Source organism: Diabrotica undecimpunctata, chromosome 10 (genome assembly GCF_040954645.1).
Source record: "Diabrotica undecimpunctata isolate CICGRU chromosome 10, icDiaUnde3, whole genome shotgun sequence".
Lineage (NCBI taxonomy): Eukaryota > Metazoa > Arthropoda > Insecta > Coleoptera > Chrysomelidae > Diabrotica > Diabrotica undecimpunctata.
In genome coordinates this window covers 73814302-73886390 of record NC_092812.1, presented here as the reverse complement: position 1 = coordinate 73886390, position 72089 = coordinate 73814302, and the positions used below count along the sequence as shown (strand labels likewise).

At 34.3% G+C, this 72089-nt stretch overlaps 1 long non-coding RNA gene across 1 annotated transcript; it reads left to right on the top strand.

The window, feature by feature from the left end:
• The first annotated feature begins 39402 nt into the window (after positions 1-39402).
• On the top strand, positions 39403-67853 carry LOC140452149 (uncharacterized). The gene is made up of 3 exons (XR_011952142.1): positions 39403-39728; positions 60490-60695; positions 67702-67853. It is a non-coding gene; the product is annotated as an uncharacterized lncRNA (long non-coding RNA).
• The last annotated feature ends 4236 nt before the right edge of the window (positions 67854-72089 follow it).

The following is a 72089-nucleotide window of genomic DNA, read 5'->3' as shown; positions in this document are numbered from 1 at the left end:
TTTATTAGCATAGTATGTACCATTTCCACTGAAAATACATGCATTAACCCCGCTGATTACGAACTATCATTACTTGTCTTGAGATCAAGTCCTTAAGATCAATTTCATTGAACGTTTTTATTATGCCAACTTTATCATCTGCATAAGCAGTAATTGTACTCATTTGGTATTTATATGACCGTTTACATTAGTTTTTCTGATGACGCCTCAAGAACTAGGCTGAACAGCATGGTTGATAGTGTGTCTTCCTGCCTCACTCCAACATTGATGTCAAATAGAGGAGTGCATTCTCCATATGAGACGAAAACTTGAGTACTTAGGACATGGGGATGAGAGGGCAAAATTCCGCATTATTACAACTTATTATGCAAGGCAAAATCCGAGGAAAGCGAAATGTGGGAAGAGGAAGAATATCCTGGCTTAAGAACTTAAGGGAATGGTTTAAATGCAGTAGTGCAGAACTTTTTAGAGCGGCAGTCAACAGAGTCCGCATAGCCATGATGATTTCCAACCTTCGATAGAAGATGGAACTTAAAGAAGAAGAAGATTCTCCATATATTCTAACTGCGGCTTTTGAACCCTTCAACGTCATTTTTATGAGGCTGATATATATTTTAGGTATACATAGATTACGAATCTCTTCCAGTATTTTGTTAAAGCTTCCTTAAAATCATCTTCTGTTGCTCTTTTTCCTACTGTTATCGTGATAATATTCAAGAGATATCCATAAGAATCTGTAATGTCGTGATTTCTTGTTACCTTCTACATCTCAATACCTTTAACCAATTTCGTTCTTCTTCTTCAGAGTCAAATGCTTTACCATGTGACCATACATAGCTGTTAATCAACAAGCGGGGGTCAATTATTGCGGTAATCGTTGAGTTAGGAGTTTGGCTATGCTTATTTAGTAGCAACAATACTGGCTGTGTCAAGATACTTTGCCTGTGCTTTTGTAGTAGTGTTTATGGTGTGTTAAACCTTCCAGCATCGTAGCTGTTTGTTCGGTAACTGCTTTTTTAATATATTCGCAGATAAATTTTATATCTGAAGGTCATTCACTATCCGCCAACTGTGATCCCGCTGGTAGTCCACAATCCAGCTTCAGCCTTCTAATATTGCTGAGTTTATATTAAGTTCTCATACAGAGTTCTTGTTTTCAAGAAATGGTGGCTAATACCAGTGTATACTGGCCTTGTATTTTCAGTATAGTCTTTTCTTGCCTGTTGTTTATACTCATGTGTATTTATGTATCAGAATCAAACAAACAAATACCGAAATTTTATAACCATATAACTACCCTCGGAATGTTGGGAGCCAATATGTGTAACAATAAAATTCCAACTAACGTTGGGAGCCAATTATTTAAAGCATCGTCTAGCTTAGTCTCTCAGATATAAGATCGTCTTATCTGAAAATCAAATCAAAAAATGAGCTTGGCGGGCACAAATAAAAGATTATATTAACTAATCATATACAGAGTGGCCCAAAAGTCTGGAAACGACCAATTATCTCGGAAATTGCTAGTCATAATTTTACAAAATTTGAGGTACACCTATTTTGGGATATGGAGATTCCATATTTGATATTTGCAATGTTGCCAGATTTGCTGTTTCTCTTACACTATTAGTAATTTTGGTTTTTCAAATTCATCACCCTGTGTATTCAGTCATTATTGGAATCTCCTATTCAATACGAGTTCAACCATATGTAACACTTACAATTTAATGTAGTTTGGAAGGTCTTAAATACATAAAACTGTGCAAAATATGTAGATTTTAATAAATTTAAATATTTAAATGTAGAATGCTGTGATTTTGACATTTGTTCACCATTTACATTATTAACTAAAACTGACAGCGGTTGTGTTTCGAAAAGTTCTGCAAGATAAATTGCTTCTCTAAAATGGTTCTTGAAAGAAAAGAACGAATTACTATTCTAATGTTCTAATGATGAGAGGGTACGGCAACAGAAAAATGTCTTATTGTGAAGTAGCCAACTTGTTCAATGATACTTTCCCAAATCGTTCTCCTATTCATAAGGCGACGGTACAAAAAACTGTAAAGCGATTTGAGGAATCTGGATAAGTAAAAGATAGATACTGATCAGGTAGACCGAAAAGAATTATGAATGACAACAAAACTTTAGATATAATGCAAAGTTTTGTTGAAGATCCACATACATCCTCACGCAGGGTTGCACGAGTACATGATGTTATCGTAGGTCGTTCTTCAGTCTTACGTTTATTACGTAAGAATAAATTTAAACCATACAAAATTAACTTATTGCAAGAATTAAGCGAAGATGACTTCGATCGTAGAATAGAGTTTACTGAGGTAATGATGGATAAAATTGAAAATGATGAAAATTTCGTTAACAGAATATGTTTTTCCGATGAAGCAACCTTTACACTGGGTGGAAGTGTAAATCGACACAATTTAAGATACTGGAGTGATGTAAATCCACGCTGGACCACAAAAATTAAATGTACGGCCAGGTATAGTAGGTACTCAGTTAATTGGGACATTTTTATCGAAGGAAATTTAACGTCAGATAGTTACGAAATGTTACTCAGAAATAAAATTGCACCTACACTGAGAAACTTATTTGGGGCCAATTTTAATCAGATTTGGTTTCAGTAAGATGGAGCTCCAACTCATTTTGGTGTAAATGTTCGGCGTTATTTAGATGAGATACTTTTCGGACGATGGATTGGTAGAGGAGGTAGAATTGAATGGCCTCCACGTTTACCTGATTTCAATCCTAAAGAATACTTTTATTGGGGATACTTGAAAAATTCAGTTTACCAAACTAAACCAGCAAGTCTTGCAGAGCTAAGGCAACGAATTATCGATGGATCTCGAATAATTTCTAGACAATCATGGAGAAATGTGGTAGATGCATTCTACCATCGATTAGGGTACTGTCAACTCACAAATGGAGAACATTTTGATTATTTGATAAAGTAACCATTATTTTAAAAAATGTTGTAATCTATTAATTGTTACGTTTTAATTTAGTTGAAAATAATTAGTATTAAAAAATTTATTACATTAGGCGTTGCCACACTTGTGTTTTATGTACTTAAGACCTTCCAGACTACATAAAATTATAAGTGTTACATACGGTTGAACTCGTATTGAATAGGAGATTCTAATAATGACTGAATATACAGGGTGATGTATTTGAAAAACCAAAGTTACTAATAATATAAGAGAGATAAGAAACGACAAATCTGGCAACATTGCAACAATCAAATATAAAATCTACGTATCCCAAAATAGGTGTACCTCAAATTTTGTACAATTACGACTAGCAATTTACGAGAAAATTGGCCGTTTCCATACTTTTGGGCCACTCTGTATATTACAGTATAAGAATGAAGTTCAATTTTAATATTAAACAAGAAACTATTAAAGAAAATCGTGCCTGTGGTTATTGGCTCCAGCTGCTGTCTTGAACATAGCTGAACATGCTGAATGATTTATTGTAATTTCAGGCAGATATTGAGTGTTTCATAGTAGCCGCAATGTTACTGCAGTTTACTACCAATGTTGTACCACATGGTTTGGGAAGTCCTCGCTCAAAAAAGTAGATAAAAATTTAAATAAGGCCAAAAAACTAAAATAAGGAATCTTGTATTAACAACTGCATACCTTTTTAACCATGTCCTTTTGTGGACATGTTTATGGACTAAAACATTAGCTTAAGTAGACAAAAGATATGCATAAAAACACATTCCCTTCCATTGAATCGAAAACTTACATGGCATATCCGAGTTACCAACTGACAAATATATTTTGTCGCTTGCAGTAGGTCATAGACATTCTATATAAGTCTATGGAATAGATACTAGGTGTGAATACGGGGAATAGAATCAAAACAAATTCAAATTAAAATTTAAGAATATAGACAGAATATTTAGTAGACAGAAGGTTGAGCGCCAATTATTTTTAGAATAAAAATAGTAAAATACAACAGAAAGTTAACAAATGAATACAATCAACAGAAATCGAAATAAAATAATTATTTAGAGAAAAATAACAAACATGTGACCTTTTTAACGTTACAATGTAATGAGTTTATCTGTAATAAATGAATCTATAAGAAAAATATTGTAATAAAATTTATTTTTATACTTTAGTAAAAAAATCGTGCATCACATGAAATATGTTTCTTAATTTAGAAATTTCAATTATAATATTAAATTTAAATTAAGTTATTTATATAAGAAAATTATGAATGCGTCCTTAATTAAATCATTTTTTATTAATTCATATTTAAAGAATGGAATATGTATTTAATTGCGTAAGGGAAAATTTGAGATACGTTTCATTTAAATCAAGTTACCTCAGTACACCAAAAATAGACATTGAGTTCATGCAAAATTCGGAGATAAGTTAATAGGGAGTTATTAAAAGAAAAGTTAATCCTTGACGTAAAAATTAAATATTTATAAAGCTCAACGTCAATTACTACATCTTGTCGATGACAATTTTAAAATTTTTAATTTTCTTATTTAAAATGTTTCATAATCGAACTTTTTGTAAATAATTTAGGAAATAATGAATGTTTCGTAATAAAACATTATGTAGGTAATTTCTCAAGAACCACCTAAATCCTTTTTTTGGCTCTATACATTTTCTAGGTCCACACTTCTATTTTATTCAAAAGATTATCTCAAAATACAACATACCTCTAGCTTTTAAGTCCAATATGAATATCAGATCATTAATCAATACAAAAGATGTAGTCCGTATGCTACACAAGTCTGGTGTTTAAGCTTTGTTGTGCTTCTTGTAAAGCAGTTTATATTGGGTCAAAGGGACAGGAGAATAGGGACCCGCATTTCAGAACATCTAAAATTAATTAATAAATACCAAAAAAACACAGAAATCTGTAATACTAACTGCTTTCTCCAACCACATTTGTCAACAAACTACTCCTATTCAGTTCTAGATGTAAAACTCTTACACATATTACACATATGCAAAAACAATAATAGATTGGATATTCTGGAAGCTTATGAAATTGGTAGAGATATAATAAATGATCTTGAAATAGTTTTGAATGAACAGCTTCTGCCATCAGAGTCTTACATTTCCATCAACATAAATTTTCAAGTTAATTCAATGCGATAGTTTAACTACTTTACTAGATTCTAGACCCCATTTGTGATGTAATCAGGTGAATTTTACGTTTAATTTCTTACTACAATAATTGCTACCGTTCCCCCTTTAACCAATCTCCTGTTAAATTCAAAAGTAAGGTTGGTTGCCTATCTAAGTCTACAACTAAATTCCCTTTCGTAAACCACCTAGCTGTACCTCTGGTTTTAATAGATTTTGTAGTTATCTCATTCTCTCATATCGTTCATATTCATTAGATTTTACTTTTATCAGAAGTACATAAAAATTTTAAAAACCCATAAATTCTTAAATAATAAAATTGAAATTATTTGTTATACAAAATTTCAATGTACAAGGAATAATGTTTAAATTGTTGTTATTTATTTATGTTTTTTTTTAGTAGTCAGTGTTACTAATCCTAGACTTTATGCAAGCTCCAATTCGTGTGGGAATGCTGCTAAACAAATTGGCAAGATTTTATTGTGGTAGGTTGTTTCCTTTTTTCAAGAGCAGCTTATAGGTACTAACTGTTTGGTGTTTTGTGAATTATGCCGGCGACGTCTAATTATTTTTTAAACATATCCCACAAATGCTCTATAGAGTTAAGGTCGGGTGAGCAAGCCTATCTTCTGCTTCATGGAAGTCTGTAGTGACTCTGCTGGTATGTGGAGGTGCATTATCATGGATGAAAATTTTTTTTTCTACTTCACTTTTTCAGAGTCTAACTACAGCTTCTAGAATCAAATCAACATATCTGTGAATTATTAAAGTTGGTTGAATGAAAATTGAAAGAGATTTTTCACCGACCATATTACTTCCCCAAAACACTTTCTCCTTTATGTCTGTGAACGGATCGGGCTGTTTTCGCTCTTGCTTGTCTACCTCGCCCTTCAAGTAGACGAATTTATCGGTTTTATGATTTTACACCAATCCTGGTTTCGTCTGAAAATAGCACATTTTGCCAATTTCCAATATTCCAGTTTTGATATTGAAGACTCCAATTTAGGCGATCAATTTTGTGCTGCCTGGTTAACTCGGGAACCTGTAACTGTCTACTACTGTATAGTCTTTGGACACAAAGTCTTCTTTTTTTTGACACTGCTCATGTAACATTCTCTCTTTAGCTTCTTTTATATTCTTTTTAATTAATTGATCGGTTTCATTATATTTAATTGTATTTTTTGTTTTAAATGGTTTTCTTTCATTCATTAATAGTAATATCTTTTTAGTCATTCAGTCTTTATGTTTTCTTTTATTTGGTTTTAAGTTTTTAGTAAGAGTTTGTTCCTTTGTTTGTGGTTTCCTTAATCTCTTAATATCAAGTCTACTTTGCTTGGGTTTTTTAATCAGCTTTAATTTGGTTCGTAATATGACTACTATGGAGTTATGGTCTGAACCGATATCTGCTCCAGGGTAAGTTGTGGCAGAAAGTATTAGGAAATCTTTTTCTAATGAGGACAAAGTCAATTTGATTTCTGATTATTCTATTCGTTTTATCTCCAGGAGATTTCCATATATACAATCTTCTTTTTGATAGTTTAAAAAGTGTATTAGCAATTACAAATTCTTCCATCTGGCAGAATTGTATTAAACGGTCACCACGTTAATTTTTCTTTTCTAGACCATATTCACTCACATATCTATCCACTCTCCCCTGGTCAACTTTGGCATTGAAGTCGTCCATTTTTATTGCAGTGTGATGTTTCTTCATTGACTTTAAGACTTGTTCCAAATCATGGTAAAATAGTTCGATTTCGTTTGATAAAAAATTCTATCAGAATAAGGAGTAAAACTTACTACAATGTAGTTGACCTTTCATCTTTTATATCAACTGAGACCTTGATCTAACTCAACCATACCGCATAATAAAATTCTATATACAAATTATCCTACCGCATGGCATGGAATCCTGGACTTTGACAATTAGCTCTTAACGTGCAGAAATCTTAATTTGGAAATCATACTACGTACCTCTCGATGTTATATAGTTTCAATATTATTATATGACCTTATATCACCCTTTATTAATAAAACAAAAGCAATGGTTAAATTGTTTAATGATACTATTACTAAATATAACAACAGAAAGTTAACTGTATCTAATCCTAAAACACCTCAGTTATATCATCATCATCATCAATGGCGCTACAACTCTTCGTGAGTCTTTGCCGCGTTTACTATTGCCTTCCATGTTTGTCGGTCCTGTGCCAGTAATTCCCATTGTCGCACTCCCATTTTCTCTAGATCTTCTTTGACTGCATCTTTCCACCTTTTTCTAGGCCGCCCTATAGACCTTCTTCCCTCTGGCCTTACCCAGAACATATTTTTCATAAGGCGATTGTCGTTACTGCGTATCACATGCCCTGCCCATCTGAGTCTATTGGCCTTTATATATCTGACTAGATTTTCTTTTCCGAATAGAGACTCGTTATTGTATCTGCCCCTCCATTCATTTGTCATGCTGTCTCTGCAAGGGCTATATATCATTCGAAGAATTTTACGCTCCCACAGTAGCAGTTTATTTATTTCTCTTTTTGTTAGCGTCCATGTTTCGCTTCCATACGTGACTGCTGGTCGTATTATGGTCTTATATATCCCGATTTTTGTACCTCGTGAAAGAAGTTTTGACTTCATTAGATGTTGCATTGCAAAGAAAGATCTGTTTCCTGCCATTATTCTCGTTTCAACTTCTCGCTCTAATTTGTTGCTATTTGTGATTGTTGCTCCTAGATATTTAAATTCTTTAACCACTTCGAAGTTGTGATCATTTATAGTAATGTTTTGCCTTATTCGTCGTCGTTCTTTTTTTGAGACGACCATGTATTTTGTTTTGTCTTCATTTATTTTTAGACCGATATTTAATGCAGCTTCTTCAAAGTTCGAGAAAATATCCTTAATTTCTAATGTTGATTGTGCTACTGCGTCTACGTCATTGGCAAAGGCGAGTATGATTTTTGCTCCCCGAGCAGTTATGTCTGGTTTGATTTTTGGATATATTTTTCGCATGACATATTCTAAGGCCAGGTTAAACAACAATGGGGACAACGGATCTCCCTGTCTCAGTCCAGAATTTACGCAGAAAGCATTTGATATTTTTCCCCCTATTCTAACTTGTGCAAAAGAGTTACTTACACACATTTGTGTTACCGCAGCTAGTTTCTTGGGTACGCCGAGCTCTATCATTACCTTCCATAATGTTGCACGATTAATTGAATCATAAGCCTGTTTGAAGTCTATAAAAATCTGATGCACGTCGTGATTATATTACCAATACTTTTCAAGCATTTGTCTTATTGTAAATATTTGATCAATAGTCGATCTGCCAGGCCTGAAACCACACTGGTAATCACCAACTATCTCTTCGGCGTATAGTACTAATCTTTTTAATAATATCGAAGCCAATATTTTATATGTAGTTTTGATTGGTGAGATTCCTCTGTAATTCATGCATGATTACTTTTTTTCCTTTCTTGTGTATTGGTACAATAATACTACCACACCATTCTTTCGGCATTATTTCTTGTTGCCAGGCCATTTCTATTAATTGATGAATTTTACTTATGAGTTCATGACCGCCTGTTTTAATTAGCTCGTCATCAATATTGTCCAGACCAAGGGATTTATCGTTTTTAAGCGTTTTTATGGAATGGGTATTTCTAATTCGACCGTTTGATACTCATGTTCTCTGTTATTTCCACCATTTTCATTGTTTTCATCAGTGAAATTTTGGATATTCAGGAGCTCTTCAAAATATTCAGCCCATCTTTCTATTATTTTGTTTTCGGCAGCCAGCATTTCTCCATTTTTATCTCTTACGAAGTTGAGTGTGCTTATGTACGAGCCTCCCTTATGTTGTCTTACTTCTCTGTAGAAATTTTTATTTTGATTTCGTCTGTGTTCTTCTACTTTTTCAATTTGTTGCTGCAGATATTGTCTCTTTTTTTGTCTAAGTGTTCTTCTAGCTGCGGCTCTCTCTCTCTGTGGAATCGTATACGTTTTTCTTCTGATGGATTCAACAAATAATCAATTCTTCTTTTGTTTGCTTCTTTTAGAGTTCTTTCACATTTGTCGTCGAACCATTTTTTCTTTTTTGTTTTTTTCGATCTTCCGATAGATTTCTCTGCTGCTTCTGTAATAGTTGTTTTTATGGAGTTCCATCGCTGATCAATATCTTCACTTTCATTTTCATTTATTTCCAAAACCTGAAACCTATTTCTTAATTCTACTTGGTACTGTCTTTGATTATTTTCTTCTTTCAGCTTCGCCACATTCCATCGTTTGATCTTTGTGTGTTTATCTATTGTTTGTGTTGAAATTCTTGTTCTGAGCTTGGCCTTTACGAGAAAATGATCTGTGTCGCTGTCCGGTCCTCTCATAGTTCTTACACTTATTATGCTGCTAGAATGTCTCCCATCAATCAATACGTGATCTATTTGATTATTTGTTCTTCCATCGTTTGATCTCCATGTTGCCTTGTGGATTTTTTTTTAGCGAACTGAGTACTTTTGATGGCTAAGTTGCAGCCTGTCCCAAAATCGACCAAACGACCAAATCGACCGATAATGTGATCCATTATCGTTTGTAACTTCATGTAGACTATATCTTCCTGCCACCGGTATTAAGTAGTCTTCTGTGCCTACCTTTGCGTTTAAATCGCCTAGTATTATTTTATTATCGTGGTTAGGAGCTTCTGTGTAGAGTTGATTTAGAGAGTCGTAGAATTCATTTTTATCATTCTCTAATGCGTCTTCGGCTGGTGCATACACTGAAAATATAGTTAAATTGGACCATTTACCTCTTAATCCTATGATGCAGATTCGTTCGTTTATTGGTTTAAAGTCTAATAACTCTGATTGTAATCTTTCATGTATTACAAAGCCACATCCTTTTTCATGTCGAGTTTCATGTCCAGACTACAGTACTAATGACTTCTCCATGTGTATTGTTCCAGACCCTGTCCATCTAATCTCCTGACTGGCTACTACATCATAGTTCAAGCTTTCTAGTTGTTTTATCGCTGTCGTGGCAATTCCAGGTCTGTACCAACTTAGTACATTCCATGTTCCTAATAGCTCCTTTTGTTCCTTTGTTCGTAGCTTTCGTCGTTTGTTTTTATAATCTGTCCAATTCTGAGGCAATAAGATTCGTTTCGTAGCAATTTTTTTTTACTTGTATGGGTCGATGGTCCATAGCAAAACCTCCTTTTCGGAGGATCATGTTCTCCCTTTCTCGTTCGCCCTGACCCTGCCTTCCCTGCCTTGGTTACCCAATCTCCAACAAGGTTGCTCAGGTTTCCGGGGTCCACCCGTGTGGTCAAGACCACACTTCGTGGAGGTGAGGATAGGAATTGAGTAGGAGAGGCTAGAGATGCTAACTGGAAACAGCACCTTATAATGCGCATCACTACTCCTTTGAACCCCAAAAAATTGACTTCCTAAAATCCATAAACATAATTGTCCCATAAGGCCTGTTATAAGTTTCTGTAACACTCCAGTTTCTATATTATTAGAGTTTATTTAAAACACAATTCAGTCTATCACTAATTTTAATCCTAAGTTTTCCATTACAAATTCTTTACATTTAATAAAACTTTTAAATAACATCAAAGTAGAAGAGAATTTTTATTTAGTTTCTTTTGATGTTTCCAATTTGTTTACTTCTGTACCAAGAGATGAAACTTTACCTTTAGTACACAACATTTTAAACAATTGCAACATATGAGTAAAAGACAAATATGCCATCCTAACTATGGTTTCAGTTTGTCTTGATCAGGACTTCTTTCAATTTAATTAAAATATATATAAACAACCAACAGGTTTAGCGATGGGTCTCCATTATCACCTTTTTTAGCTGATATTTTCTTAGACAGCTTAGAACAGAAATTTGTTAACAACAACAATAAAACAGTTTTTTATTCTAGATATGTTGATGATTGCATAGCTCTCATACAGGGAACTCAAGATGATGCCTTACAGATTCTGGATGATGTTAATAAACTCCATCTTAACATACCTTTTACACTGGAACCAGAATATGAACCAAAAAATTTTGGAATCCTTTATTTGGAAAATTCTCCTCCCTGGAAAATTTAGGTTTCTTTTTAATTAACACCATAGATAGAATAAACACTCTTGACAAGAGTGGTATTTATAAATAAAGATGTGATGCCTCCTATGTAGGTAGAACCAGGCGAAAGTTGTCTAATCACAGAACATTTGAACAGACCAAACTCTTCAAGTTTTGGTCACCATTTGATGTCCAGTAAACATTATTTTAATATCAATACCGGTTCATCTATTTTACATGACATCAGTAGAAAGAAAACTACTTGAAGTTGAATTTATTGGAGGATTTAAAAATTACAAAGGAAACAAATGAAAACTCTCACTGTCTTGATACTCAAATTCATTTAAATTGTCTAAATTTAAACCGATTTAAAAAAAAAAAATATATTGCGGCTTCACCTCATAGGGAACCCAGCTCGACTATTTAGACTTCCTACACTGAGTATATCCATTAAGAGTTTTATTAATTTCATACTTTAATTAATATTAATATTTCAATCATCAGTAACTTGCTAAACAAGCTTGTTCGTGATCAATTGATCTATAGTTGGCGTTTATTACACTCCTTATATCCTTTCGTAATTTAGATATCCATTTCCACAGTTGTATATTGTATGTATGTATATAACATCTCCCACTGTTGGTCATTTGGTCGTGAGTAATGCTTTGAAATTTTTAATTTTATGGTTTTCCCATTGACTGCAGGCTTGACGGAACCAGTGGTATTATACTCCAGTTTACAAATTTTGTTTTCAACTTTGATTCATTTCCGTTAAGACCAGGAGCCATTCTCTCTCCTGCTGTCACCCACAATGCAGCTTTTAAATATTTTTAAGTTGTTTGTCCTTTGTCCAGTATTAGTTTTGTGTAAATGTATTATTTAATGTATATAACATTCATCGACGTGCTGGATAGCATACAGTTTTGACCAAGTAAGTTTAAAACGTTATATAAACCTTTTATCAACAATCAACTTCGAGTTTTTTAGAAGTTCATCAATCTTCCTCCACTTGAAAAAACGTGTCTTGGCTTATTTCAGATGCCCCTGAAGATGCGTTGAGAGCAAAAGTACTTGGGCTAGATTTAATAAAAAACTGTGCTCGATATCTGCTTTTATTTGAGTAAAGTTCTTATATTCGAGCATTCAACCACATATTACATTATTGAATGAAGCAGCAAGTTCAAAAATAAAATAGCACTCTGTAGAGAGAAAGCACTCTAAGAAGAAGAACTGATAATGGAAGGAAAAAAAGAAGTAAGCATTGTCTTGGCTGACGACAAATGCACCTGTCTGCGTAACGTCAAGGATTGGACAGAACTACACCTCTAAACCTTAATAAGAAAAGCACAGGATAGAGATGAATTTGCAGAAGTCATCGCTAACCTCCATTGGAGACCGCACCTAAAGAAGAAGAAGAATGACAAAGGACATTCTGATCTTGCCCTCTTTAAAGTAAAACAAATCTCATACATTTGTTGGACATTCCTAACATTGCATGTTTTGCTGTGTTTTCAGGACTAAAGCCCCATTAACTGTTGTAAAGCTATAAAGAAAGAGTTAAAAACAGAATAATGGATGTTTAATATCATCATCATACCATAAGCAGAAGAATATTGGAAGTTTAAAATATTTAGCCTTTTTTCAACTATAAAAACTATTTCGTTTGTCAATTATCAATTCTATTATTAGTTAGAGTGTTGTGTATAATAGTGCTTCACTACTAAATGTTTACATCATGTTTCTGAATATATTGGAAAATTAAAGTTAAAAATATTCAATTGTTGTCTCTTTTACGTTTCCACCTACTCCTCGTTCAATTACCATTACATCAGAGCCTGTAACAGTAGAATATAATCAACTTTTTTGCAAATACGAAATACCTACGTTTGATAATGACACGTTTTATTGATACAAATAGTTCTGAAACGTGTGTACGTTATTTTCTTAGCCACGTGATCTGTATAGCTCTAACGTAATATAATTTAAAATATTACATAAACGATTCAATGACAGTAAGGTCATCTTGGGAATTCGCGCAGCCTAGAACGTGATATCTTTTTATTAGAACGATCAAGATATTTGTCATTTGGGCTCACCGTTACGCAGTTCTATATCTTAAAGTAGATTATTTGTTATTGTCCCTTTTAATTTATGAAAATATATATAAAAATATATAACCTTCAAATCATTATGTAATATTTTTTATTCTCATGTACTAGTGACATGGACAAAAAGCAACAGTTCATCCTTTACAGAAATTTATCTCTAGACTAACTAACATGTAAAACAAACTAAAATAGAAGAATTCTATGTGTTAAATACGATATAAACGTTACCGATTATCCGAATTGAAAGACTATACTGGTATTCTTCTTGAAAATAACTTTATTCAACACCAACTTGGTTACAATACTTTAATATAGTGACAACTATCAACTTTAAAATGCTATTGTTCCAAACTGTCAACAACATCTGTTTATATACATTTTCCAACGTTACAGCCTTCACTAGACATTTCTATATTCTACATTATAGAATATTCTAGAATTGTAATACTTCTGTTTTTTCGCCAAGGGACTTTTTTATGTGGCATGAATCTTACAAAACTTTTATAAGAATACCATTTTGAAACGTTGAAAATGTCAAAAATCGGCTATCGCCGTATTCCCGTTCTCCTCCGCCAATCCTCCCAGTCCAAGGCATGCTACTCCTCCAGACCTCTCGATTCTATCGCTCTTCTAATTCCTTCATTCCATGAGCGTCGAGTTCTACATCTTTTTCTTTTTTTCTTCTGCCATGGGGCTTTCATCTGTGAATTTTTTGGGGCCAACGTTCATCAAGCATTCTCAATAGCTGTCCAAACCATTTTAAACCTCTTCTTTATATTATGACAATGACCGTTTCTATAGAATTCATGTTATTTCTTAAAGATTCGTTGGTCTTCCTTTCCAGCGTTGATGCTCTAGCACTTCTTCTTAAATAATCCATTTCAACTGCCAACAATCTTCTCTTTAGGTCTGCATTAATTGTGCATACTTCAGAGCCATAACAAAGAACTGATTCAACCATGGTTTGCCCTATCCTTTTTTTGTTCCTTTTGGAAATGTTGCGATCCCACTTAGTTCAGACATCCTACAATTTTACGTCCCTCATTAACTCGGTGTTTAATTTCGGTTTCTCTCAAGCCATTCTTATCAATGAGTGCACCTAAATATTTAAATTTTTCCACTTGTTTGATTTCCACATCCTCGTCTATCAACACTTTAAACCTTTCATCTGAATTGATAACTAAATATTCTGTTTTCTTCATGCTGACTTGTAACCCCCATTTTACATATTCTCTGTATAGACGCTTTATCATAAATTCTAGATTATAAAAATCTTGAGCTAGGACGACTTGGTCATCCGCAAAGTTAAGAGAGAACAGTACGTCATTTCGTATGGGGATTCCTATTCCCTGGCAGTTGTTTTTCCATTTTGAGAGGGCTGCCTCAATATATAAATTAAACAGTAAGGGTGACATACTGTTTAGTTACTTTTATTGGCTCTGATAGTCTATTTCCGGTTTTTAACCTCCTGCTTTAAGTAACTCTACAGCTATATTGCCAGGTCCTGGAGATCGCCCGTTTTTCATTTTAATTAACGCAGTACGGACCTCTTTGTTAGTAGTATTAATTTCTCTCTGTATTTCCAATCTGGACTCTTGGAGTAAATTTTTATAGTGATTTTCCCACTTTTCTATGGGAATTAAGTTCCTTAGGGAGTTTTTCTTTAGATTAGTGATAGTTCTCCATGCTTTCGTAGTCTGAGAACCACCAATTAAATTTTCAACTTGGACACATTTCTGTTCCCAGAAATTGTTTTTTGCTTCTTTTATTTGATTGCGTACTTCTCCGTTTTTCCTTTGATATGTTACTCTATTCCTAGATGTTTTATTTGTTAGCCATTTCTTATACATTTTGTTTTCTTGTATCATTTCTTTTAGGTTTTCTGTCATCCATGGTGGTTCGTGATGTTTTTTGTCGTTGTTCTCTGTTCCTAATACTTCATAAGCAAGTTTTTTATTATCGTTTTGAGGTTGTTGTATACTTGTTCTACATCCATATTTCTTTCTATCTCATTTAGTTCCTTTTCTAATCTAGATGAAAAAAGATGTTTAATACTTGGTTGGAATAAAAGGTGCAATTTATATCACTTCGTTTTGTACTGTGTACTTTTGTATTATTTCTCTTACTTTCTGTTTGTAGTATTGTTTAAAGAGGCACAAAAGATTAGCTAAAAGAAAGTAGTGATCTGTCCCACAGTTACATCCTTCTTTTACTCTGCAGTCTTGGCACTTAAATTTTGATTTCTGTCTCATTATTATATAATAAATAAGTTAATAAATAATAATAAAAGTGCAGAAAGAATAAAAAATCTGCACATGGAATGTCAAAATTCACTCAGAGCAGCAATATCGATGTTAAATTTTCTAAGTTCACGAGCTATTATTACTGATTTTCGTTGTGGCCCACTACCCTTGTCATTGCCCATTAAGGGACGTATATACCATGTCGCAAAGTTAATAAATCTCTTTAAATTTCGACCGCAAAATGGTGTTGCCTCTAGATGCCATGCTTTGATTGGGCTGCCTATGTTTTGGACACCTTTTATAGACCCCTTGCCATTCGGGGTGAGCAGAGTGGACCTTACATAGGACTGCTACATAGGCTTTTCTGCTTAGGACTAATGTTGTCCCCGGAAGATGCCTGTGTGTGAAATTTTTTAAAGAGGGAATGCCGCTACATATCAGCAATCACACGGTTTTTAACAGACCAGAAATCTGAACCAAGTGGTATAGAAACTACGACGATCAGAGATTTCATGTTGGCCGCCACCCTTAGGTCGCTATGACAGTGAGGGATAGAAAACAGGGAACTAGATTTTGAAAGGATCAAGGGATGGGATATGTTTTCTCTTAGTAAGGAATTGTCTAGAAGTGTCTACACGCTACCTATATACAGATAATATAGACATGACACAAAACAAAATATATGGCAGTACCAGTAAATTTCTAAAAACGGATGCAAAACATTACAACATAATTAGAAATGGACAAATCATTAAAGCATAGAATTTGTGTATCTGGGTGCCCTCGTCGATACAAAAAATGTTATGAACAAAAAATTAAATAAATTCTCCTTGCTAATAGATCTCCTTGCTATCTTTGTCTATCAAAATCACTAAAATCGAGGAATATCTCGAGAAGTACAAACACTAAAATTTATAAGTCCAGTTTTAACGGATGGCTCAAAGATTTAATCACTTGAAAAAGATGAGAATATACTGAAAACTTTTAAGAAAAAAAGTACAATATATGGAGCCCTAAATGACGATTATGGAGCAACCAAACGGTACCACGGAAACCAAAAAAACGTTTCATGACGATCAAATAGGCGATGCGAGAGCAGATCGACATGGAGACAACTGATTCTGAATAGCGAATAGGTACTGCTAGAAGGATCTTAAAAATGTAGAGCTATAAAGAAGAAGGTTCACTCACTATCAGAATCATATATAATTACCTACTCGTTTTCCAACTCTAGCTAGAAATACTGTTAATAAATCTTAATGATTTAAAAAAGTATCGCCCAAAAAATCACTTAAAGCCTATACCATAACCAACTAAAATAAAAAATTGGTTTCTAAATTAGTATTAGTATCTTAGTTGATAGTTCGTTAAATATATAGACCAGAGAAATTAACAAATAAAAATTTTTTTTCGCGACAATCTTTGATACAGGTATCTCACAACTGCTTTTAATAAATTTGGTGATAACAATATGTAATAAATAAAATATGCAAAAGATTTAACGTTATTTTTTACTTATAAACAAAATATAGACAATGTAAGATCGCTATTTCATTTTAAATACTAAAGATCAAAACCGGCAAATTATATGGAAAAATGATACAGTTTTAGTGAAAAAGCATAGAAAATTCTTTAAAATCACTAAAAGTGTTTGTAAAGTTATTTTTGTTAATTTGTTGTTTAGTTGTTGTAAAAATAGCTTTAAAAGTCGTTTTTATGTTAAGTAATAATAACTTTCCTAAAAATGCACAAAAGACTATAATTTCGCGTGATAATAGGGACATTACCACATGTATTCAGCTATAAAAATTTCAAGAAGTTTCACTTAACAGTTATTGCAAAATTGAAATTGTTTATCCCTGAAAGCTTTTATCTACAACGTTATTAAGCGTAAACTATTAGGTCTACATAAATTCTGAAAGCACCAAATTGAAGAGAAAGGCTTATTTTATCAAATTAAATCATCGAATGAAGAAAAAGTTTATGTTAAATATTGTAAAATAGGCTTACAAACATACTGTGATTTTAAGCTTATAAAACATTTAAATACAATAACATACAATAACAACTAATTTTTTTATTCGAAATGTCGGCATTTTTACACGAACTTAAAAAAAATTCAATGTTCTATTACCCTTAGAAGTGAGTTAGAATTTTTTTATTTCTCGATTTTACTATTTTAAAAACTAAATTTATAAATTCAAAATATAAGTCGCGATGTCTCTGGTTCTAATCAATGAAAATTTATGTTTTTTTTTTAATTTGGGATACCTCGTTGCAAATTATAAAAATTCAATTAGTCAATTTGTGAATTACTCGGGTAAATAATCAATTCACAATTAACCGAATGCATTTTTATGATCTATGCCACATGATACCCCAAATTAAAAAAAAGAAAACATCAATTTTCGTTGATTAAAACCGGACATATTGCGAATTTTAGAAATTTTAATTTATGAATTTAGTTTTGAAAATAGTAAAATCGTTTCGCTTTTAAACCCTTTATCTTTGGCGCTTCATAGATGGCTCATTTTTAAATGAATCGTTTTTAATTTTTTTTGTCCTAACTTAAACTTTTAATCTTTCAAATGGTTCTTTTTAAATTGCATATTGTTTATAAACCGTGAGGAGTTGTCTGTCTCCCATCGGACCCATCCTCAGGTGGTGAATAGGGGAACGCACTAACCGGTTATAAGACCGGTGAGTAGTTGGGAAATAAAAATATCAACCGCTAACCAAACTAGACTAAGGTATGGCAACCCTAACAAAAGAGTCTCTGGCCCTCCAGATTGGGAGTTGGGCTAGAGGCTGACAACCTCTTCCTCTAAAAAAAACATATGTTACGGAACCTCAGGAACTATTAGCTTTACGGAACTCACGACGACGACTCTGCAAATGAAAAATGGAATTAAGATTAGGAACATGGAATACCCGAACCCCGAACCCTGTACCGAACTGGAGCACTCACATCTTTACTAGACATAGTGAACACGTACAAAGTAGATGTTTTAGCACTGCAGGAAATGGAATACCAACACATAGATGGGTGGAATTTATTGTAAACCGAAGAACAAAAGTCCTTATTATCGACTTTAAAGCCTACAGTCAAAGAATGTGCTATTTGCGCTTAAAAGGAAAAAATTCTTTAATTACAGTTTTACACTACAGAACGGTACTCGGAAAGCATCACCAACAAGCTAAGGAATCAAAATGTAAATGAAAAATGCCAAACAGATATGTACTTTTACTGGACCAGAATAAAGGAAGACATTGAAGCAGCAGCGAAAAAGGAAATAAGAATAGAAATTTGTGTCCGAGAAATCATTGGTTTGAAGATGAATGCAAAAATGGAACAAATGAAAAAAATGAAGTATACAGAAAGATGCTTACCCGACGAACTAGTAAAACTGTAGAGAATTGCCAGACAAAGACAAGAGAAGAAAAGAGGATACACAAAAGAAAAAAACGAAACCACCTCGATGAGGAACTTAAATATATAGAAAACTTCAACAGAGAGAAAGAATTCAGAGCATTCTATAAGAAAGTTAATATCAACAGAAAAGAATTCAAGGCAACCACAAGACAAGCAGAAGTCAGAATGGCGGCCTATTAACAACAAGGAAAGATGTATTGAATAGGTGAGTGAAATACTTTAATATAGAGGAGGAAGAAGAAAACCTGTAAGACGAAAGAGATGAGGTAAGGGGAACAAACGAGAGGGAAGAGGAATCACCAACGATTCTTGAAGTTAAAGATGCAGTTTAAAAAACTAGCCAGAAACAAATCACCCGGAATAGATAATCTCCCAGCTGAACTATATAAAGAAAGTGGCCATGATACCATAATGGTATTACAGCAGCTTATAAAATAAATAAGGATACAGAAATCTCTCCCCAATGATTGCAATATTGGAATACTTTGCACCATACACAAAAAAGAAAATATCTGAATGCTCTAACCACAGATGAATTACGCTTCTAAATGCAGCGTATAAAATATTTTCCATAGTACTATGTCATCGTATGGCACCATATGTGGAACGGATAGTAGAAAAATACCAGGCTGGTTTCAGAGGTGGTAAATCGACAATTCATCATTACAGACCTGAAACAAATTTTGGAAAAAACACTGGAATATGGCATTGATACTCATCACATATTTATAGACTACAAAACAGCCTACGAGTGTGAATATAAGAGAAATGTTCAAAGCAATGAAAGAGCTAGGAATACCAAATCAGTTGGTAAATTTAACAAAACTAACTCTTGAAAAAGTTGAATGTAGAGTACGAAATCAGGGGGAACTGTCTGAACCTTTTAAAACAAATAACGGGCTGCGCCAGGGAGACCCTCTCTCCTATATACTGTTCAATCTAGCTCTGGTTCAACCACTAGTTCAATATATAATAAATCAGTGCAAATCCTGGCCTATGCTGATGATATCAATATTGTTGGGAGAACGGAAAACGCTGTACGAGAGCATTGCAGTGCATGTAGCATTGAAAAATCAGCTACAAAAATGGGTTTAATAATAAACACCAACAAGGCGAAGTATATGAAAGTATATGAAAGTAAGCATGCAACCACAAATACTACGACCACTTGTTATATAAAATGACTTCATCGAAGCAGTAAACGAATTTGTATAAGTGGGAGCGCTTCTTAATACTGAAAATAATACTACCGCAGAGATAAACCGCAGAATTTGCACGGTAAAACAGATGCTATTTTGGGCTCAATATCCTCCTTAAATCCACAATTATATCGAAAAATACAAAAATAAAACTCTACAAAACAATAATACGCCCAATCCTAACATATGGTTCAGAGACCTGGACACTAGCAAAAAATAATGAAAACTTGTTAGTATATTTCGAAAGAAAAGTACTAAGGCGAATTTATGCAGCAGTGAATGACAATGGAGTGTGGAGAATTAAGATAGGACGTCTGAGGTGGATAGTGCATGTAATGCGGATGGAACAAAATGATCCAGCTAGAAAAACCCTCCTTGATAGACCTATTGGTCAGAGAAGAAGAGGAAGACCTAGAACAAGGTTCCTTGATAACATCGACGAAGACATTAGAAATATGGGAATACGTGCTTTGCGGAGAAAGGCGATGGATAGGGACTACTGGAAAGAAATTCTTGAGGAGACTAGGACCCACGTAGGGTTGTAAAGCCAGAATGACGATGATGATTGTATATAAACAAAGTTCCTTTGAATTTTTGAAAAAAAGGGCTAACTCGGATTTTAAGGGTCGTAGGACATTAAATTTTTTTTTGGATTCGTATAAAAATGAAAATATAACTAATACAAACAAATTAATTTACTACATGTTATTACATCTAAGTTAGTTTAATTGTTTATAGCTTAGTAGTACTTTTGCAAACCTATTTTACAATATTTAGTATAAACTTTTTAAGCGTTATATAAATTAATTTGATAGATGCCTTTTTCTTCAATCTGATGCCTTCAGTATTCATGTAAACAGAATAGGTTACGCATGATAACGTTGTAGCTAAAATATTTTTGGGATAAAGCTTTTCAATTTTGCAATAACTCTAAATAGAAACTTCTTGAAATTTTTAAAGCTGAATTTTTGTGAGATTGTTCTTATTCTGAAGCAAAATCAAAGTTTTGTGTGCATTTTTACAAAAGTTATTAATGATTTTCAAAAAATCAACTTTTGAAGTTATTTTTGCAATAATTAAGCAACAAACTAACAAAAATAACTTTGCTTTACTTTTTTAGTAAAATTGTGTCACTTTTCCATATAATTTACTGGTCTTCACCTTTAATATTTGAAATCAAATAGCGATCTTACGATGTAATATTATCTACGTAAAATTGAGAATACATTCTTCCATTAAAAAATTAATAAACAAGTTTGTAATGGTGAAAGACCATACCCATTCAACAACATACTTAAAACTGTCTAGATTTTTTGCTCACTTAATTGTATTTTCAATATACTTCAAGTAAAATTAATGTTCTAGCTTAAATATCCCAACAAAAAATCTGCTATGCTACTCTCCAATCCATAAGTATCATTTTCTGATACGTCGCCCAACATGTTAAATATAAGCATATTTAATCAAGAACGTTCATTAAGGTTAGATCTGCCGTTGTAATTTGAATTTGTATTGACACTTCCTCCGCAAAATAATCGTAGTCATTTTATTACATAAAAAACCTAACGGTAGATTACAAGGCTCACGAATGAGAGAAAGGAACAGTTAGGATACAAATATAAAGATTAAATAAATAAACATTGTACAGTGTGGCTCCAATAAATATTTCTAATAGAAGTAAGAAATAGACTTACTCTACGACAAGTAATTTCATATTTTTTCGGGTGTCCAGCTCAGAATTTATGGTCAGTAAAATAAGTTTTTTTTTTAAATATAAGTTTATTTACTATCTACATCATTACAGAGTATTAAGTAAATGTGTTACAGGTTTTGCGCGTGAAGGAGAGACTTCCAATGATGTCTCACCTTATTCTATTTTGGTTTAGTTTTGAAGTAGGTCTTGGGGCCAGGTTCTATCTAGTCTTCTTGTGGCTGGACCGTTGTGGAATAGTTCCCTTACTAGCTCCATTTTTATGGTGAATGGTAAGTTAATTTTGTGACTCCGTGGCTCGATGGATTTCTTCTCTGATGAGAGGAATCTTTAAGTCGTAGTGAAGTGCTTGATTACTTGTACATGTACCATGGTACTATCGATCTTAGCACTTTAGACTGGAATCTTTGGATAATATTCAGCGACGTTGGCTTTGCACAGCCCCATAGGTGTAGTCCGTAGAACCAGATAGGTTTGAGTATGGCTTTGTATAGAAGAATTTTGTTTTGGATGTTAAGTTTTGATTTACGTCCAAGAAGCCAATACATTTGCCGGAATTTTAAGTCGAGCTGCCTTCTTTTGGTCTGGATATGTTTCTTCCAAGTGAGACGTTGGTCAAGATGGAGGCCAAGGTATCTAGCGTCTGTTACTGTTGGTAGACTCACATGTTCCATCCTTACAGGTGGGCATAAGTTGTGACGGTTGGTAAATGTTATTTGAGCTGATTTTGTTTTATTTACTTTTGTTCTCCATTTCGTATACCAATCACTGAGTATGTTCAGATGATGTTGCAGGTTTTGTGAGGCTTGTATGGGATCTTCATTTACAGCTAGTATTGCTACGTTGTCAGCAAAGGAAGCGATTGTAGTATTATTAGTCTCTGGTATATCGGTTGTGTAGAGTGAGAAAAGCAGCGGCCCTAGAACACTACCCTGCGGGACTCCGGAATTGATAGGGCAGAGGTTGGATTGTTGGTCTTTGAATTTTACAGAGAAATATCTATTTGATATGTAGGATTTAAGTAGGAGGAAATAGTTACTGGATAGTGCTATTTTTACTTTGTAAAGCCGACCTCTGTGCCAGACTTTGTCAAACGCTTGTGAAATGTCTAGAAATACAGCGTTGCAGTATTTCTTTTCTTCAATACTTTTTGATATTTCAGTTATCATTCGATGAACTTTTTGGGTAGTGGAGTGATTTTCCCGAAAACCAAACTGATGTTTTGAAAGTAATGTTACGAATTCATGATCTGCGTATATCCTTTGTAACAGCAATCTTTCAAAAACTTTGCTTATGGTTGAGAGTAGGCTGATGGGTCGATAAGATGTTACTTCATTGGGCTCTTTTCCTGGCTTGAGGATCATAATGACTTCAGCAAATTTCCATAATTTTGGAAAGTATGATAAGCTTAGCATGCGGTTAAATATAACTGTTAGCAAAATAATGGTCTTGCGAGGAAGTTGTTTTAGTACTTGTGCCGAGATTAAATCATAATCTGGGGCCTTTCGTGAGTTGAGTTTGTTTATTTCTTGCCTGACTTCTATAGGAGTAAAACTTTTAATAGGGAGGGACATTTGACATGCTGCACTAATTATTTCTTCGACTTCTTCATCAGGGTCTGCTGGCTCTGTTTGAAATACGTTTGTAAGATGTTCAGCAAAGACGTCCGCTTTTTCTTTGTTGGAACAGGCCCATTCTCCATTTGGTTTACGGATGGGAGGAACAGTTGTGTATGGTTTCTTAAGCTTCTTAGTCGACTTCCATAACGTCTGGTCATTTGTTGTAAGATTTGTAATGTAATGTTCGAAGGTTTCGTTGTTTGCGGCTTTTATGGCTACTCCAAGTTGCCTACGTAGTCTATTGAATATATGTAGGTCTATGTTGTTTCTAGATCTTTGCCAAGTTCAACTTGCACGACGTTTTTCAGCAATGAGTTGGCGAATGTGCAGAGGAACATTTGTGGTATGTGTTGGTATGCGTTCAGTTCGTAGTGTAGATTGCCATGCCGCTTTTTGCACAAGTGTGGTGAAGTATTGAGCTGCTGTATCTATATCATGTGTAGATTTAATCCGCAGATTAAGATTGGTGTTTTCTTCTAGGTAATATTGAAAATCGGCCCAGTTGGTGTTTTTTGACGTGAGTCGAGGAGGTGGTGCTTGGGAGCGAGACAAAAGAGCGAATTGATTTTGTGGAATGTTTGATATAGGAGTATTTGTGGGTTGCCAGTATATGTGGTTTGGTGCATGTTCGGATGTGTATTCTAGTGGAGAATATTGTTGGGGAGTTGGGTACATGTTCCTGAATGTTTGTTAATAGTGGACCTGCTGCTTACCTGCAATTTCTGCTGATACTACAATAGATACTAAATGTTTGTGTTCCGTGTGTGTGTGAATTGTTCATTGTAGAAAACAGAATTTGGTACGCCACTGCCACTTTACTGTTTATTTTAATAACTAGAATTTTAATAATTAGATTTTAATTGTTCTTATCGGTGGTCACTTTTTGCTATCGCACTCGGCGGAATACGTCCTTACTCTACGATATTCAAGTGAACACTTAGTAAAATAAGTATAGACTTTATTTTAACAATTTTAGTGAAACAGTTTAATCAACATTGGCTTTACAATCCATAGTGGGTCTTGGTCTTTGTAGGATCAGCTTCCTTTCTTTTCTATCATTCACCTTAGTTTTCCAATTTCTTACTCTTATCACTCGTAAGTCGTGCTCTGGGCTAGCCTCTTCTTCTCACTCCATCCGGTCTTTGGATATGAATGTGCTTCGACAGCTCCATCTCGTTCATTCTCTCTAAGCGGCCTTGCTACTGCAGCCTCTTTATTTTGATGGACCTACCAATACTAGATTGATTATAAAGGCGGTAAAGCTCAAAATTATTGCGCCTACTCTATAATCCGTTTTCTTGCACGCCTTTATAAATATGTCTGAGGATTTTACGTTTAAAATAGCCTAAACATTCTTCATCGCTTTTTGTCATCGTCCACGTTTCTGACGAAGATTTCTGTATATCAATATTTTCATTCTTTGTGTGACTATATTTGGTGTTAAAAGTTTCTTTAAATATAGAGCGAACTATATAGTCCTAACTTCTATAGATGATGAGTTTTCTCTTTTCCGTACCTTTTTTTATCCACTCCCTTAGAATTAGCTATTAAATGATTAGAAACTTTATTTTTTCGTTAATATTTACACATTTTTATTAACCTTTTTCCATTACAAATTGTTTTAGTTTTACAAAAAAAATAAGAGAGTAAAACTTATCATGTAAATATTAAAAACATATTCTTATAAAACATATCTGCTAATTATTGTATTAGTTAATATGTGTAAATGCACCAAAATCTATAAAAAATGACGTCGGAGATAAAAAAATTTTTCACAAATTATCAAAGAATATAAGATGACGTTTATTGAAACTGCTTAGTGAAGCAGTAGTTAGCCGCTTTACGTCAATTTTTCTGATAAGACAAACAGGTTAATAATTTTAACGTATACGTGAATATATGAGATTAAAATACGTAGCTTTTCGCACGGCATAATAAAAAAATGTTCTCAAGATGATGTCATACAGGAAAAAATAATAAGTGCGCGTTTTAACGACCTAGTTTCCTGATAAGTCGGTTAATGAAGCCGAATATTCTTAAACCCTTTTAGCGCCGAGTTATTTTTCTCTATGATTTTTTTTGCGTAGAATATTGCATCTATAATAATTATCATGTGTAATTTAAATCAGATATGTAAATGTAGAACCCAGGAAGTCGTGGTATAAAAGTTATAGGTCCAAGTTAAAACAAGGTTTGTAATTCCAAAAAACATTTATTTTGCGTGCAATTTGTTACAACCATTTTTAAATGTACGTAAACAAAGTGGACTTTTTTGTACAAAATTACACGTCCTGTAGTTTGCACGTGTATTCATGAATATATTGATGTTCTAGAGAATGACAAATATCATAACTGCAGGGCCGACGATAACGGGCATGCAAAGGATGCACTGCAGGCGAGCGCCCATTTGTGGGGTTCTTCAAAGAAGATCTGGTCTTTTTTTGTGGACCTTGGGGGTGTCAGTAGAGTCAGTTGCTATATGGGAGTTTGGTTTTTGGGTGGGGAGTGCTATATAGCTGGGGCTCAGAAGGTCGCGGTATTGTGTATCAGAATGGAGCGCACTAGGAGACTTTTGGGTTATCCAACCAAGCCATAAGGAGAGGTACTTCAGGTGCTACCAGCCATACTAGGAACGGTTCTTGATTTAGCGTTTTTGGCATGCAGTTATATTCTGCGATATTTTAGGGGGATTGCTTCTAGGACGTCGAAAAACTCATCAGGAAGTACGTTTCCAGTGTTGTGTAGAAGTTTGGCTGGAGGGAATGGAACTTTCTTTTGGGAAAGCCTGGTGAGTATTTGCCTTTGGCGATGGCAAGGAGTTTTTGGGGTTTGCTTTGCTGTTGTTGGAGCTAGCTGTAGTGCGGAGAACATATCTCTTGCTGAGAGTTCGGATTCTGTCCTTGATAGATGGAATATTTGCGTGTTGATAGATTAGTGCACTTTTCCTCATGCATTTTTTGAGGAATTTTCTTTCAGTGGATATGACAGCGTTGGTTTGACGAGTGTTAAATGACGCGTAGACACACGCCTTGTATTCGATGATAGGACTTATGTAGGTCATATAAGTGTGCAAAGAGTTTTGTTTGATGTGTTACTGAGTTTGCCAGACAGCCCTTAAAGGAGTTGTGTTTTTTTGTCTTAGCTTGTTTAGGGTATTTTTAATGTCGATGCCCCAGTTGAGAGTCCTGTTAAAATGAATTCCCAAATAGGACACCGAGTTTCTGAATTCAAGATTTTCTCCTAGGAGGGTTATCTAGTTCATTCCAGCACTGCGGCTGTAGGGGGATCTGAATAAAATCATTTGGGTTGAGGCCTTAAGTGTTACTCTCTATATGTTGCACCACTTAACATTTCTGTTTAATAGCTTTTGGGCTCTTTAGAATACAGAAATACAGAAGCGCGTCCTTGCGTTTCGTTATATGAGCCTGCCATGAGGAGTGCAGTATCGTCAGCAAAAAGCAATAGGGACAATCTATTTTAAGAGTGGAGGATGCCACTGTTGTAGACAGTGTATAATATCGGTCCTAAAATTGAGCCCCTGGGGACTCCAGCTTGTGCAGTGAACGGAGTGGATAGTGAGTTGACAACTTTGACCCGGATAGTCTAATTAGAGAGATAGGAATATACTGATATATCCTGCTAGTGTTATACAAAATAGTAAAATAGAAAAATTAATGTTTTAAATAAGGTTGCAATTCCAATTATAATACGCAAATCTGTGTTTGTTATTTTTGCAATAGCACACGTAAACTATCCAAAAATATACAACGCATAGGATTCCTAGCCTGTAGTATTATAACAGAATTTATTGGTAAATGTATTATGTTTCAAAACACAAACAACTTTGCACTTTTTCGAAATGCTTTGTTTATTTTTTTCAAATTTCTTTGGAGTTGCTTAAAGGTTTTGTGTAGTTAGGAGCGTAAATGAATGATTTGTAGTAAAATAAACATTTTACATAAAATTTAGTTGATCAGGAGCTTTGTCAATTTAGTATTCTATTTGTTTAGTAATACAGAACAATTTTTCAGTTTACTGTACAGTTAAAAGAACTTTATCTCTTATGTCTTGCATTCAATTAATATAAAACGATTGCCAAAAGAATAAATAAATATAATTATTATATTTATATATAAAGAACAAAAGGCGCCTATGGTAGTTTTACAGGCGGCACCTTATTCCCTAGCACCGGAACTGCATATCTGACATAATTCGAAGACCCAATATGCGCCTTGTTACTTTTCTTTTGTACAAGTGAACTTTTAGGACTTAAAGTTAATCATTGCGGTGTGTCTTGGTTTGGGACATATAGAGGAAACCCAGAAAATTCTAAACTTTGTAAAAATTTTCGTGATATATAGTACAGTCACTCAATAGTCCAAGCTGCAGAAAAGAAACGGGCATTAATTAGTGAATTTTTAAAAACAGCAAAGCGTTATAAAGAGCAATGCCTGGAGTAACCTCCAAGTGTTTGCAACTCCAAACTGTTGGTTATAATTTTTTTGTGGCACTTTTAAGGTGCAAAAAACGGTGTTTTTTAATTATTTTTATTTTTATTGTATCAACTCAATATCTTAGGGTAAAATGAGCAGAATATTGAATGAAAGTACAAAAAAAAGTTTAATTTGAGCCATGCTATATTAATTTGACATAATAGTATATGCAAAATTAACGATTGAATGTCAAAAATGTAAATTTTTGATCATTTTTAATTTTTGAAACAACTTTTGTAAAAATTCTCTTTTTTAATGCAAAAACCATTATAGTGTAGGTCTTTTAATTACAAATCCTTCCTAAGATCCGATCGGTCAATTCATTTTCAATTTACGTTTAATTGTTTATAAAACTTATCATCATAATTCTGGCTTAACAACCCTACGTGGGTCCTAGCCTCCTCCAGAATTTCCCTCCAGTCGTCCCTATTCACCCGCCAAGCATGTATTCCCATATTTCTCATGTCTTTATCGATGTTACCAAGGAAACTGTGTTATGGGCCTTCCTCTTCTTCTCTGACTAATGGGTCTATCAAGGAGCTTTTTTCTAGCTGGGTCATTCTCTTCCATCCGCATTACATGCCCTATCCACCTCAGACGTCCTATCCTAATATGTTTTACGATATATGGTTCCTGGTATATTCTATAAAGTTCGAAGTTGTATCTTCTTCTCCACACTCCATTGTCATTTACTACTCCATAGATTTGCCTTAGTAATTTTCTTTCGAAACATCCTAACATGTTTTCATTACTTTTTGTTAGAGTCCAGGTCTTTGAACCATATGTTAGGACTGGGCGTATTATTGTTTTGTTGAGTTTTATTTTTGTATTTCTCGATATAATTGTGGATTTAAGGATGAGATTGAGCCCAAAATAGCATCTGTTGGGCGTGCAAATTCTGCGGTTTATCTCTGCGGTAGTATTATTTTCAGTGTTAAGGAGCGCTCCCAGGTATACAAATTCGTTCACTGCTTCGATAACGTCGTTTTTTATAACAAGTGGTCGTAGGATTTGTGGTTGCGTGCTTATTTTCATATACTTCGTTTTGTTGTTGTTTATTATTAAATCAAATTTTGTAGCTGATTCTTTTAATGCTACTTACGCCTCTCTTACAGCGTTTTTCGTTCTTCCCCGAACAATATTGTTATCATCAGCATAAGCAAGGATTTGCACTGATTTATTATATATTGAACCAATGGTTATGATTTGTGACATACGTATTACTTTTTCCACAGCCAGATTGAACAGTATACAGGAAAGAGGGTTTCTATGGTGCAGCCCGTTATTTGTTTTAAAAGGTTTAGACAGTTCCCCCTGAATTCGTGCTCTACATTCAACTTTTTCAAGAGTTAGTTTTGTTAAATTTACCAACTGATTTGGTATTCCTAGCTCTTCCAATGCTTTGAATATTTCTCTTATATTTACAGAGTCGTAGACTGCTTTATAAATATGTGATAAGTATCTATGCCATATTCCAAGTCTTTGTGTAAAATTTGTTTCAGGGTTGCAGTCTGATAAATTGTCGATTTACCACCTCTGAAACCACCCTGGTATTTTCTTACTGTCCGTTCTGCATATGATATTATACGGTGACATAGTACTGTGGAATACATAGTAATTATAAAACTTAATTTGTTTAAAATATCACAGCTATTGTGTTTATAACAATTAAGAATTAAGATTTGCGCCGTTCAATAGTTAAAGGCATATATTTTATAAGGATATTATTTTTATTTTTAAAAAACCGCTATTTATAGTCAATAACATGAGTAAAGTTGACTGTTTTTTAGAGTAGCAGAATCGGCTTAGATTTGGCTGGTTTTCCTGTCGGCCCGGCGCACTAGTCCAAGCTGTAGAGGCAAAATGAATGATTTTGAGCATTCATTAGTGAATTTTGGAAAATAGCAATGCAAGAGGCATTGCTCTTCATTTGCTCTTCATAATGAAGAGCAATGTCTCGAGTAACCTCCTAACCTCCATGTCCGTGCAACTCCAAATTGTTGGTTATAATTTTGTATGGTACATTAATGTGCAAAAAACGGTGTTTTTTTATTATTTATATTTTTATTGTATCAAATCAATATTTTAGGGTAGAATGAGCACATTATTATAAAAGTATAACATTTCGATAGGAAATTTATATTGAACAACATTTCTGTAGATGTATATCTACGAAAACTATCACCCGAATCCACCCTAGTGCATAGAGACAAATTCACCCCTTTCTCAAAAACGTACCCCTTTAAATGGTAGCACTCCGCGTTTTTTTATATTGGAGAATCCATTGGCCATATGAAATAATGAAACCCCTTTAACGTTGTAGTTCCTTTTAACCTTTTTTTTTTAACCTAATTAATAGCCTACACATCCAGTTGACGTATCCATAATGCAAGACTCCCGAAAATGATTATGGAATGGACCAACTGATCAAAACCTAGTAGAAAATAAGGAAGATCAAAGGAATCTGGGAAAGACAGTATAATCATGGCGATTAGTACAATTGACCGTGGGGAGGTCTAATAGGATGTCTTTTATTATGACCTTTTCTTTCAAGACTATAGAAGAATTTTAAGAAAATTGCATGCTGTGATAATCATGCAATCTATTTCATTTGCTATTTATTCTTATCCATGTCAATTTTCTTTGTGGTTTTTTTCAATAAAAAATATAACAATAGTTGAGAAATTAATTCTTCTTTTTGCTGCATAATTCGTATTACAAGCAAACAACACCTTTTCTTATGTTATGAATGAATCATTCCGTTGTAATCTTTATATACTTTGTTCACTTCTGAAAAGACGTGTTTCTATTTTTAATATGAATTTTAATATTTATTTATATATTATTTAGAATAAAAGCTTTTGTTATATCAAAGTGAATGATAAAATAACAAGGACGATTTCCCCATAAATGACTAACTGCAGGAAGAAAATATATTAAACAAACATTCAGGTGATGTAACCAAAAGATTTAATTAGTAATTCGTAATGTAGTGTCTTCATCAAGTAATATCCAATAAAAAGAGTCTCTTTGTGAAATTTATTTAGAAGTAATTCTCTTGAATGATTCACATTAATAGGACTAGCTTATTAAGATCAACTGAAAATGTTTTTATGAATTTTGTTGCAATATTTATTTAGGATATCAGTTATTTGTATGTCATGGAAATGGCAACCTACATTTAGAATTGTTGCAACTCTGTTACAAACTAAGTTTTTAAAATACGTTTTCTATCTTGATAGATATCTACGATAATCTTACTCTTGATCTACGTTCGCACTAGAATTTATGCTAGATTTTAGTAAATATAGTCACCAAAAATAGAACAAAAGAAAAACGAGTTACAAATTTGAAAAAATAAATCAATTATTGCAAACATAAATGGCCTGTATATATATATATATATATATATATATATATATATATATATATAAATTTAAGATTTATAAATTCAATTATTCTTATATTAAAAAAAAAAAAAATGTTTTCAAAATTATAAAAAATTTTTCAGAGAAACATTTGTTAGATAAAAGCATTTTTGTATTAAATATTTTGAACATGTAAGCAGTGATTTTTACTTACCAAACTAATTTTTATTTGCTCTTGATAATAATTGTAAACACAATTGAAAGCTCGAGAATAAAAAAATAGTTAACCAATAGCCCTATTATTGACTCCAACCCATCCAAAACAGTTATATATTTGTTCCAAACGAGTCACAAGTACTTCTTTTTTCTTATTCTTGTAGAAAAATATGGGTTTTTTCGATGACATCCGAAACGATTATGGGCAATCTACAGTCAGAATTCTGAAGGATTGGACTAGAATTACCATCAAACTTGCTGCTTTACACAATCAAAAGACTTTTTTGTTGAAGTGTAGATCTAATGGATGTTTCCCTGGACATGTTACAAATGGCCTAGTTAATGTAAATTCCCTTTTACATCATCGGACTGGGAATATTCACCATGATGCTTGGAAATTATGTGACAGGTTTGGAAGAAATATTATTAATTTAGAAATTAAAATCGCTTTTGCTGATATAAACTTTTTTGAAAGAAAATTACATGAGTTACGTACCAAGGCCTATAATATCTTAAATTTCCACACATTTAATGAATTTAATCGTAGACAAAGAATTAAATACAACACAGAATTTCATAAAATCAAAAAAAATACAAATTAATAAGTTCAATAAATTAAAAATAGAAGCTTTTGATAAGATAAAATTTCAAGAAAAATGGTTTAAAAATCTAACATCTATTCATTTTCCTTTTGAAATTAAAAAATTTTTAGCATTAGGACCTAAATTTTCTTTATGTCCTTCCAAATCTGATATTAGAGTTCCTAATTTACTTTCTGATATTGAATCAATAATCAGACCACTTAATGATAGTCAAAAGGATGTTGTTAGATCTAAATGTACAAACGTTATTACAAACTTTTTGCATAAAGAAGTCAAAGATCATTTTTTAAATAAATACTATATGCAAACTAAACTTTTTCTTAAAAACCATCCTGAAATTTATATTGTTAAAAGCGATAAAGGTAACGTAACTGTTGTAATGTACAAAGAGGATTATCTACAAAAAACTGGAGAACTCTTAAATGATACTAAGTATTACACTACACTTAGAAGGAGTCCTGTTTGTACTTTGCAACAAAAAGCAAATTGTCTAGTATCTAAATTAAACATAAAGAAATTTATTGATAATAAAAAAGCAAAAGAGCTCAAAATTTATAATTCTATTGCTCCACGGTTCTATGCTCTGCCAAAAATACATAAACAAACTTTATCTATGAGACCAATTGTTTCATCTTTATGCCCTCCTAATGGACCAATAGCACAGCTCCTCACTGACATCTTAACTAATGCTTATAATTTAAACAACAATTTTTACATTAAAGATTCATTTGATTTTAGTTCTTTCATTAATAATTTCCAATTACCACAAAATTATGTTTTAGTTAGTTTTGATGTAACATCTCTTTTTACTAATTTACCTTTAGATTTAATCATAAGTAGTGTTGAAAAACATTGGAATGAGATTTCACAACACACTAATATTGACTTATTACATTTCAAAACACTTATCAACTTTGTTTTTGATTCTAATATTTTTATATTTAATGGTGTATTTTATAAACAAATTTTTGGTAGTCCTATGGGATCTAGTCTTTCACCCATTCTAAGTAGCTATGTCATGGATGATGTTATCAGTGATTGTATCAGTAATTGCACTTTTTTCATTCCTTTTATTAAGAGATATGTAGATGATTTAGTTTTGGCACTTCCTAAACACAAAATTCATGAAACAGTCAACATTTTCAACAGTCATAATCAACATATACAATTCACAGTTGAGGAAGAGGTAGATAATTCTCTACCATTCCTTGACATGAGAATTGTAAGAAATACAGACAATATGTTGAAAACCAGATGGTTCAGAAAACCCATATGTAGTAATAGATTTATAAGCTATTACTCTCACCATCCAAATAAGATGAAAATGAACCTTATAACAGGATTAAAAGAACGTGTTTTAAAACTTTCTCATCCAGATTATCTACAGGAAGATCTTCAGTTATTAAAAAATATTCTAATTGAAAACTCTTATCCTCCAGATATGCTACATAGGATGCTTTTTTCTAATATTGGTAATATAAATAATTTAACACCATTTTTTGCTCAATCTCAAAACATTGTATCTAACAATCAGAACATCTATTATCATTCACTACCTTTTATACCATCATTAACACCTAAATTAATACAAACACTAAAGGTTATTGACAATATAAAAATAGCAACAAAGAACATCAAAACTATTTCATCTTTATATTCTAAAACTAAATATCCTATAGACAAATTTGAAAAAACGAATTTAGTATACAGCATTAGTTGTACTCAGTGTGAGGCTGAATATGTTGGTGAGACCGGAAGAAATCTTTCAAATCGCATTATTTCTCACAAAAGTGATTGCAGAATTAAAAAACCATCTTGTGCTTTGGCAGAACATGTAATCGATAAAGACCATATTATGGATTTTGATAACATTAAAATTTTATGTAGTGAAAGTAATAAATTTAAAAGGACTTTTTTGGAAATGGTTTGTATTAGCAAAAATGATAAGAGTTTAAACAAGAGATCTGAAATTCAAAATTTAAGCAAAATTTATAATTATATTCTTTCTTTATGATTTATATATAAAACTTGTAAAATGTCATATTTAATTCTCCATATATCTGTCACATTCTTTCAGACATCTGTCAAGGGTGAATAAATCTTCTTCTTTTTGTTACTAAACAAAAAAGAATGTTTAAACGAAGTTTTACTTTTGGCAATATAATTGTCAAAAATAAAAATTTTATGTTGGCATTTATGACATTGAGGCTATTTGTAATTGGTTGCTATTTGAACTTATTTATAAATTCAATTATTCTTATATTAAAAAAAAAAAAATGTTTTCAAAATTATAAAAATTTTTCAGAGAAACATTTGTTAGATAAAAGCATTTTTGTATTACATTTATAAATTCAATTATTCTTATATTAAAAAAAAAAAAATGTTTTCAAAATTATAAAAAATTTTTCAGAGAAACATTTGTTAGATAAAAGCATTTTTGTATTAAATATTTTGAACATGTAAGCAGTGATTTTTACTTACCAAACTAATTTTTATTTGCTCTTGATAATAATTGTAAACACAATTGAAAGCTCGAGAATAAAAAAATAGTTAACCAATAGCCCTATTATTGACTCCAACCCATCCAAAACAGTTATATATTTGTTCCAAACGAGTCACAAGTACTTCTTTTTTTTTTTAACAAACAGGGATAACAAAGAGGGATCGTAAAAGAATTGAATGGATACGGAGGCAAACCCAGGTGACTGATGTAATCCAAAGAATAAAATCCCTGAAATGGCAATGGGCAGGACATATGGCAAGAAGAACAGATAACAGATGGACCACTAGAACAACTATGTGGTACCCCAGGAACGCTAAGAGACCAAAGGGGCGCCCAAATCTCAGATGGGATTATGATATTAGAAAATTAACAGGAACAACGTGGTCTCGAATAGCACAAGATAGAAAAATATGGGCGCAAATGAGCGCAAATTATTAGAACAACGTATAACTAAGACATCGTCGAATAATAATAAGAACATAAAATAACATTGAAATAAGGGAGGCTGCACCGTAATTGGAAACGGTTGATAAAGCTGCACATGATGATGATGATATATATATATATATATATATATATATATATATATATATATATATATATATATATATATATATATATATATATATATATATATCTATATATATATATATATGTATGTATTTTGGGAGTACGTTATATAGCAGAAGCAGGAGGGTAAAAGGCTAGTTTCGACTCCTTATAATCGGAACACACCAGCGAACCCTTACCAAGCCGCATTGAGGCAGCGTGGTAAGGTACGCCTCACAACCCCTAACATGAATGAGACATTCAAATCATGGCCCTCATTATCCGTAGGCCCAAATGGCCCCAAAATGGGTAGCTTTCGGAATCAAGCCTGGAGGGCAGGGTGCTAAGAATCTGCTGGGTCTAAACCGCTACCCAAATAAAATAACAACGTTATACATAGCGACATATAATCGCCGCTCGCTATCAAATCAATCCAGACTTGTAGAACTGGAAAAAGAAACAGAGAGCTATTGAAATTAGCGTCAGGAAACACACTCTACTACCGAGGCACATTAACATGCAAGAATAGTAGAAATAACTGGTATGAATATTAACAATCTAAAAAAAAACTCAGATCACTACCAAAGGGCAATTGATTAAAGAGTACATGACCAAATCGACAGCTCTCAATTAATGGAAATTATCCTTGATAGTGCCAAAGAAATCGGAGGCCAACAACAAAATCAACATAGTAAACTGTCTGATAAAACTAAAATAATGCTAAAACAAAGAAGGAAAATGAAAGTAAGCAGCAACATACAGAGAATACAATACACAGAACTTTGTAAGACAATAAGGAAAAGTATTAGGAAGACATAAGAAAATACAATGAAAGACTGGTAGAAAATGCAATCGAAAACAGGAAAAACTATAAGAAAACAAGAAAAGCATTAATCATTGGGAAGAGGCAAATCGTTGCTCTAACAAACGAAAACCCCAGAATTGCAGACAGAAATGAAATAATACAACTCGTAACTAAATGCTACAGCGAACTATACAAAGCCCCTGACACACTTGAAGAAGTAATCAGTAACCAAGCATATATACCAGAAGTTCTTCCGGAAGAAGTAGAATCGACAATTGCAAAAATGAAAAGCGGTAAAGCAGCTGGAGTAGATGGTATAATAGTGCAACTGCTTAAATACGCTGGCAATAAAACCTGGAAAATTTTAGCAGGCATATTTACGAACTGCCTAAGATCGAGATGCTTACTAGACCACTGGAATACAGCAAACATAATTCGAATTCTCATTCATAAGAAAGGTAGCAAAGAGGATATCAAAATCTACAGACCTATAAGTCTACTACCATTCGTATGCAAGATATTCACAAAGATTATCAATAACAGATTAATAAACGCATTAGATGCTGCACAGTCGAGAGAACAAGCTAGCTTCAGAAGTGGATTCAGTACCATAAATCATATTCATACACTTCCAGAACTAATGAGAAATACCCCTAGCATTAATCTTCATAGATTTCGAGAAGGCTTTCGATTCTATATATCCCAAGGCAGTAATAGAAGCTTAGACCAACCAAGGTATTGACAAACCGTACATAGAAACGTTAGCAAATATATACAGACAAGCAAAAATTAAGGTTAAAATTGATGAAACACTCCAGAATTTCCCACTACCAGAGGCGTCCGACAAAGAGACGCAATATCACCAAAGCTCTTGACTGCAACTCTAGAAAATATATTCAGCAAAATAAACTGGCAGAACAAATGAATATCCATTGATGGAGAATACCTCAGTCATCTAAGATTTAAGATCTAAGATCAGAACTACAAGAACTTATAATCGACCTAAATGCAGCTAGCAATGAAGTTGGCCTAAAAATGAACTTGACAAAAACAAAAACCATGTACAACGAGCTAGTGGATGTCCAAGATGTAAAATAAATACACTGCACTTGAGACAGTAGACGAGTATGTATACTTGGGACAATTAATACATAAATCTGGCTCCTTACTTCCAGAAATCAACAGAAGAATGAAACTAGCTTGAACATCTTTTGGTAGAAATGCAGTTATATTCAAATCGAATATGCCAATCCACTTGAAGAAAAAAGCATTCGATCAGTGTATACTACCAATCATGACTTACGACTGCGAAACTTGGACACTAAAGAAAGAGATAATATCGAAACTCAAAGGTCAATGGAGCGATACATGCTAGATATAACTAGCAAGAGAGATCAAAAAAGAATAGAATGGATCAGACAGAAAACCAAGGTTATTGATGTAATACATAGAATTAAATCTTTAAAATGGCAGTGGACGGGACATTTAGCGAGAAAAACTGACAATAGGATAAGGGAGGCTACACCATAGTCGGTAGAATATGCTGAGAAGAATTATATATATATATATATATATATATATATATATATATATATATATATATATATATATATATATATATACAAACAACACAGTTTATTAGGGTTGCAGTCAGAAAATAATAAATTAATAAATAATAAATTTCACAGTAGGGTGATCTCACATCGTAGCGATATAAAAACCAAAAAAATAAATGCATGTGCATTGACAGAACATGCATTAACGTTGAAACATGAATTTAATTTCGAGGATTCCTGTATTTTGGCAAAGGAAAAGAACCATTCAAAACGTGTTTTCTTGGCAATGTGTTCCATAAAATCTAGTACTTCTTACATCAATAAAAAGTCAGACATAGATAAACTGAGCAACATTTATTGTTACTTACTGGAAAAACATCCAAAAATAAAATTAATATCTACCTGTACCCACACTAATTACACTTCTATGCATAACATGTTGCATACCCTTAAGACAGGTTTAAAAATTAAAATCACCTAAGATGGGCCTCTAGTAGTTCTTAAAAAGAAATATAATATTAAGTACACCTAATTACTTTTTAATAATAGGATTTTTTTCTTTTTGTTCTCTATGTGCCAGAGTTAAAACACACCAGCAAAAGATGACAAACAAAAAAGAATTTTAAAATGTATTTTGTCCACTATTTTATATTTTATGTGTGTGTTATTAATGTTGAGTGTCTATGCTTTTACAAATAATCTCAACGACTAGTAAGTTGCACTGAAGATTTGTGATATTTTATAAATATTTACATTTTTTTTCTTATTACAGTGTCTTGAAAAAGGAATAAAACCATTCCGAAAGCTAGACAAAAAGTCATAAGAGTGTTTCATTAACATCCCAGCCAATTTTCTTACTGCAACCCTAATAAACTGTGTTGTTTGTATATATATATATATATATATATATATATATATATATATATATATATATATATATAATAATAATGTTTGTTTAATAGTATTTAACAGTGTTTCAAAGTAATAAAAATTAATAATGACAAGACAAAAGTCACTGTTAAAGCGAAATAGAGTTTAAATATTTTGACAGTGGCGTAACAAACTATTAAAACCAAAATTACATGAATTAAAGAAAAACGAAGACAGTGTTCTATTTTTTCTTTACATCTACAACCGCCCCCCACCCTATTTGGAGAAGAATGATTATAAACAATATTTAGCCCAACTGTTTAGTGTTTTAACTCTGGAATAAGTTTAGTATTATGAAAAAGATTGGATTCCGTTTTCCTATGCCCATTGTCAACTTCGTAGATTGAATTGGACATCTTATTTAATATTTTGTATGATCCAATCCTTACTGGATCTAACTTCTTTCTGTTTAAACGGTTTCCGTTCTCCACATATATTAAATCTTCAACATTTAATTTCATTTCCTTGCTTGGTAGATCGAACCACTTTTTATTATAATTGTGTGATTTTTTTTGTATTTTCCAAAGCAATTTCTCGGTCTCTTTCGAGATCTGCCTGTTTACATTTAGATTTCAGTTCATTACGCAGAATGCTTACATTTTCTCCTTCTTATACATATTTTGGTACAAATTTTGTAATTGTATGTTCTGTCTCATTATATTTTTTTACACGTTCTTGGGCAATTGTTGACCTTGCTGTTTTCTTATCACTTTCATTTATTTTGCATCTTATTTGATTAACCAATGTTTGGTTTAGTTTTTCATTGATACCATTTGAAAATGCTGATTGAATATCATTTTAATTTAATTAAATAATTAATTTTAATTTGATTGTTCCGCAGAAAATCTTTTTGGAATTTATGCCAAGATATTGATTAGTCAACACAGTTTTAATTTCGTGATCTTGTATCACCTTCTTAATTGTTTTTATGAAGTCGTTACAATTTTGTGTTTTCGTTGCCAAAATATAAGAGAATCTTGAGAAATGAATCTCCAAAACCTCCAATGATATCAATGGAAACAATTTCAAATGGATATTTCTCTGGTCCTATCTGCGACATTAAATCATATTTAGATTTCCTTCTTGATTTGTTTTTTATGCAGATATTACAATTATCACACATTTTCTTAACGTTAGTAGTCATGTTGGCTGTGTAAAATGGTGTTCTTTTATTTAACAACTGTGTTTTTCGTAAATGACAGTAAGTATAGTGTATATTTTTTATTAAGGCTTTACTTAAATCGTCTGAAAAATAATTTTGTCTTTTCTCTTTGACTTTTTATAATATATGTTATTCTTGAACCTTTATTTATTCGTAGTATTTTATAGAACAATATTTGAGCGTTGATCATTGTTATATCTTCCAGATTGATTAAGTTTACTACTTATAATATTTTATTTATATTTTTGTGAGATTCTAGAGCTGGATTTCTGCTTAAACGGTCTACTTCTTGGTCATATTCTCCTGGATTCTCCTTTACTTTAAAATTATACTGAGATAAGTAGAATGTCAAGTCTCCGAATTCTTCATTAGTTCTAGCTTTTATGTTTAAATTTTCTAAAGGTTTGTGTTCTAAGAACTCTTTGCCACGAATCAAGTGTTGCCAATAATAGTTTACAGATTCTTTCATAGCTAAACATTCTATATTGCCTTTTTTTAGCTTTCTGTAAATTTTTTTGAAAAATATGCCACTGGCTTACTATATTCATTTTCATCATTTTGTTTCAATACAGCTCCTACTCCTTTATACTTCTGTATATATTATTATGCTCTGTTTTAGATCTGTCTAAGTTTAAATTAAGTTAAATTTAATTGAATTAAATTAAATTAGATTGAATTTCTTAACAAAAAATATACAAACCATTGTTTATCAACAGTTCAGTTTATCCTGAACTTGTTCTATTTCATCTTGCCCGATCCTCATTGTGATGTCGTTGACATTCTTAACTGATACAAAACCCTGTATAATTATTTGTAAGATTTTAAACAATATTTAATACTTTCTAAATAACCCCGAAATGTTTTTACTGTACAAATTGTTCTTAGAAACTATTCACTATTGAAGTCCACTGTTCTCCGAAAACACTTCTTAATTATAAATCATTATATTGTGATACATTATAAGTAATTTACTTGATGGAATTTCATTTTATATAACAATAAAACACTGAAGTTTTCAAATCAAAGTTTTCAATTAGATTGAATTTCTTAACAAAAAATATACAAACCATTGTTTATCAAACATTAATTTGACATTCTTCTCTATCTATCTAATTAGCCTTCTTCGGTCCATCTTTGGACATAGGCCTCCCCAATCCTTTTCCATTCTTCTCTATCTGTCACTACAGTCATCCACCTAGAGCCCTTGTGATTCTTGATATCATCTGCCCATCTCATTTGGGGCCTCTCCAACTTATAAGAATTTTGTTCCATCGGTCTCCTTTTTGTCTTATATTGTGTCCGGCAAATCTCCATTTCAATTTTGCAACTTCTTGTCTAACATCCCTCACTTTTGTTTTCTCTCTTATCCACTCGTTTCTTTTTTTATCCATTAGTCTTATGCTCACCATTTGTCTTTCCATTGCTCTTTGGGTTTTTATGATTTTGTCTTTTGATTTGATTTTATGATATCTTTTGTTTTTAAGAATGTAGCTTAGTTTGCCAAATGCCGCCCATGCCAGTCTAACTCGTCTTTTTATCTCTGCTGTTTGGTTTTCTTTGTTAAGTTTTATAGTTTGACCCAGATATATATATAATCCTGAACTTGTTCTATTTCATCTTGCCCGATCCTCATTGTGATGTCGTTGACATTCTTAACTGATACAAAACCCTGTATAATTATTTGTAAGATTTTAAACAATATTTAATACTTTCTAAATAACCCCGAAATGTTTTTACTGTACAAATTGTTCTTAGAAACTATTCACTATTGAAGTCCACTGTTCTCCGAAAACACTTCTTAATTATAAATCATTATATTGTGATACATTATAAGTAATTTACTTGATGGAATTTCATTTTATATAACAATAAAACACTGAAGTTTTCAAATCAAAGTTTTCAGTGTTTTATTGCTATATTTTTAGTTTTCTTCAAATTTCAGGAATACCTTCAGTTTTTGTCGATATAAATAACTTAGTCTTGTGTAGCAATATAACAAAATCATTTTATTCAATAAATAACTAATACAAAATATAAACCATAAAAATATGCAATGAGTGTACCTATCAATAAATGTGATATTAAGGAAATAAGTCTAAAGTTTATGTTCAAAATTTCTACCTCTAACGTCGATGCTAGTTTGTAACTGATATTCAAATCATCATCATCATCATGCAACCTCTTCTGTCCACTGTTGGACATAGGTGTCTTCCATTTTTCGTCACTCTTTACGGTTCTGTGCATCTTGTTACCATATTCGTTTAATGTCGTGCATCCAGCGTGTTGGTGGTCGTCCTCTGCTACGTTTGTCTTCTCTTGAGCGCCAGTCGATTAGTTTTCTGGTCCATGTTGAGTCTTTTAGTCTCGCTATGTGACCTGCCCAATTCCATTTCAGCTTGACTATGTTCGACGACATCAGTGATACCTGTTCTTTTCCTTAGGTCTTGGTTCCTCATTTTGTCTTTTTTTGTCAAGCCGAGAATCGATCTTTCCATGCACCTTTGTGTCACTCGCATTTTTAGTGCTTTTGTTTTTGTGAGAGTGAGAGTTTCTGCTCCGTATATCATAATAGGAAGAACGCATTGGTAAAATGTCTTCCGTTTCATAGCTATCGGGATGTTGCTCTTAAAGATGTCTCTTAGTGAACCATACGCCGCCCAAGCAAGTGTTATTCGTCGTTGAAATTCACAGGTCTGATTATTCTTACTTAATCTGATTTGATGGTGGTTAGCAGAACACGAAATATGCAATTAAATATAAGAGTAAACAATAGTAGTTGGATAACTGAAGATCTAGATACAGACATAGAGATACGTAGCAGGATTGTGCAAGCCAGAACAGCATTTACTAATATGAGAACCTTGCTAAGCAACAGCAGCCTTAACTTAACGCTTCGATATCGCTTTGTAAAATGTTACGTTTACTAAATACTTCTATATGGTGTAGAAACCTGGACCATAAAGGCCAATGTGATGAACCAATTGGTGGCCTTTGAAATATGGGTATTTAGAAGACTACTTAAAATTCCCTGGGCAGATCACACAACAAATGTTGAAGTATTAAATCGAATGGGCAGGGAACGAGAATTGCTGCCAATAATAAAAAGAAGAAAAACTGCTTATCTGGGTCATATCTCGAAATTCCAAGTACCAGTTCTTAAAGCTTATTATGAAAGGGAAGATAGAAGGAAAACGAGGCATCGGAAGAAAGAAATACTCATGGCTTAAAAACATAAGGGATTGGACAAAGCTCGATGCCCATGCACTCTTTAGAGCCATACAAGACCGAGAGGAGTATGCCAGAATTGTCGCCAACATCCACTAATTGGATAGGGCACCATAAGAAGAAGAATCTGATTTCATGACCGTCTGTCTATTCTACCACTTGATTTTGGATGGTTAGGTGTTCGCTGGGAACCAAATTTGTCATAAATTGCGGGTAGCGCGTAGGAACTCCTTTGGAGCCCCTTGGATTCTATTGGATAGTCCTATCAGGGAATCAATCCCTGCCCTCCGTAGATTTCAGGAGCTTCTTGACCCGGGAAGCTAGCACCTGTTAAGGGTCCCTTGTCCTGGGTCACGGATGAAGTCCAGAACGACATTCAAGGCGTCGAAGAATATTTTCGGTACGGCGTAGATGGCGGAGTTGGCAACCCCCGATTTTAGGGATAGTATAAGATCACAAACGTGAAGCGGCTTTAAACAGCGTCGGTACTCACAATGAGCGGCTGAATTAAAAACTCACGAACCCGCCTTACCAATACCTCCCAACAAAATGATATTCAAATGACCGAGCCAAATTTCTTAGCATTTGTCAATATTGTCAATTTGTCAAGTCAATATTATTAAAAGCCTCTCTTATTCTATTTTTTATATCATCTGGCCTTGTTAGAGGCTTGTGGTACATAACGTTTTTTATGTAGCCTTGTATAAAAACATCAATTTTTGACAATTCCGGTGATCGCGGTGGCCAACCGTTGGTCCTCCTCTGCCTCACAGGAAAGTTATTATTTAGATGATTGTGAATAAGAGCAGTGTGACGAACTCGTGCACCGTCGTGTAAAAGCCACATTCTTTGTCGAATATTGAGTGTAACATTTTGCAGTAGTAACACCCAACAATACCACCCCAAACATGTTCATACTTAAAGCTGATTTGTGATAATTTTTTGCTTCACAAAGTTTATCTTCCTTACTAATGTTTTTAGACTCACGTTAAATAGTGTCGGGGTGAACTTGCTGCTCTAAATAAATCAATTGATCTGCAATGATATCAATCGCGTAGATTCTTCAACAAAGAATGCTGCCTTAGGACAACAGATCTCCTTCCTTGAACCTTTCCCGATATTATGAGTCTCAAAATTTCATATTTTAATCTCCTTCACGTGATCTAGTATTCCAGTTTTCTTGTTTGTATAGAGGTAATTAGTTGTGCTTCTTTACCAACCCTCTCCAGTACTTCTTGATTTGTAATTCTATCAGTCCATAATATTCCTTCTTGATTTGTAATTCTATCAGTCCATGATATTTTTAATACTCTGCGGTATAACCAGAGTTCGAAAGCCTCCATTCTTTTTAAATTGCACTTTTTTAAAGTTCAAGTCCCAGCTCCATATAATAATATTCTTGCAATGGTACGTAGTCTGATTTCCAAATTAAGATTACTATACGTTAGAAGTGGCTTCATTCGTATAAATGTTTGATCTGGCAATCTCTATTAAAATTAAAGGGTCTAAATCTCTGCTTGATTTCTTGGATTCTCTGATAGAATTGTATGCTGTCTTTTCAGCATTTGCCTATTAGGATTTCTGTACTAACTTTTTTTCACGGCATCATTTTCTTCATCTTCAAACCGTCCTACAACAGTTTTTCGAAGTTCTCATCATCATATCGTACTCGCTTTGACGTCATGGCCATGTCGACAATTTAAAATATTTTGTAACACAAACCGAATCGTGCAGTCTTGTAGACTTAATCGAAACTACGTAGGTTAAAAGTAGTGAGAATATAATTGTGAAAATCAGTTAATAAGTAGGTATTTAATCTCTCGGGGAATTAATAAACTCACCTCTTAAGGGGCGTATTTTTTATTAACCCATTCGTGCCCGTTGGCAACTACAATTGCCACGCATATGAAAATCTCCCCCTCACCCCTACAACTGTCTAGTTCACAGCACACTCCCACCAGGTTTAATTTATTTGTGGTCTAATTCGTACAGTGCAGTTAAATTAGGTGGAGGGGGTTATCGGCTAACAAATTCAGCAAAGGAAGCGAAAGTTGGTACCATCATTCAACCAGTTAGGTTACTATAGATAGTTTTCTTGGTGGTGTTATACGTGTTTAATTATATTCATGGTAGCCAACAGTTCTATATAAGTATACAAAAATGTATATGTATTTTTTCAAACCAATGGTTTATTTTCTTCAATGGCAAGCTTTTGTCGCAATTTTTAACAATTATTTTTATTCGTCGTTAGCGGTTTACTTTTTTCAATATACATATGTAAATTTACACAGCAATTTGAGTTGCCACTGGGAATATGGATTTTCGTGTGATGTTTTCAGGTATGTACGAGGAAGAGATGGCAAGGGGTTATTTTTTCACGAACTTCTTGAGTCGCTCGAAGAAGAAAATGAAATGCCCAAATATACATCGATTCGCCCTTCCGAAGAACTTCAAGACGCAGATACGGAAAAGTATTCTGATTTCTCGGATGAAGAAGTGGCAGGCGATACCAGCCATCTTTCAGATCATATCCTGCGTTTCCAACTAAGTGTGAAGTACAGTCATGAAATTGAAGCTGCTGATGATACTGACAACGTTTTCCAACCGAGTACCTCTCGACAGAATCATATTTCTCAACCATGTGCCTCCAAATGCCCTAAATCTGCCAAACGACCACGTTTAAATCCAACTACATGGAAATCAAATATTTTTGGATTTACTTCGAAGATTTCTGATCCCGACGATGAATACCAGCCTAATGTAGAGGATATTTTGAAAGAAACGGTTAAAGCTCGATTGACTCATTTACGTGTTATTTTACGCAAGTTACAATAGAGTACATTGTTCACGAAACAAATTCTTAAGGGCAAAAATTAGTTCATAATCTCAATGCTACTTTGACAGAAATTTTAACATTCGTTGGGGTTATGTTCTTAGCGATATATCACCAACTACCTAGCAGACGGCTTTTCTGTACCGTAGATGATGAGGTTCATACACGTCTCAATTGCAATGAGACGAAATCGTTTTGACGAACTTATGAGTTTTATTCATCTCGCCAATAATCAGTCCAATGACGGTACTGATCGAATGTACAAAATTCGCCCTTTGTTTGATATGCTAAATTCTGCATTCAAACATATTACTCCTGGTCCCACTGTAAGCATCGATGAGAGTATGATTCCGTATTAAAGGAGACATTAAAGTAAACAATTTATAAGGGGTAAGCCCATTAGATTTGGGAACAAACTGTGGGTAACTGCCTTCGGGTTACATCCATCATGTTGTACCGTATTATGGCTCTTCCTCTGGCCGTCCTCAAACTGGTCTAGTATAAGGTGGTGATGTTGTTCTAGGTCTAATTGTTCACATGCAATTAAAAAAAGGAAATAAACTTTATTTTGACAATCTTTTCGTCGGTTGCATTGTTGAAGGAATTGATTTTCAGAGAAATTGGAGGCACAGGAAAATTGCGTGAAAATCGCTGTAATGCCACAAAGAAACTTCCAGACAAAAGTGCGAGGAAAAAAATACAGGCGTGACGTGGCTACTTCTTCGTCTGGTGATATTTTGCTAGTTCGCTGTAATGATAATAACGTTGTCACAATCAATAAGAGAACTATACCAACAACGTCTAGACCAAAAATTAATAGAATTTAGATACGGCAACATCGAAGACATATACGAGCATATAAAGGCGAGTATAAAGCAAGCAGCATTCGAAGCCCTTGGAGAAAAAGAACATATAACAAATAAACAGCACTATTATGAAATAAGTGAACCAACAAAAAGAGTAACTGAAGAAAAAAAGCAACTATACAGAAAATGGCTGACTACAAACAACGATGAAGTTTATAAAGAATATAGAGAAAAAGATAGAGAAGTGAAAAAACAAATAGCACAACAAAAGAATAAAGAATGGGAAAGAACCTGCTGAAATATTGAAACATACATAGGAGGTACAAGAACTTCGGAGTCATGGAAAGTACTAAGAAGATTGAAACAAAACTCAAAAGAAAAAATTAAATTGGGAAATATACAGGACAAAGAATGGAAGGACTATTACAAGGAACTATTAACAGAACAAAGACCACAATTCATTGGGAAAGAAAAAAGGCGAAGATGAATCAGATCCCCACAACAAGAAATAGAAATAACAGATAGGCAAATGAGAACGGCCATAAAAGCAATCAAAAATAAGAAAGCACCGGGACCTGGAGGCATCTCACATGAGCTTATAAAATACGGATCAAAAAAATTACACCAGATGATACAATGGATATTTCAGAAAGCCATAAATGGAGAACAGCTCCCAAAGAAATGGATGGAGGCATATATAACATCTATATTTAAGAAAGAAGATAGAAAACGATGCGAAAACTACAGAGGAATAAGCGTAATATCATCAATAGGAAGATACTGCGAGAAAAGATAGAGCAAGCGATAAAAGACAAAATCGGGGAGGATCAGGCAGGCTTCACGGCAGGAAGATCATGCATAGACCACATATACACACTGGAACAACTGTTGGAAAAGAAAAAAGCAAAAAATAGAGATATACATTTGGCATTTGTGGACCTAAGAAAGGCTATACCAAGGTCAGAACTATAAGAGGCAATGTACAAATTAGAAATACAGACAGAACTCATAGAAGATACAAAATCTCTGTATAAAGAAAATAAAGTGTCCATTAAAATAGGAACAAGAATTATAGGAGACTTCACCACAACAAAAGGGCTCCTGCAGGGTTGTTCCACATCTCCAACCCTATTCAAAATATACTTAAAAGAGCCTTGACTACATGGCAAAGAAAATGCGAAGGCATGGGAGTACCGGTACGGAACGAATACCTATATACGTTAAGCTTTGCAGACGATCAAGTAGTGATTGCACAAGACCAAGACGACCTCAGCTACATGATGAAGAAACTACAAGAATAATATACCAAGGCTGGCCTAGATATTAACCTCGCGAAAACAGAGTACTTATCTACAAGTGAAGAAGACATAGAAGATCTACAGATTGATGACAACGTAACAATCAAAGGAAAGAATAAATTCAAATACTTGGGGTTTATAATCATGAAAAGGGCAACAACAGAGGAAGAAATTACACAAAGATTAGGACAAACAAGAACAGTAATCCGACAACTTAACTCAGTATGGTGGGATAGACACCTAAATATGAAGACAAAAATACAGATTTATAAAACATTAGTGCGAAGTATTATGGCATATGGGGCTGAAAATTGGATCATAAACAAGAAAAACAGCAGTAAGATTGTAGCAACAGAGATGGAATGCCTGCGAAGATGCTGCAGAGTAACATATCAACATCAATAGAAACAGACATACTAACATATATAGAACAAAAAAGACAAAAGTGGTATGGACATGTAAGAAGAACTAGCGACAGCAGATGAATAAAGAGAATAACCGTATGGAGCCGCATAGGAAGGAGAAATATCCTGGAGGAACGAAGTAGACGACGCCATGAGTAAGAAAAGCCTAAACGATGGAAAATGGGACAACAGAGAGATGGAAACGGTTAAGCGAGGGAAGGCAGTGAATACTGTAGAATCCCTGAATATATATACAGTGTTTACCAATTGTGACAAAGTATATCCGATGAAAAAAGCTAATAGATATTCTCGTGCAGAAAAAAAAAAGATTCGAGGCATTGGAGGCGTTGATATAATGGATCAATTCGTGGCTTCTTACCGGTGCCGAATTAGATCAAAAAAATGGTGGTGGCCTTTTTTTTTTCATGGGCTGTAGATGTCTCAGGTTAGCTTTTATAGTACCGACTTGGTTATGACATATCATTGTTAAACTTTAAGCTTCAATGCACAGTTTGCCTTTTAAAATCATTTGGTACCCTTCCAACAATACCTGGAATCAAAACTTCATTGAATTTTTCACCTGTACTTGAACTCCGAAAAGACCACACCATCATATTAAGCAGAAAGTAATTCACACATATAATTGATATTAGTAACTGCATTTTAAAAATAAATACTAATGTTTCCATTTATTTTTGTATACTTCATCTCAGTGGCAGCCAGGCTGCCATTACGTCAGTTAGATACAGATAAGATTTTGAGTACCATGTGTACATTTAAAGTACGATAGTTTCGTGACTAAAATCTTACACAAAAAAATCACTAGGAAGTTCTGGGCATGAATGTGTTAAGAGACTGCTGAGAAATTTTAAATCCAATCACTACCACAGACAACAAAATCTAACAGAAACATTTAGCAGAAACAAAAATTTAAACAAAACGAAATCAGGGAAATCCACAGAACACTATCCAAATCTAGGCAAAACCATTAACATATGCAAATTCTTATATGAAGCTGTTTACAGTTTGGACACGTGCCGACATCTGACGAAGTTTGTTCGAACATAACTCTACTAAAATAATTTACTTAAAACGATTTTTATCAATTATATAACTATAGAAAACAATGTCTTGATTATTGATAGTTTGGAATGGTTCTGAAAAAACTGTTATCTTGTGGCATGTCTAAGTTAAGCCACAATTGATTATAATGAAAAGTTATTTGACGTTTCGATTTCCACTCGGGAAATCGCTTACAAAAAAAGATTATTTTAAAAAATAGAATTATTTAAATTATATAAATTATTTAGCGGATATAAACCCTAGGCCAAGAGATGAAGATTATCAGCAATTGTGATTGTGAGATAGGAAAAAACTTCAGAAATAGTTTAAAGCCCCCTTCCTTTCCTGCACAGTCAAAATTATTTTTAACTTCTACACTTATTTACTAACTTCGTCTAACATTTGATAGTCGATATTTGATTAATTAAAACGAATGAATTTTATAATTTTACAATTTTTGTTTTCCCCAAATACCCAGGATCCTTCCTTGCAGACCAGACAGACCTTTCCTTACTACTGCAACGTTTGTTATTAGGATAACAGAAACGCGAGGAGATCTGCAGTTAATTTTGTGTTGAAAGCTGAGTTACCTGCTCTTTACAGTTTCCTTCTTTTCTGGTTCTTCTGGTCTATTAAGTATTTAAGGAATAAATGGGGTAAGCCCCAGAACTTGGGAAACAAATTATAAATAATCCAACAGGAGACATAAGAATATGAGGGCAATACACAGAAACTTTGAACAAGATTAGATACCTGAGTTCTTGACTAACATCGGACTTAAATATGCTGATCTAGAGGTTAATTTCGAAGAGAAAAGTTGAAAAAACTGAAAACGGATATCAGAATTTGAATACCTAAGGTAGGTGACCCAAATAAGGCCATGGCCCTAGGATCCCTAGGAGGAGCTTACGAAACCATTTGACAACAGGTATACCAACTAGAAAATTAGGCAGAAATACGATTTTATCATCTGATCAAGAAACTGAACTTTGTTTAAGAATCTCTCATCTTGCTGAAGTTGCCGTGTATTTTTTTTCTGTGGGGAAAACAATATTTTTTTTAACCTAATGAAACAAAAAGCGGGGCGTAAGTGCTTGAGACTATTTTTGGGTCGCCGCCCTGTTGTGACTAGGCGTAAAACACAAAATTTAAATCCAGCAAGAGCAAGTTAACTCACAAAGTGATTGTCATTGATTACTTTGAAAATTGAAGGTAGTCATGGAGGAATTGGATGCTGCCGTAAAGCCTGAGAATATTTACAACATGAAAAGGGCTGCCGTTTGACACTGCACCACCAAAAGGAAGTTTTTGCCAAAAAATGGACAAAAAGAGTGCATATAGTAGCACCTGAGCACGCTGAAAACGTGACAATCGTGTCGTGTGCCAATGCTAGTGGTCAGTATATACCATCAATGATATTATTTAAAGGTCAGAGGCTCAAAGCAGAATGCGAATAAAATCTTTCTCCTCGAACCAAAGTAGTTATGACAGCCAAAGGAACTGTAACACACGATGTTTTTGTGAAGGGGATCGAACATTTAACAGTTTCGAGTTGGCAGTAAAAATACTTTGTTGATTTTTGATTGTTAAGTTTCATTTATATGCAAACATTTTTCCAATCGCTTTGGGACGATGGGTTCTTCGTTTTTGGATTAATAATCCTAAACGCTCGATAAGAAGCACAGTCTTTGGACGAATATTTTCTGAAGTTTGGGCTAAGACTATGACACCAGGAAATATTATCTCCGGATTCAAAGCTACTGAAATTTACCCTTTCAATTCATCAGTGATTCCAGAGAGCCCTCATGCCTAACCGAGCTTGAAAATCCCAATGATGAAAATGGAAATGAGCAAGACTCAAGCACTTCCACAAATCAGAAGAAAAGTGCAGAAAGTGAACAAAGTACTTCTGCAGAACCGATGAACGAATCTTCAGCTAAATGGATCAAAACTTTACTTCCTAAACTTTCTTATGAATACCAAGATGTTAGCTCTGAAAGTGATGATTCTTCAAATTACTCGATTCATGACCCATCAGATAATGAAGATATGGGAGTTGTACTAACTGTTACCTTTGAAGACACCACATCTAAGCTATACACGTCCTTTACAGAAATGTTGTCCACTCTCAGTATTAAAACTAAAAGGATTTAAAAAAAATCCATTAATTCACTAGCCCAAAAGCTAGTGGTTAACTTGTTTGATGTTTCTTCTAATAAAGGCGACGCTACACCGAAAACAATTAAAAAGAAAAATGAAAAGCCCAAACGCCTTCAAATAATGACAAAAGAATCTTCAAGGAGTGAAATTATTGATCCGTCACTACCATGTACGAGTGGTACAATTAAGAAGCCATCAACAAAGTCTTCACAGCTAGGCATGTCCCATAAATAATCATGGTACTGCTTCGTTTGTGATGAGGAGGACCAGATCAGAGATATGAGGACATTTTAGGGAACTATTGAAAGGACAAAGTACACGGGAAGGCGAAAATCAACTTACATAAGAAGGTGACATAGTAATAGAAGTAGGTATCTAGTGAAGAATAGATTAAGAATATATTAGAGGGTCTTAACAATAACAAAACGCTGAATAGTATCAAAATAGCTTCAGGTATGCTAAAACTTTAGCCGAAGACCTTCAAGAAAGGGTGTACGTATATCTAACATTATCAAGAAAATATGGATAGAGGAAAATATGTCGAAAGACAGGCTCAAAGCTTTATTATGTCCCCTATACAACAAGGGGATAAATTTTCAAGCGAAAACTACAGAGTTGGATACCTGATTTAAAGTAAGTACTGTCAAGAATACTAAGAGAGAGACTAAATAAACTTGTGGATGATCAGCTAGACTAATATCAAGCCAGTTTTAGAGATAGTGGATCAATTATGGATCAGATTTTTACAATAAATTAAGTCCAGACCACTTGATATGAACTTAAAATAATCCTCCATTCATTGTTCATAGATTTTAAGCAAGCTTAGGTAAGGGTAGACTGGGTACGGCTGTAACAATTTTCCTTTAATGACTCACTGCACTGCTATTACAGCTGTAAGCAACGATCAAAGCTTTTGAGATAAAGGCATAATGAAATTAATGTCAAAACTAGTAGTTTAAGTAAAAGGGTTTGGTCATTTTAATGAGTGTGAAGACCATTGTTTGCAGCCCCCTTGACACTGAATCCAACTGTCTCCAAACCGAATACATCGGTTTCTAAGCAAAGAAGACAATAATATTCTTCTTCTGATGATGATTCTGGTGGTGTAGCAGTCTTCATTTTCTTTGGTTTTCCTGCCCCATCTGCCTTTTTTTATCTTTCCAGTAGATTATTCTTATGCTTTTTTCTTCGTTTGTTATTAAAAAAAAAAACTACTTCATTAACATTTCTTTCGCTCTTGATTCTCTTTTCTTACAGCTTTAAGAAGTATCTGTGTAGATCGCATACTTCTTGGTTTTTCGAGGTTTTCGTGGAGGAGCTTTATTTAGAATAGGGCCGTAATGTCTCACAGGAGAAAACAGACTAGTTGCTAGTAGGAGAAGAGCTTCTGATTGCTGGCGAAGAACGTCATCAAAAAGGATGTCTGGTTTCAGATCCAGTTTAACAGCCTCCGATTCGTTGCTAGCTTCTAGAAGTCTGGGCCGTGTTATTGTTGCTTGGAGCTCGGCGATTTCAAATTGTGTAGGTATTTGACGGTCGATAAATGTTTCGGATTTAGGATTGACCGGTCTGGGTTCTGTGATGTTTGAATCTCTGTTAGTAAATGGCTTCGATACAGCCTGTTTAAATGATTCTCTATTTTAGGGCTCAGTTAGGCTTAGCTGAATGAAGGTAAACCCTCATTAAACACCGAAGGTGATAGAGGTAAGCGGTGAGGTTTCGTCATCAGGTACAAGTCTAATGTTTTGTTGATTAGAAGTGCCCACCTCTTCAGTTTGGATTGGGTCTGTCTGTCGCGAAAGATGGTACAGAATCAATTTCTTGAAACAAATCGCGGTTGAATGCGAAGATCTCTATCTTTCGAAATCCGACCTGGATATTCGACAAGTGGCCTTGAGATAGTTATAATGCTTAGTTTCGATAATATTCAGGTTGTCACAACCATACCCATGATGCCCGATACATGAGTTAACAGACATAAAATGTATGAAACACTCATAGTTCAGTCAAAATAAAAAAATGTAGGTATTGTATTAGGTTTCAAATTGGGACCATTTCTAGATCATTGATTAAAACGTCAAAATTTCAAATAATGAGCTTTTACATCCTTCAAAAAGTCCTCCCCAGAAGTTTTTACTTTTTTGCATTAAAGTTTAAAAAAACGCTTATTAGACTTTCTAAATAAAATTGTACTTATAATTTGCTAAAAAAATTTAAAAGAATCGTTGAAATTAGCATTTGAATAAACAAAAATTAATAAAATAAATAATTTCAAAACTTATCTCACAAGTTGGCTTTCTATACCATTAGATATGGCATTATACCTACAACATTTGATAAAAAAATATTATCTAATTTTTACCTACGATTTCAGTAATTTTTCATGAATTAAAAAATATTTGTTCTATGACCATTTTTACACAAGATGCCTCGCCAGTTTAATTCATTAATCATTGTTTATTTATTTTACGTTCAAGTCCTATTTGTAAATTCGTTCATAAATGTAATTCATGTAATTCGTTCGTTCGTTCGTTCATTCGTTCATTTTCTCAATTAACCGATATGAATACTTCTTTCTACTGAATTTAGTAGCAGGATAACAGAAATGCGAGAGGATCCTCCGATTATTAGTCAGTCGAAGACTGGCTAATCGGATGTCGATCTACTTTGGATACGCCCACTAAATGGTGGCCCGATAACATGGCATGTATTCCAATTTTAAAGAAAATCTAAAACTAGAAGTGTACTATATACAAATATTAATTTTATAAATAATATGTTTTATTACGAAGTAAATATATTTTGAAGAGTTTATTTACATTATATTAAAATAATCAAATAAATTCTCATTTATTTCTGGCGCCACCTGTTCTCAAATAGACCAAGTTTTGCAGTGAATTTCTGGTAGCAACCGCATTGTTGCCAGAACTACATTTTTTCCTATAATAGCATACCGGCGTGTATTAAGCCTTAATAACAAAACAAATTGATTTGTTTGATTGATTGACAAAAGTTAGATTTTTATACATTTTTATTTACTACAAGTAAATATAAACTAAACATATACTAGAATACTATGTCTATGAAATCTTTATGAAAATTAATTTGTGAACAACGCTTAATGCTTGCGGAAAAAATGTAAACTACGCAACACTGGTGAATTTCAAATGTGTTAAACATTCTGCAATCTTGTTTTTATTTTATTGTTTTCAAAGAAAATTATATCAAAATAATATACCTAATAATGAACGTGATAATTATATTATGCATAAAATATGTTTTATATTTTATGTATACAGTAACAATCCCACAAGAACAAAAGGCAAAATGTGCCAACTGTCAAGGGCAACATCCAGCCTGTTTTAGAGGATGCCCAAGAATACCTGCCTGGGGTAGACGCAGAGTACCTACAAGTAGCACCAACCAACAATAGGGTGCAACATCCAACAAGAACAAATGGGCAGTCATATGCTCAAGCAACAAAAACACCAGAAACAGAAAATACCATCATATTTTCCAAAGAACAACAAGATGGATTAACCCACATGGTGAGAGAAATAGTCACCAAAGTGGTATATGAAGCGATAGAGGGGATAAAGATAGCACTGAACTAAGGTACGAAAAAAGAGGATACTTGAAGATAGGCTCCTGGAATCCAGGCGGTATAATAACAAATGTAAATGTTTTGGACGACAGACACGAAATGGACGTACTAGCAATACAGAAAACCAAATTGACGAACAGCATAAACATTAACTTTCCTGACTACGACATCTGCAGGAACGATCATAGAGCAAATTCAGGAGGCACTAGTGAGAAAAGGAATTCCACACACCAGAATACTAATACCACAACTAAACACTATGGAAGCAACTACAATTAAAGTACAAATGAGTCAAGAAGATATCAGAATCACCTCTGCATACGTAAGGCCACGAGATCCTATAATAGACGACGACCTGAAGGATTTCCTGAATATAGAAGAGCCGTCCATAATATTAGGAGACCTAAATGCGAGATCCCCAAACTGGAACGATAGAGCTACAAATAGAAACGGAAGATTACTGGACAACTATCTAGCAAACAATGAAGACACAATGGTAATGGTAAATCAAACCGACACATTTCCCAGGAAATGCTCAACCCACCCATCTAGACATAGTAGTAGTTAAAAATCTAGGACTACAGACCGAGATCAGAACATTTAACGAAGGATCACAAGACCACAACCCCATAATACTAGAAATATTAACATGGGAAGAAAACAACACAACAACAAGAAAAAGAAAGAAAACAAAGTGGACAAATTACAAAAGACTTGTGGGTATTGGAATCAACAACGTCCCAGTGATAAACAATCCACAAGAAATAGAAAAAAGAGAAGAAATACACATACACATGGGAAGATTTAGAGACATAAACCAGGAAATCAATGACATGAAGGGAAAAGAACAGAGCCAAAAAGAGAGCTAGAAGGACAAAAACCAGGATTACAAAACATGGCAAATTGGCTAAACAGAAAAGTGAAAACAGCACTAGCAGAACACAGAAGCCGACAATAGGATAACCACAGAAACTTAGAAGTAGCGGTCAACAATCTACAGACAGCGTCGGATAACATTGAAGACTGGTGTATCCAATGGAAAATAGCAATTAATTTAGAAAAGACACAAGCAATCATATTCAAAAAGAAAAGAGAAACCCCAGAAGAACGGCTGTTACTGTAAGATGATCCTTCTTCTTCTACTTCTTGGAGACCTTTCGATCTGTTTAATTCTGAAGCTGCCTCTGGTTAATTTCCTGGGAGGTACATTGCCAACTATCCCTACATCTTTTAGGTGGTCTTCCGGGCGGGTTGTTTGTTTTTACATGATTGTACCACATCCTCTTACGCTGCTTTCCCCATCTTACAATATCTTGAATTTTGCACTGCTCTCTGACGTTTGTATTTCTCACCCTGTCTCTTCTTGGTTTGCCCACTATTCTTCTTAGGGTTTTTATTTCGGCAACCCTTAGCATCTGTTTCATTTTGTTGGTATCTTCGCGCACTTCTATGCCATATGTCATGATCGGTCGTATGCAAGTCTTGTAGATTCTAATTTTACTATCTGTGCGCATATACTGATTTGACCAGACTATCTCCCGCAGACATCCCGACAATGCGGATGCTTTGTTGATCTGACGCCTTAGGTCCTTTACTGGGTCATGTGTGCTTGATATATCTATGCCTAGATATCTGAATTGCATCACCTGTTCTATGGGGCTGTTCTCAACCACTAACTTATATCCAAGCGGATCTTTTGCTATTGTACATTTAGTTTTGTTGGTAGAAATGGTCATATTTAGTTGGCGGCTTATTTGAAAGAACTGAAAGAGCTGTCTCTGAAGATCATCTTCTGATTCGGCAATAATTGCTGCATCACCTGCGTAGCACACTATACCAATTCTTTTGTTGCCCATTCTGTATTCGAGATTGAGAGATGTTACTTTGTTTATAATTTTGCCCATGAGTAGGTTAAACAAGAAGGGGCTTAAACTGTCGCTTTGTCTAATTCCTCCCGGTGTTGGAATATTTTTAGTGAATTGGTCTCCTGCTCTAACTTTGGTTACATTGTTGTTATTTAGTTTATGGACTATCTTTGTTATGTTGGTCGGCGTTTTATTTTCTACTAATATTTTTAGAATGTCTCCCAGGCGAACCCTGTCAAGCGCCTTCGTGAGATCAATGAAGCAAATATAGGCTGGCATGCCGAACTCTGTAGCTTTTTCTTTTATTTATTTTATTATGAATACTGCATCTGTTATAGACCGCCCTCTTGTAAAACCCTGTTCTTTTTCAGTATTAGTGATTTGCCTTTCCAATTTGTCCTTAAGAATACTCGTGAAAAGTTTCATCGTTGTATTTAAGAGGGTTATTCCTCTATAGTTTTGTGGGCAAGTTTTTTGTCCTTTTTTGAATATGGGGATTGTGATGCTCTTATGCCATTCCTCTGATGTTTCTGTGTCGTTTAAGATTTTGTTAAATAGTTGTGACAGTTTACTTGCAAGTTCGGGGCTTCCATATTTTAAGAGTTCATTGGGTATACCATCTGTTCCAGGTGATTTTCTGTTTTTTAGCTTCTTGATCTTTGCTTCTACCTCTTCGTTATTGATTGTAGCATTTATATCTGCTTCGTATTCGTTTATATTCACCGTTTCTTCGGCATCATATATGTAGCTCCTTAAAATGCTGTTGCCATGTCTCTATAGGTACTCCCTTGGTCTGCACGAACTCATTAACTGGTTGTTTCCTGTTCCCAAGCATTTTCCATACTTTCTTTTGGGCACCATGTAGGTCGTAGTCCATCGCTGGTGAATTTAGCCCAATGTTCTCTTTTGATTGATTTTATTCTTGTGTTTACTTCATTTCTTACTTGGACATATTCTGCGAGAGCTTATTCCGATTGTGTGCTTTTATATCTCAGCTAGCATTTGCGTTTTAATTCAGAGAGTTCTTTTACCTCTTGACAAAACCACGGTTTGGTGTGGTTTATTGCCCTTGTGTTAATTTTCCGCTTTCCAATTGCTTCTTCTGCTGCTTGGTTGATGCATTTCCTGACTTTTTGCCAAGTATCTTCTACTCCCCATTCTGGTTGTAACTCGATCTCTTTTGATAGCGACTCTATATTGTGTTTTTCGATGAGCATTGGGGGTTTTCTGTTTCGTTACGGACGTTCTAGTAGCATCTTGCATAAAACTAGGTTGTGATCGGTCCCCAGGTTAGCAGATGTTAGGGCTCTGACATCAAGTACTTGTGACGGTTTTATCACTCGATTTGTGATTATAAAATCTATCATCGATCGCTGGCCTCGATTATTGTTAAAAGTGTATTTATGTTGGTCTTTATGAGGAAAGTATTCTAGCGCAAAAGTCTATTAGTGCTTCGCCGTTTTCATTAATTATTTCTTCGTTGTACTTTTGTTTTATACCTGGTATGATATCGTTTCCGATCCGTGCATTAAGATCCCCGAATACGATAATTTTGTGTTTAGCATTTAAGTTTTCTACGGTGTTTTATAATTGCTGATAGAAATTTTCAGTTTCTGCTGTGGGCTTAGATATGTCTGGGGCATATGTGCTTATCAGGTGTGTTGTGATGTTACGCATTTTTATAGAGATTCTTAATAACCTATCGTTGATGTATTCGATATCTTCGATGCTTTGCGTGTATTTATCGTGCAGCAAAATTCCGACTCCTGAATGTGCTCTTTCTTGTTTAGATTTTCCGCTAATCGAATGAAAAAGAGAAGCGAAATACCTAGGAGTCACTATGGACCAAGGCTTAACCTTCACGCAACACGTGGACACAACTATCCAAAAAACAGCAACAGCCAGAGCAGCAATAAGAGGACTCGTGTGTAGAAAAAGCAAACTGCACATAAAAACGAAAATGAGACTGATAAACAGCATCATACTTCCAATAATCACATATGCATCTCTCGCATGGGGACACATAAGCAATTCAAATAAAAAGAAAATATTATCAGCCCACAATAACATCCTCAGAGAAGCGGCAAACGTACCCAGATACGTCGCTGAACGCTTTCTGTTTAGAGAACTGCAACAAGTAAGGGTGATAGATAAAATGGCAGAAAAAGCCAGAATTAGGTTTTCATAATTAGATAATCCTATAATCTAAGCCCGATCCTGCGAGAGATAATAAGATATGATGCGTTCCATCGGTGGTAGCACAAAAAACCAAAACAACAAATCCTAGCAAACACATAAAGTCTAGATAATTCGTAGCTCTACAGAAGCCCCAGCACGCAGCACTGGAAATTTTATTAATTGATGTTTATTTTTAGGACAGCCTTAAAAAAATAATAATAAAAATAAATAAATAAAGGCTTTGGCCACCAAAAAAATAAACAAATACTAACAAAAAGGCGACAGCCATTCAAAAAAAAATTAAAAAAATCCCAAAACCTGAGCACGAAGGGCTCACATCCTCGGACACTGAGTCTGGGCGCAGCCCGGAGCAGGGACTCGAGGCTCGAGCAAGCAATTTCAGTTCGATGATACGTCACTAGAGAAAGCAGGAAAAAAGCGCGTCAGGCTAGCCTGCATTGATCTGGTTAGGATATCGTGGAGTTCTTGTACCCAGGACTTCCACACGAAAAGCATTTGGCTGATAGTTGTGACCCCTATCGCGCATCAGAGTGCTATAGGGGGGAAAAGGATGGCCTGGAGATTTGGAGCGTGGAGTGACTCTTGTTTTTAACTCGAGTTAGTACACGTTCCTCCAATGAATTGTTACACCCAAACGTAATTCTTAGGGGTGATCATGTCTCACAGGCTGGGTTTACTTAAATTGCTTGCTTGCTTGCGCCATTTGCATTTTTGGCTGAAAGTGCATTGTTTGGATTACCTACTGTATGTTTTTTATTTATTATTAATATTGTTATTCGGCTTGTAGGTTTATTTAACAATTCTGTATTGTATTTATAAATTTTTAAAGGACTGAATATTGTGAAAAAACAATTGATTTACTAAAAAATGGTAACTTCCTGTAGTGCTTATACTACTAACCAGTTTAAAAAAGGTGTTTGTGTTTCTTTTCACAGGTAATAAACATTTAATTTCACTGTGTTATTTTAAATTACGTGTTCTGCTATAGTTTTCCCTGATGCATGCAGAACTTTCAAAATCTTGGCTTATTTCAATCAAAAGAAAATACTTCTGAATGTTTGAGAACATAATTTTGGTACCCATTAATGTAACAACAAGTTAACAAAATGCGTACCTATAGACTACCTATATGTAATATATAAATATTGCTTTATTTAGCTAGTTACTTAATACAAATATGTACAAAGTATAAATAGGTAATATTAGTCATACCTAGATAGCAAATACAAAAACAAACTTTATTATTACTTACGTATTATAAGATTACTAAAACAAACACAAATATATTTTAATTTACCTATTATATAAGCTTGCACAACTTAAGTGTGTGTTTTATTATTTTAGACCTGGATTCTATTCGAAGCAATTGAAACCTAATGCTATGATAAGTATTTCATGTGTATCCAATCAGCCAAAACCAAAAAAGTTGAAGACAAGCAGTATCCAAAATGGAGAGGAAAAGAGTATCCAACGTTTCAATACTGTGGTGGAAAGTAAAGTTATTGATTCTGCGATAGGTATTCAGAAGACCCTTCTTTATAATACTATAAGTAAGTTTTCTAGCTTATGGCTGTTCAGTTCATGAGTTCATCCACTTTAACCATAAATCTATCTTGTTATTAACTATTAATTAATTAATTTACATAATTAAACATTAATGTTATTTGATTTTCACAATTCTTGTACAAATTGAGAGGAAAACTTGAAAATTGTTGTTAGCCAAGTGAATGCACCCATATATATGTAGATCAATGGGTAGTAGCAGAATGATGGCTGCACAGTGCCTAACCTTAATATTTAAAATAAATTATGAATATCAAAGAATGTACAGTGCCTGCAAAAAAATCTTTACACAGTGAATAAAATACATAAATCAGGATAATTGTTATTTTAATTTTACAAATTAATACTTTATCATATCACCCTTGTAGTTGATGACAAGCTGGATTCTCTTGGGCATGGATTGAGCAAGGTTCAAGAAATATTCTTCTTCCATGGTCACCCACAACCTCTTGAACTCCCCTTTGAGCTGATTTATGTTGCTCGGTCGACACTCTTGAACCCTATTTTTCATCATATTCCGTTCTCGATGGGATTAAGGTCGGGCAAGTTACCTGGCCATTCCAATATGTTATCACATTCGTGAATTTCTAACAAGTTCAATAAATGTTGTTCTAAAACAGTCACATAGTTGCTTGCCCTCATTTGGCAAGAAATACAACCCTGCCCTTCCTTTATGTCCAATAAACGCACCACATACCATTACACTTTTAGGATGTTTGACGGTTTTAACTGTGAACTTTGGATCGTACCTTGAGTGGACGACTAAAAATTTGGAGCTTCCTCTTACTAACCTGAATGTACTTTCGTCACTGAACATGACTTTTTTCCATTGTTCAGGTATCCAATGCTGATACCTTCTACAAAAATCTAATCTTTTTTCTTCATTGCTTTTGTAAGCAAGGGCTTCCTTGCGGCACATCGACCCGGTAATGCTAGATCTTTCTGAAGCAGGTGATGAATTGTTCTTATTGAAACGTTCTGAAGGAGATCAGGATGTTTATTGAGTTCTGTGGCAGTTATGGAAGGGTTCAACATTACTTCACACCTGATGATGGTGTCAGTCATAATGATGTTTTGTTAGGAGCTCTAGAACCAGGTTTTCTTTTCCGAACAGTCCCTGAAGGCAACGACACAGCCGACCGTTTCAATTGATAATTTGCCTCTCTTGAATTGGTAATTACATAGAAGTTACTGAAGAAACGTTAAAGCACGAACTTTCTCCTGTTATGTGAGTTTTTTTCGACCCATATTTTTCACTTCAATTTAGAATTTAACGATCCCAAACTTGACTGAGTAAATAAAAGAAGTTTACCACTAACTACTCGCACAAAGCTACCTGTGTACAGTACAAACACGCAGAATAAACTAAAAAAACTAAGCGGTCAGTAAACTACAGACAGCAGCCGTCGCAAACACGTTATCCTCTCTCCCCTCAAATGCTAAACAATGCAATGGCCATTCCAAAGCAATGGCCCCAGAACGGAGCCCTGTGCCACTTCCACCGTGGTCCTGATAAAGTTACCCCTCGAAATATTGATGCACCTATCCGTGAAGTAATTCCCGACCAAGCACTGCAGATAGGGAGATATTCCCAAGTCGCCCAGTAGTCTCACAATAATTTTCCAGCTAGCACTATTAAAAGCATTTCTTATATCGAGAAGGAAAGCCACCATCCACCTGCTCGTACATATGGATATCTCTCTCTTGACCCTGCTTATAGTGTCCACCTAGATTTTTCGTTCCTGACCTTGTCTAAGGTATTTAACAGGCATATATATCTGTACGCCCCAAGCTACTCTAATTCCTTTCCCGGTTTCGGGATAAGTATGAGATTTGCCGTTTTCAGATCTCGTGGGAACTTTACCTTCTTAGCAGTTTGTTCATAATATTCTGCGCCCATTGCACTTTCTCCTCGATGATGATTTTTATTATCTCGGGTACTACCTTATCAGGTCCAGGCGCTGTTCCTGCTTTGAGCATTTTGCCAGCTTCCGTCACTTCTTCCCCCTTAAATTCAGTCACCTTTGTCTCCACTTGAAGTGGCGTAAAGCTTACTTCCCCCCTCTGTGGAAAAAGAGCCTTGGCCAGTCCTTTTCTTCGACTCTCCTCGATCTTAAAGAAGCCTTCTATCCCTTTAAAATTTCTGACAACTATTCGGTAGGCGTCTCCCCAAGATTTTCATAAAGTTTTTTCCAACATCTGTTTTCGCCATTTATTTTTCGCACCAGCTCTTTCTTCGTGGCTTTTAGTCTTTCTACCACCTCTTTCATTTCTCTAATTCTCACCTCTAACTTTTTTTCTTAGCTCGATGTAGCCTTTTCTTATTTCTTCAATCCTCTCCGTCCACCAGTATGAACGACTGTTTGCTTTTCTGGCCCACGGACTGTACCTTTCTGTCATATCTTTTATTTTCTCGTATCCTTTTCAGGCGTGGCTCCCCATACGTTGGATTTCCTTTTTGAGTCTTCTCTTGTTGAGATATTTCGACCTGCCTTCCTCCCTTGATTTTGTTACGTTTCCTCTAATTTTAAACAAAATGTACGTGTGATAAGTGAATATTTCTCCATCTAGGACGTCCTACTCTGTCACCTTTCTATTTGTCGGTATCGTTCCCATTCTGACGTCGATATGTGTCTGACTTTCCCCCCTGACGAAGGTCGCCTTACCGTTGTTGAGTATTTCCAAATTTAAGGTCTGGCTGATCTTATTCCAGATTTCTCCCCTTTCATTATTTCTTGGCGTTCCCCATGAAATAGATTTTGCATTCAGTTAGTCTTTTTTTCCTGTCGTGCTTCCTGCTATTTCCTCTACCAGACTCTTATATTCTCGTATTTTTATATTAGGGGAGATATATGTCGTCGTCACTATTGTGACGGTTCCAAGATTAGGAATTCCTCTTTCCTCTGGCAAGTTTTTACCGCCAGCTTTCTGTTTCTAATATAAACTACTTCATCTTGCCTTTTATCCGTGATCCAGCCTTCTTGGGCCGTAATCTTTTTATTTGTCTCGGACACTAGCAACAGGTCCGCTACATCTCCTAAATTTACCTGCAGTACTATCAAGCGCCCTTATGACTTCCTTATCTTCCAACATTTGGTCAACGTCGTGTATTAGTACCATCCTGTCTAGTTTCTTTGTACAGTCTTTCTCATCTTTTTGATGTCGAACCCGCTGTTTTTTACGTCCACTTTCTGACCTCTTTTACCATGTTCGCGTACAACTTTATGCCCCCTCTGATGGTATATTCCCTCTTTCTATTCTTCTGAAATTTGGAACTACCAGTGTAATTTCCACTTCAGTACTCTGCAGGCTGTGTTTTTTCGCCTTTCTTAGTTCCAATCACGCCGTGCTTTCTCCTACTATACAGTAGAGGTGTTTTTACCTTGTTCCCTACCTCCTTTATCGGCTCTACTAAATCCATTGCACTTTTTAAGTTGTTTTTGCCTCTTTACTCGATCGGGATCGTATAAGCGGCCTCTTCCACCACCTTTCTTATCACGTCTAGTTCTTCGCTTTCTCTCTTCTCTTCTACGGCCTTAGCCGCCCCTTAGTCGTTCATATTTTTCTCCCATTCTCTTCCTCGCTATCAGTCCTCGTAGGTGATCTGGCTATGGAGTGTAACCTTCCCAAGATCTTAGATTCCCCTAGTTCTTCAAGCTATTTCCACTCTGTGTCCTCGTGCAGGTCGTCATCGTTTTCGTTTTGTTTTGTTTTACTTGTCGGTTGTTTCGCTTATGTATCTGTTCCCACGCGTCGGGAAGAACAAAGGTCCAGCTGGACAGTGCTCCCTTATCCAGCTAAGGCATTTATCACCCCGGAAGGTTGCCAGGTATCCCGGGGGCACCATTTACGACTGCTTTCGCACAGTCATTCATCCCCTGGTCACGGTGGCTCACGAGCCGGGATTGCGGATTTTTTTATCGACGTGTAGTCCTGTCTTAATTTGCCACGGTTTTCTCCGGTAGCAGTGACAGCAACGCTCGTATACCGCCTGGTGTTCCTCAGTGTAGCTGCTTACTCTACACTGGAAGGAGATGAAAAGGATAAAGGATGGATAAGCAGTGAGTGATGCTTTCTGATTGTACTGGGAGTTCAGGTCAGATGTATCTCCGGATATCTTGGTCGTTGACTATTTGGTGACTGTGATTTATGTCGCAGACATAGAAAGTGACAGTTGGGGCATAAGTGCCTTCAATTTTTTGTCAGGGATTGGTACAATCACAACAAGGTTTTTTTGGGGAGGAAGACGCAGCAATTGCGAATGATTGCTGCCCCTTTTTACGAATTTTTAGCGTCCAGTGCCTGCACCAACGCCGGACACTATTTGGGCTGTTCTTAGTTTCATCGGTGGTGCTCCCCTCACGAAACCAAGACCGACCAGTAGGCCTTCCACCACGTCGATGTCATTCTACAGCGCCGGAAGGTTATTATTAAGATTGCTGAAAACGAATTTTTAGGTTTTTTTAACTCAATATATCATTATTCATGTTTCATAGCATAGATTTTTATGGATTATACATACAGTGTGTCCGTAAAGTATGGAATAAATTCGATATTTCCTAAATGAAAAGCCTTTTTAAAAAAATCTAAAACAAGTCGATTTTTAAATTTAATGTGATACAGTGATTACGTCATCGGCTTTTTTTTTAATGTAACACTGTATTTTAGAACATTTTTAGATCGATAAAAATGAGCTGACTTCAAAAAAGTATAATACTCGGGTCTAATGGATATAATTTGAAAGATATGCGATTAGAAAATAAATTATATATTATCAATTGCAAAAAAGTAGCCTATTTCTAGTTTTTGGTAAACTGTAATTATTTTTAGTAACGTTCATTAACAATTAAGTAGTACAATAGTTGTATTAATTCGTGAATGTTCTGTATTATTGCTTAGAATTAATTTTAAATAGAAATGATTGTCAACAAACCTCAGTTTCAGCGCAGTATTCAGATTTTTGTCACAGAACAATTGTTTGAATTTTAAGAACGCTGCCCTTGCCATTTCTATTGGTACCCGGATCTCTTGGTCTGGATCTAATTCTGTGTTGATGTAAGCTCCCAGATATTTATATTTTGTCACTCTCTTTATTTGCTGTCCACCAAGAGTTAGTTGTTCATTATTTATTGGACTCCTTGATACTATCATAAATTTGGTCTTATCTGTGTTGATGTCAAGTCCCATTTGAATGCATTCACTATTTATTTCATCTAGTAAAGTTTGTAGTTCTTCTATACTCTCAGCCATAATTACCGTGTCATCTGCAAATCTCATGGTGTTTATGATTTCTCCACCAATTCTTATTCCCTCTTTTTTTTTCTCATAAGGCTTTTCTGAATATGACCTCTGAGTACACGTTGAAAAGCGTCGGAGACAAGACGCATCCTTGCCTAACCCCTCTCGCAATCGGTATATTATTTGTTTCTATATCGTTCACCTTTACTACTGCTTTCTGGTTCCAGTATATAGCCTTAATAAACTCAATGTCTTTTTTGTCTAAATTGATGTTTTTTAATTCACTTATTAACTTCATATGCTGCACTCGGTCAAAGGCCTTCCTAAAGTCTATGAAGCATACATATGCACTCTTGTTATATTCCCGACATTTCTGCAAGAGTACCGTCAACGCAAATAATGCTTTTCTTGTACCCATGCCTCCTCTGAAGCCAAACTGAGTTTCATCTATCTGCTCCTCACATTTCTTATAAATTCGGTTTTGAACAATTTTCAAGAGAATCTTTAAAGGGTGGCACATTAGGCTTATCAATCTACAGTCATTACATGATTTGGGATTGTTGTTTTTTGGTAGAGGTAAAAATATCGATTTAAGCCATTCTTCCGGGATGTTGCCCTCTACATATATGTGGTTGAGAATTCGGGTGAGTCTCTTTATATTACCGTCATCTAAGGCTTTTAACAGTTCAACTGGAATTTGATCAGGACCCGGTGCTTTTCCTTGTTTTGCATTCTGTAGGGCATTCTTTACTTCTGAGGGTAAAATTTATAGGTATTGTTTTTCTTCACCTATATCTTGTTCATTTTCTCTCTCGTCATGGAACAGATGGATTATATATTGTTCCCATACTTCCTTTATTTTGCTCTCTTCAGTATGTATTTCTCCATTATTATCTCTTGTTATGGGTGTTCTTCTTTGTCTAGTGTTGCCTGTAAGTTCTTTCATTTTTTTATGTAAGTTTGAGGTGTCATGTTTGTTGCTGAGTTCTTCCAATTCCTGGCATTCTTTGTTCATCCATTCCTCCTTAGCCTTTCTGATTTCATATTTGATTTTATTCTTGATGGTTTTATATTTATTTTTATCTTTATTTTTGTATTTTCTTTTTTCATTTATTAGCTCAACTATTTCCGGTGTCATCCAGTCTTTTTTAGTGGTTTTCTCTTCTTCGCCTAGGACCTCCTTTCCCGCTTTTAGTATGGCTTTTTTCATATCTGCCCATTCAACGCTTCCTTCAGTTAATTTATTTATCTCTGCGTTTAGTTGCTGTTGGCAGTTGTCGTCTTTTAGGTTTTTGATGTTAATTTTGGTGGTTTTAACTTTTTTCTCCGGTTTCCTGAGTTTAATGTTGACGTTTGCTAGTAATAGATTATGATCCGTATCTGCATCTGCGCTTGGATAGGTTTTTACACTTTATACTCCATTACGAAACCTTTTTTAACCGAATTAATATTATAAATCAATAAAAATTAATTTTCTAAGCGCATATCTTTCAAATTATATCCGTTAAACCCCCAGCATTATATTTTTTTGGAATCAGCTCATTTTTATCGATCTAAAAATGTCCTTAAATACATTTAAAAAAAGAGCCGATCACGTCATCACTGTAATGTGTATCACCTTGTATAATGAAATTTTATTGTAAAATTTAGATTTTTTTTAAAAAGGCTGTTCATTTAGGAAATATCGAATTTATTCCATACTTTACGGACACACTGTATATAATACTAGAAAATAACTTTTCTGTACATTTTCAGGTTTGTAGGAAACTGTGATTTTGGGGGCCACCTACTGGCTCAAGACCAACCTGCCAAGGAGGTACTGGTATTTATGCTTGCAAGGCTAAAAGAGAAATGGAAATGTCCTGTGGGATATTATTTTTAAGATGAAACTAATGATAATGTACAAATCAACATCAACAAATTTGCTTATTACACTATTGTTTGTAGAGTAGATTGTAAATATGTAATTATTAAAATAAAATAAAAAAAAATAAAGATTTGTAAATACATACATGTATTTTAAATTTTTTTCCCACTTCTTTACAATGTTCCTATTTCCTACCTGTGTACTTTTCTAATCTCCCTCATGTTGGTTCCCATAGTTGGTTCATTTTAATGTCTTCAGTTATTGTCTGCCTGACATTCATAATTTTTCGAATTCTATTATTTATAACCCTATCCAATTTTAATTTACCGGCAACACATCTCCAAAAATCCATTTCGGTTCCCTCTAAGGTTTAAAGAGTTCTTTCTTTTAGCAACCACGTCTCACTGCTATAAGTGGTTATACTTTTTATGATGCCTTTACATATTCTGTGTTTGTTTTATTTTGTTATATTTCTTTTCTGCAATTCAGCTCTTTAGCAATATTGCTCTTCTTCCTTCGTTGTTTCTGAATAGCTGCATCCAAGAAAACAAAAATTAGCATAATTGTGGATGAATCAATGGACATTGCTTCTGTGAAAACGTTATGCTTTTGTGTTAGATTTTTTATACGAACGAAAAAAGAATTGCTACATTATTCTGGAAAATTGTGCAAAATTGTGTGGAGAAGAACAGGATAAAGCAGATTAAGTGTCACTGCCGAACAGTTATATCCAGAAATCTGGAATGCGCTTTTAGCAAAAAAATATGTCCCTGCATTCCCAGGAAAGTATTGGGTTCACCTGTTACGGTTATTAACACCATATTGCCTATATCATGATCTTCCTGGAATTGACAAATTCCAGGAAGATCAATAGATTTTCTTCTAAGAGGTTCTAAGAGGTCAAAACAAAGATTTTGGGACTAGATCAAATGTTATTTTTATTCCATATATCCTGATATCCGTTAAATTTGTAGCTATAGGTATTGGTTATCTCTTCTCTTACAGTGGACCTTTACTCCACTCCTTCGAAGAAATATGTTTTCTTTCTATTTATTTGAGGTATTTATTCTTGGTATTTACAAGTTCTCCACTGTGAAAATCAAAACTTGAGACCTACCTTGGTAATCTCAGCTGTTTATTGGCCGCCAAGCGCCAAATCATAACATACAATCAGATTTGTACATAACATTTTTGAACTCCCAAGGTAGATTCATCATTATCTGTAGCGTCCCTGTATTACGCTTTTGTGAAACGAATCTTTAGCATTGTCGGAAATGTATGGACTGACGACAGAAATCGTCTCACACATTATAAAATAAAGAAAAAAACTGTTGCCTACCCTAAATGATATCTATCTTCTTCAGAAAAGTTTAAGAGATTTAAAAAAATAATATCTGACACAATATCCTACAGATAAAATACCACACAAAAAATGCAAAAAGAAAGACTCCAAATATGTTTACATTAGATTATGTATTTTTTACAATTCGCCTATCATTTATTTCTGTATATTTATTTATTTTGAATGGCTATATTCGAATTTTGATGCCAACCACAACAAACAAGTGCAGCAGCAACTCATATTTACAAGATTTTGTATCAGGATAACAGAAACGCGTGGAGATCGTCAAATTCTTGCTACGTCAGTTTCTCGCCACTATACTTTGTACACGCCTACAAAATGGAGGATTTTACCAAATTGTAAATATTAACATTTTCAAGAATATTTAAAATTGAAAGTCTCTTGTAAAAATATAAGTTTTTTTGTAGTAACCATAATATGATTTCAACGTAATAAATATATTTTAAACAGTTGTATTTTATCTAAATATTAAAATAATTTTTGTATGACCTACCAGCGCCATCTGTCAACAAAGGCTCAAAGTTTTGCTGGAAATGTGTAGTTCCAATAAGTTGTGGGCGTGTACAAAGTGTAGTGGGTATCTACTGAGGAGTTAAATAAAAAGCGAACTCAACCATCTCCTCGCATTTCTATTATCCTAATACTAAATCGACTAGACAGTTGTTGGAGTTTATTGTGATTTTTGGATGAGAAACAACGTCGGGACAAATAAAGTTTTAAGAGAGGAAGGAGAAGGAATGAATAAAAATAGAATAAATTGCAATAGATTGTTATTTATGTTATAGAAAGTTATGTTTATTGTTGATTTATGTAGAAAAATAGGAAGAAGTAAGTAATTCTGTAAAATAAAATTTGATTGGATCAATTTGACAAAATGTTACAAGAACTGAAAAATAAAATGACTTTTTTACAATAAGGAACAAGTGATATCCGAAAGTTGTTTTTACTTCTTTTGTCACTCGCTATTTCCTACAGAAAACTAAATTTATTGCAATGGTTCTCTAAAATGATTGACACCTTTTCTCAGTTGGATTATGCGGTATGCAGTTCAGTTTATCGATGTGATGTACTTGTGTATGTACCTACATCCTGTGAATGTTTTTAATTTGGGCAGAGAAAATCCACACGCGATCACACGGAAGCAACGGAAAAACGGAAAAATCCGCATGGCATGGGCTACCGTTGGCAAACTTCGAAGCCTACCTTCTAGAACATATTCTCATAAATCTCAAGGCAAAAAACTTTAATTGTTGTATTCTTCGCGATCCTGGCAGATGACAAATGACATAACTGCATAACATAGGTATATAATACAAAAAGAAATACGACGAGTATTTATTTAAAGATTTTTTTATCAACGGGACCTGAACCTAAATAAATTTAATTTAACAGATTTGAATTAGATATTTTTTACATTGTCTAAATGATGTATTTTTTACCCATCCAATAAACCCATCGTGTCTACTATATAAGGAATTTTTGAAATTATTCAATCATCATAATATTCAACAGCAGAAATCATTATCATCCAATTTGGATGCCAACCACAATATGCAAGTGCAGCAGCAATTTATATTTACAGGATTTCGTATCAGGATAACAGAAACACGTGGAGATCGTCAAATTCTTGCTACCTAGTCTGCTAGTTTCTGGTTCCTATTCCACCGTTTTGAGGGCGTGTACAAAGTATTAGTGGCTATCTACTGACGCGTTCGACAATAAGGGAAATCAACCATCTCCTCGCATTTGTGTTATCCTAATACTAGATCGAGCAGCCAGTCGCAGTATTTGAAAAATACATCGTTTGAGCGGATGGATGAGAAAAGAAAAAAAAAGCAAAATTGGAAAAAGTAAGTAAATTCTGTAAAATAAAAATTTGATTGGACATATTTGACAAAATTGTTGTTGTTTGTTAAAAAATATAAGAACTGAAAAAAATGGTGATATCCGAGTTTCTTCTTCTTTTTTTATTTGTTATTTCCTACGGAAAGCTAAATATATTGAAATGGTTCCCTAAAATGGTTGTCATCTTTTCTCAGTTGGATTATGCGGTAAAGCAGTCCAGTTTATCGATATACTTGTGTGCACATCTTGTGAATATTTTTAATTTGGACAGAGAAAAAGCACACGCTGACACACGAAAGCAAACGGAAAAATCCGCATTGCATGGGCTACCGTTGGCAACCTTAGAATTGTGGCTTCATCATCCAGCCTCAAGAGTCCACTGCTGAACATAGGCCTCCTCCTCATGTTTTCAACCCCGTCTATCTTGCGCCGCTCTCATCCAGTTTTTATTGAGTCCTTCTTAAATCGTCATTCCATCTTGTAGGTGGTCGACCGACGCTTCTCTTGTCTTCCCTTGGCCTCCATTCCAATAACCTCTTTGTCCATCGCCCATCTGTCATTCTGGCTATGTGTCCTGCCATCTCCATTTTAGTCTGGCTATCTTCTCGATGATGTCAGTCACTCCGGTTCTTCTCCTGATGTCTTCGTTGGTTATTCTGTCTCGCAGAGTTATTCCTAACATGGACCGCTCCATTCTTCTCTGCGTGACTCTCAGTTTGGTAGCTGCTGCTTTTGTTAAGGTAAGTGTTTCTGCTCCGTACGTCAAGACTGGGAGGACGCACAGATCAAATACCTTTCTCTTTAGGCATGTGGGCAGCTCACTTTTAAAAGTTTCTCTCAGTTTTCCAAATGCTGCCCACCCAAGGCCGATTCTTCTCTTCAGTTCATGAGTCTGGTTATCCCTGCCAATCATAATTTCATGTCCCAGGTATTTATATCTATCTACGAGTTCTATTTCTTTTCCACCAATACTGATGTTCTGGTTGGGTACCAAATTGGTCATGATTTTTGTTTTCGAGATATTTCTCGAATATCTCGAATTGTGGCTTATTCCCATTTAAATAGTAA